Raw genomic sequence first — 59,100 nt, 5'->3', positions numbered from 1 at the left:
AACGAGGCAGTTGGAACCGGAGTCAAGGAACCAGTTAGAACAGGAGTCGACGAGGTAGTTCGTGCGGCATTAAAGACTTTGCTTAATTCCTTAACCTTATATGTATTTGTGTAATTTTTATAAATAAATGTGTTAAAATTGAACTTGTGTGTTTTTATTGCTATAATTTTAGGGTACCTAATGAAAATAATTTTTAAATAAAGACAATTTTTTGACTCATGTAGTATACCAGTAGACCGCGGGTGTATAAGCGAGGTTCAGACGACTGGACCCTCAGTCCACCTCTGGCCACGGTGCAGTACAGACCTGCTCTCTTCAGTAAGTTTCACGAGATTTAGTTACTGCTCCAATGTCGACCGGAATAGACTGTTTACCGTCAGCAGCGGGGACCTCGATGGCAGCTGCAGAGGAGACCACGACAGCGGTGAGCTCAATGGTTGCGGTGTCGACAGCTGCGGAGATCCCGATACCGATTGCAGAGGAGACTTCGATATGTGCTGTTCATCATCAGCTGATGTTTCGCCAGCAACATTGAATACCTACACCAACGTATCAGGAACGTTCATCGCGTCGGTGCAAATACTGTGGTGCATCATTTACTACCACTTCATGTGCGCGCAGACATGAAAGAAGCAGTTGTCTGAATAATGTACTGAAAAGAACAGAGTTTAAATGTAACACGTGTAATAAATATATTGTACGACATGAAAACTTGAAAAGACATCTTATAACCTGCAGTAGGTCTCTGACAATCTCTCAAGAGACATAGAAGTGCGACAAATGCGATAAGGTTTTTTCGCATTGTAACAGTCTGGATAGTCACAAGATTATGTGAATAGGAAAAGAAACAAGTGCTAGTTTGCTTCCATACCATCAGACATCATCATTTATTGCTTTACCTGAGACAATAGTCAACAAAAGAGCAGTAGTCAATTGTCAAAACTTGAAGGATCAGTTTTGTTTTAAATGGAGTATTTTGGCAAGATTTGTCGAGGGAAGTCATCATAACCGTGTTGATAAGAGGTATTATGCTTTGGAGAATAAGTAAAACTTTGATGGTCTGTACTATCTGCCGCCATTAAATCAGATAAAAATATTTAAGAGAAAAAAACCCTAAAGTTTCAGTTAATGTGTATGCGCTGAATGAGGATGATAAGGTGTGTCCGATTCGGGTAACCAAACAAGAAAGAAAAAATAATTTTGATTTGTTGCTTGTGACAAATGAAAGCGGTGCTGCACACTACTGCTACATCAAAAACTACTCCCGACTTGTGAGACCTCAGGTTACATAACATGGATGTAAGATTTATGTGTGTAAGATGTGCTTTAAGTATTTCGCTAATCGTCCTCGGAAAACAGGACTAACTGCTATACAGTGTCTTGAACAGCGCCAAATTAAATGTGGAAATAAATCTTAACCAAGACTTTAGTAATTTGTTTGTGTTTTTTTTGTACTTGTAGTAGTGTAGAGTTTATGTAATAAATTATTTTGTTTTTAAAAATAAATTGCGGTGTTTTTATTTTCTCAAACCTGTCACATTTGTGGTAATTTTTAAAAATGAAAGTTGTTTGTTTCGTCTAGGGATCGAACCAACTATCGATTCTATAGGTAAATTAATAATTGATTTTTTTATGATTTTAATAATTTTTTTATAAATTTCTGGGTCAATAAATACAAATTTCCAAAATGGTGGACATAACGGCTTACTGTACGCTGGTAGTATGGGATTTTAAGCCTCTTTAAGAAATTTGAACATGATTTATTGGAATTATTATATTTACATAAATTTACAATTTTTTGCATCGTCCAGGGATCGAACCAAGGACAGGAATCGATCGAATCAATCAGTATATTGATTACAAATTTATTTAATGAATTTTGGAATTTTTCTTGAATCTCTAGCATTAAAATTACGGATTTTCAAGATGGCGGACATGAAATCATACTAGGGGATGATATATATATGAAAAAAGTGGAGGGTTCGGTCTGCCAACAGCCACCGTGAGGGAGGTTCGGTCGCCATTTTTATTTTTTTGCCCTCACTGGGTTCGAACCGAAGACTCCGAGCTCCATGCCATAATTTTTTATTTTTTTTTTAAATTTTTGATGTGACAACGTCTAATAAATCGATGAACGCTGGCTGCACGCACGAAAAATTGTCCCACTACGGATGTCCCACTACGGATGTCCCACTACGGATGTCCCACTTTACGCATGCGTGGCATCTCTCTGGTATGTTGCGGACGGTACAGAGAACTCGGCCGGCACGTGGTGGCAAACCGAGGTTATTGTGCACCGCGCCACGGGAGTATATTCGCAAGGAAATGGAGTTCTTACAAGTACGTATTATTTTAATTATTAGTGTAAATCAGCATATTTAAACAGTTTTGTTTGAATATTGTTTTAGCTGTGTAACTAAATATTTATTCCTGGTATGGTCCTTTTCACGCTTTAGTTTGACATTGGTAATTATTTGTCATGAGTTATTATTTGATCAACTAAATTACACACCGTATTATAGTTACGAGCCCACGAGCGTGTAAATATTTCGAGTCCAACAGAGAATATGCTAGTTAAAATAAATTCAAACAAATATCGTGCGTGGAATATTATTAATTTATACCATCTGAAACAATTATTCTCAATATGGTCTCGTGGCCGTGTGGTTAGCATGGATGACTTCCTTCGAATCTTGGCAGCTGAGAATTATTTTTGTACTTGTAAAAATAAATACGGCGCACGCAACATTTCAAAAGTAATAAATATATTTGAATTAATGAATGCAAATAAAAGTAAATTTATTTATTAAATTGTAGATTTCATTTCACTCCTTTGTATCCATACAAAATAGTGATAATTCAATAATAATGATTCAATTTTATTCATAAAAGTATGCAGAGGTAGATATTATAATACAAAAGATAGAAAAATTAAAAAAAAAAAAATTCCTCAAAGAATATATTATTTTTAATGCCTAAATGGTTTGGTTGCAAAAACATATTACGGCTGAGTCTCAGGCCGAATATATTTCCTTTTCTTCTGGATCAATAATTTCATCAATGTTTTGTTATGACGCTGGCTTGTACTAGAACTCTATCTTTGCTCAACAATGATAAGTTTACAAGCTAGCAGAATCTGTTTATGTATTTTTTGTTTTTATTTTAAATTTTTTATTAATTTATTTTTATTTTTAAATTTTTTTTTCTGTAATTTTATGATATCAAAGAAAACGTGTGTCGTTTTTCTCTGTGTGCTCCTGATTATTCTTGCCAATATTATGATGGTTTTCTCCGTGTGCTCCTGATTATTCTTATCAATATTTTGATGATTAATCCGAGTGCTTGCGATCATTCCTGCGGTTTCGGTCAAAGGTCAAAGTCACACCCATCTAAGATGGCAGCCATGACGTCGCAATCCAATATGGCGGACCGTGAGAAATCTGAGAAGCACTAGCAGGAAGGACGAACTTCCTTCTCCTTGAAGACTATCGATGCCATTCTTCTTATGCGATCGATAGTGAACAACCCGCATCCCGCATAAAATAAATAAATATTATTTTACCTGCAAGCAAAACGTGACGTCATCTGATGTTGAAAAGCGGAACTGCTTGCAGCAAGTACCTTTGCATGAAATAAATTAACTCTCACCACTGAATAGTGCTATTGTAGTCAGTTAGAGACATAAAGTTTCGTAGCCATGCGGCCAATTAGTCATGCATTCTCGTAACCATGCGTTCTGGAAACTTCGTAGTCCTATAGCCTCGCGATGACGTAACCTTGAAGACTTGCAATCGCATAGTCTCGTAACCTCAAGGCTCGTAGTCTCTTAATCATGATGTATTGGAGCCTCGTAGACTTGAAGCTACGTAAGCAAGTAGCTTTGTAATCTTATAACATAATGCTGATGGCGTAGATGTAGCAAAAGAGAAAATTCCATCGAAGACAGATGTGTCAATTGGAGCCTTGTAGACGAGTAGCTTCGTAGTCAAGAACTCATGCAAACTTGTATTCCTGTATCCACGCAGTCACGTAAACTCGTTTTCTAGAGGCTTCGTAGCTCTGTAGCCTCGCAGTCTCGTAAACTTGAAGATTCGTAGTCACGTAGTCTCGTAACCTCATGGCTCGTAGTCGCGTAGCCAGGATGTCTTGGGACCTCGTAGAATTGTAGCCTCGCAGTCTCGTAACCATGCGTTCTGGAAGCTTCGTAGTCCTATAGCCTCGCGATCACGTAACCTAGAAGACTCGCAATCGCATAGACTCGTAACCTCATGGCTCGTAGTCTCGTAGTCATGATGCATTGGAGGCTCGTAGACTTGAAGCTACGTAAGCAAGAGGCCTTTTAATCTTATAACATAATGCTGATGGAGCAGTTGGAGCAAAAGAGACAATTCTGTCGAAGACAGATGCGGTAACTGGAGTCATGTAGACGAGTACCTTCGTAGTCAAGTACTCTTGCAGACTTGTAGTCCTGTATCCTCGCAGTCATGTAAACCTGTGTACTAGAAACTTCGTAGCTCTGTAGCCTCGCAAGCCATGTATAACTCGTAACCAGCTAGATCATTTTAGACTCGTAGCCATGTGGTCTCATAGTCTCTTAGACTCGAAGAATTCTAGCCTAATATATTTGGGGCCAAAAGACTTTTGGAACCAAAAGACTGTAGGTGTCAATGACTGATGGAGCCAATGAATATTGAAGTCAATGAATATTGGAGCCATTGAATATTGGAGCCAATGAATATTGGAGCCAATGAATATTGGAACCAATGAATATTGCAGTCAATGACAAATTAATGTGCTTCCTTTTCGTCGATGGTGCTGCCTTTTCGTTGTCGGTGCTTCCAAATGTGCTTCCTTTTCGTTGGCGGTGCTGCCTTTTCTTTGTCGGTGCTTCCAAATGTGCTTCCTTTTCGTGGGCGGTGCTGCCTTTTCTTTGCCGGTGCTTCTAAATGTGCTTCCTTTTCGTTGGCGGTGCGGCCTTTTCGTTGATGGTGCTTCCTTTTCGTTGTCGGTGCTTCCAAATGTGCTGTCTTTTCTTTTGGCGGTGCTGCCTTTTCGTTGTCGGTGCTTCCAAATGTGCTTCCTTTTCGTTGGCGGTGCTGCCTTTTCTTTGTCGGTGCTTCCAAATGTGCTGCCTTTTCGTTGTCGGTGCTGCCTTTTCGTTGTCGGTGCTTCCAAATGTGCTGCCTTTTCGTTGTCGGTGCTGCCTTTTCGTTGTCGGTGCTTCCAAATATGCTGCCTTTTCGTTGTCGCTGCTGCCTTTTCGTTGTCGGTGCTTCCAAATGTGCTGCCTTTTCGTTGTCGGTGCTGCCTTTTCGTTGTCGGTGCTTCCAAATGTGCTGCCTTTTCGTTGTCGGTGCTGCCTTTTCGTTGTCGGTGCTTCCAAATGTGCTGCCTTTTCGTTGATGGTCCTTCTATTTTTAATGTTGTTTTGACTCTGGTATTATAGTAAGTGGTTCTTGATTTGACTTGCGTATTATTCCATCCGGTGCATGTATATAAGCGAGTCCTAGACAGCAGGTCGCTCAGTTTGTTACTGTCGTCGACGGTGTAAGGATCACCTAGATTATTTCATCTGGTGAATAAGTCGCGTAATTACCTGTTCTTGAGAACTCGATGGCATATTTACCTACTTTAACGCCGAACTCGATGAACGTTGTATCATCGTCTACGGGAACTTTGACGACAGCGACGACAATGGTGGAGCAGATCCCGTTGGCAACGACGACGATGTCAACATTGGAGGAGATTTCAACAGATGTGATACCACCAGCAGAAGATAGCTTAATGACCACTGAGCTGGATGTGCAGGAAACCACGACGATCGACGATACGACCTCGATGGAGACTTCAATGGATGCTGATTTGACAACTAGCGAACATCGGTGCTGTTACTGTGACAAGATTTTCTCAAACAACAGCAATGCTCGGCGACACGAGAGGAGCGAATGTGCCAAGAACATATATCGTAAAATGTTTGTTTGTGAGAAATGTCATAAGCAGTTTGCCAGAAAAGATAATATGAAAACGCACATGAAGGCATGCAAAGGTCCTGCTGTGCGGCAGAAAGTAAAGGTTTCGGCGCAACAACGATGCATCGATGTGCATAAGAGAATGCCTGGAAATGGTACTACTGTTGCAACGCCTGTATCTGGATCGGGTCTGAAAGGATCGTCTTCATCACCACGGTATCCTTGCAGCTACTGTGATACGTCGTTCGCATTTTACCATGATGCACGAAGACATGAGCGGAGCAAATGCGCGAAGAATCCTTCTCGCATGAAGTTTCGATGTGATGAGTGCCTTAAATGGTTTACTCGAATTGACAATTTGCGACATCATGCGAAAAAATGTAAAGGTGGAGTCTGTGCTCCTACTGCTGAACTACCTGCCGACATTTCGACTCCTCGCTTTAGATTGGAGACACGAAAGCGTACAACCAAAAAAACAGATGCCCAGCAACCGATTGTTATGATGTCTGAACATGGAACTAAACCTAAGACTGTGTTCGTAGCATTACAAGTGAACGATAATGGCTTCTACTTGGCGCAGTCTGCATTTCGTGGAACGTTGAAAGACTACTATTATCTAAATACGTTCGGTGAGTCGAAGGACATTTGTAATTTTCTTGACGATATCAGACAGAAGATAATCAATCAGCTTACTGATGATGTAGCAACAAACGGACCTTTGAAATATAACTTGTGGTTGGACTGTATATATGGAAAGCCATATCCGTTCGATGACGAAGTGAAGAAGTGTGCATTCAAGACATCTGCTGCAGTAATTTACAGTTCTAACGATGTGAAGCAAACTGTTAAAAACGGTATTCAGAAACTCTGTCAAGAAGTGGTGGACTATGTCTGTAAAGGTTCTGGCTGGACTCTGTCTAGTATAAACCGATTGGAGCTAAGAATTAGTCATTTCACACCGCTGCAGAACTAAATGATTATAAGATTGTTGGCTTTCGTAAGTGATCCTGTAGTAGAATAGAAATTATGTAATAAATATTATGTTTGTAAAAGAACTTGCGGTGTTTAATTCCTCTAACCTGTTACTATTATGTTAAATTGATGATATATTTAATTTTTTTTGCATCATCCTAGATCGTACCAAGGATCTTAGTCGATCTAATTAATCAGTATATTGATCGGAAATTTATTTAATGATTTCTGAACTTTTTCCCGGATCTCTAGCATTAAAATTACACATTTCCAATATGGTGGTCTTGATGTCTGATAGGATGGTGGTAGTAGAGGATTTAAAGTCTCTTTAAGAATGTTGAACATGGTTTATTTAAATTATTTTTTTTACATAAGATTAAACATTATTGCAACGATCGGGTATCGAACCGAGGACGGGAATCGATCGAATCAATATGTAAATTAATGAGTGATTTATTTAATGAATTTTGGAACTTTTCCCGAATTTCTAGCTAAATAATTACGGATTTTCAAGATGGCGACCAAATGACAAGATGGCGGATGTCACAGTAATAAATGATTACTGCACTCTTGCGGATACGAATTAAACTAACATGTCATCGGTGCACTCTAGCCGACGATACAATGATGATGGCTTCCAGCATCGAAGACAAGATGGCGGCCATGACGTCATACTAGATGATGATAAAAAGTGGTGGGAGTCAGTATGCCTGCAGCCACCTCGGGGGAAGGATCGGTCGCCATTTTTATTTTTTTTGCACTCGTCGGGTTCGAACCGAGGACTCCGAGCTCCGTGTCGTAAATGTTTGTTTTTTAAATATTTTATTAAAAATTTTATTATTTAATTTGTTTTATGAATTTTAAATTTTTTTCATTAAAATCGGATAATAAATTTAAATATGGCGGTCGTAACGGAAATTGCAACATTCACGTCATAATTCAAGATGGCGGCCATGGTATCCTTATTCCTAGAAATGGCTTAACTGAGGCTTGAGTTAAGGATGCTTAAGCCAGTTTTAGGAATTTTAGCCGCTGGGATTTTTAAGGACTAAAAACGGGAATTTTTCCCTCGAAACGGGAAATTTTTCCCTCGAAATGAGAAATTTTTAATTTGTGGAATTTTTTGAGATTTTTTGGCGGAACTTTTTTCCACAGAAATGGAAATTTTGGCGATTTTTGAGGAATTTTGGGGAAATTTTGCCCAATTTTGGCGGATTTTGGCGATTTTTGAGGATCAAATTCAAGGTCAAGTTCAAAGGTCAAGGTCACAACCATCCAAGATGGCCGCCGTGACGTCACAATCCAAGATGGCGGACACCGGCACCGGCACCAGCGCCTGGCGCCTGCGCCCGGACCGTCATTCGTATACTACTCCCTCAAGATGTCTCGCTAATACTACAGTCTATCGAGTGGATGCTGCCCCACATCCAAGTGAGCACCGTTGAACGAGTCAAGATGTTGAAGAACATAGAAAATGGCAAGAACTTCGATGTGCCATTCCGATCCTGGAGCCTGTAAACTTATCCTGGCTTGTCTCATAGTCAGCGTATCAATTGGATACTAAAGTCCAGCTTCGCTACGGAAAAACCAAGATACATCATCGTCGGGCTTCAGACCGGAAGACAGCTCAATACAGGAGTAAGTCGCTCCTTATTCGATAACTGTCAAATATGTAATGCAAAAATATTTTTAAACAGCGAAAGCTATCCATATGTTGATATGAACATGGACTTTGAATGTGGAAGATTTCTTCTCGCATATCAAATGTACGCCAAGTTTCAGCAAGCTTACTATGGGCGGAGACAGTCGCCGATACTGAGTCCCGACAGTTTCAAGAACAAGGCTACGTTAATGGTGTTTGGCATTTCCAAACGGGATGATCGAATAAATACAAACATCATATACTGTAGGATCGAGATAACGAATAGCGGAAATATTCCACCAAACACCTATGCTTTTTGTCTGATACTTCACGATTGGCTTGCATCGTACAATTGTCTAGACAAACTTGTGAAAATTCTGACATAAATACTGTTTCGTTTTAGATAATAATTTAGTTACGACCGAGTATTGCTAGCAACAAGATGTACTGCAACCTGCAAGGTTTCCAGAGTCAAAATGGATTCGTGCTGAAGGAAATTAGCGTCACCTCCGGAGACAAGACTCGAAATCGCACATTCCGACCTCCGTATCCTTGGAAACTACTAGACGAAAAAAGTAAATGGTCGAATGAATGGCTATTTAAATACTACTATGGCCTAGATTGGGACGAAGGTAAAATTCCGTATCACCAAGTGAAAAACACTATTGAAGATTTATTATTTCAAAACGAAATAATTTACGTTGCTGGACCTGAACAGAAGAAATGGCTGAGCAAGTTGTATGATGCGTCAGTTGAAATTGTAGCCCTACAGACCGACTACGGCTGTCCTTCCCTGCGCAAACTTAGTACAATATACGACGTGCAGCCACATGACAAGTTTGAACGTGTCTGTGCCTGTAAAAACTCGCAGTTAATGCAGAAATGGCACACACAGTGTTAGTAGGAGCCTGCATATATAAAGGCGTACATCCATAAGTGCCTTCAGTTGTCGTTCGACCTGCAAGTAGATGTTTACGTTTCACCCTGCTAACGTGTACGTGAGCGTAAGACCTAGCTTCAGCAGTGTCGAGTACAGCTACTGGGATGCCGGGTATCTACGTACATATACAGAAAACTTTGATTGAGGTGCTCAGCATTGGCGGTTTGCACACTTTCCTGTGTCCTACGAACCGACTCAGCAGCTATTAGATTGTTGCGAACCTGGAAACTGTGCCGTCTATCACATGAGACCACACACAATCCTTCCTGCTAGCATCGCTGAGGTAGTCGCCTCGTCTGCACGTGCAACACCAAACATGGGCGTGTTGCAACCTGTTGCGACCTGTGATGCTTCTACACAGACGTCCAAACGACGTGCGTCTCGCCGTCGAAGTTCAGGCAGTGAATCTTTCCCAACTAGCACTGAGACAAAGCCAAGGTACAGACATGGTGACAGACGCCATCGACAATGTCTTGCCGGAGTTGTCGACGTCGCAGAAGATGACCAGCTGGAAACCGGTGTTCCTGATCCCGTGACCTGCGAACCAGTTGGAACCGGAGTCAACGAGGCAGTTGGAACCGGAGTCAAGGAACCAGTTAGAACAGGAGTCGACGAGGTAGTTCGTGCGGCATTAAAGACTTTGCTTAATTCCTTAACCTTATATGTATTTGTGTAATTTTTATAAATAAATGTGTTAAAATTGAACTTGTGTGTTTTTATTGCTATAATTTTAGGGTACCTAATGAAAATAATTTTTAAATAAAGACAATTTTTTGACTCATGTAGTATACCAGTAGACCGTGGGTGTATAAGCGAGGTTCAGACGACTGGACCCTCAGTCCACCTCTGGCCACGGTGCAGTACGGGCCTGCTCTCTTCAGTAAGTTTCACGAGATTTAGTTACTGCTCCAATGTCGACCGGAATAGACTGTTTACCGTCAGCAGCGGGGACCTCGATGGCAGCTGCAGAGGAGACCACGACAGCGGTGAGCTCAATGGTTGCGGTGTCGACAGCTGCGGAGATCCCGATACCGATTGCAGAGGAGACTTCGATATGTGCTGTTCATCATCAGCTGATGTTTCGCCAGCAACATTGAATACCTACACCAACGTATCAGGAACGTTCATCGCGTCGGTGCAAATACTGTGGTGCATCATTTACTACCACTTCATGTGCGCGCAGACATGAAAGAAGCAGTTGTCTGAATAATGTACTGAAAAGAACAGAGTTTAAATGTAACACGTGTAATAAATATATTGTACGACATGAAAACTTGAAAAGACATCTTATAACCTGCAGTAGGTCTCTGACAATCTCTCAAGAGACATAGAAGTGCGACAAATGCGATAAGGTTTTTTCGCATTGTAACAGTCTGGATAGTCACAAGATTATGTGAATAGGAAAAGAAACAAGTGCTAGTTTGCTTCCATACCATCAGACATCATCATTTATTGCTTTACCTGAGACAATAGTCAACAAAAGAGCAGTAGTCAATTGTCAAAACTTGAAGGATCAGTTTTGTTTTAAATGGAGTATTTTGGCAAGATTTGTCGAGGGAAGTCATCATAACCGTGTTGATAAGAGGTATTATGCTTTGGAGAATAAGTAAAACTTTGATGGTCTGTACTATCTGCCGCCATTAAATCAGATAAAAATATTTAAGAGAAAAAAACCCTAAAGTTTCAGTTAATGTGTATGCGCTGAATGAGGATGATAAGGTGTGTCCGATTCGGGTAACCAAACAAGAAAGAAAAAATAATTTTGATTTGTTGCTTGTGACAAATGAAAGCGGTGTTGCACACTACTGCTACATCAAAAACTACTCCCGACTTGTGAGACCTCAGGTTACATAACATGGATGTAAGATTTATGTGTGTAAGATGTGCTTTAAGTATTTCGCTAATCGTCCTCGGAAAACAGGACTAACTGCTATACAGTGTCTTGAACAGCGCCAAATTAAATGTGGAAATAAATCTTAACCAAGACTTTAGTAATTTGTTTGTGTTTTTTTTGTACTTGTAGTAGTGTAGAGTTTATGTAATAAATTATTTTGTTTTTAAAAATAAATTGCGGTGTTTTTATTTTCTCAAACCTGTCACATTTGTGGTAATTTTTAAAAATGAAAGTTGTTTGTTTCGTCTAGGGATCGAACCAACTATCGATTCTATAGGTAAATTAATAATTGATTTTTTTATGATTTTAATAATTTTTTTATAAATTTCTGGGTCAATAAATACAAATTTCCAAAATGGTGGACATAACGGCTTACTGTACGCTGGTAGTATGGGATTTTAAGCCTCTTTAAGAAATTTGAACATGATTTATTGGAATTATTATATTTACATAAATTTACAATTTTTTGCATCGTCCAGGGATCGAACCAAGGACAGGAATCGATCGAATCAATCAGTATATTGATTACAAATTTATTTAATGAATTTTGGAATTTTTCTTGAATCTCTAGCATTAAAATTACGGATTTTCAAGATGGCGGACATGAAATCATACTAGGGGATGATATATATATGAAAAAAGTGGAGGGCTCGGTCTGCCAACAGCCACCGTGAGGGAGGTTCGGTCGCCATTTTTATTTTTTTGCCCTCACTGGGTTCGAACCGAAGACTCCGAGCTCCATGCCATAATTTTTTATTTTTATTTTTTAATTTTTGATGTGACAACGTCTAATAAATCGATGAACGCTGGCTGCACGCACGAAAAATTGTCCCACTACGGATGTCCCACTACGGATGTCCCACTACGGATGTCCCACTTTACGCATGCGTGGCATCTCTCTGGTATGTTGCGGACGGTACAGAGAACTCGGCCGGCACGTGGTGGCAAACCGAGGTTATTGTGCACCGCGCCACGGGAGTATATTCGCAAGGAAATGGAGTTCTTACAAGTACGTATTATTTTAATTATTAGTGTAAATCAGCATATTTAAACAGTTTTGTATGAATATTGTTTTAGCTGTGTAACTAAATATTTATTCCTGGTATGGTCCTTTTCACGCTTTAGTTTGACATTGGTAATTATTTGTCATGAGTTATTATTTGATCAACTAAATTACACACCGTATTATAGTTACGAGCCCACGAGCGTGTAAATATTTCGAGTCCAACAGAGAATATGCTAGTTAAAATAAATTCAAACAAATATCGTGCGTGGAATATTATTAATTTATACCATCTGAAACAATTATTCTCAATATGGTCTCGTGGCCGTGTGGTTAGCATGGATGACTTCCTTCGAATCTTGGCAGCTGAGAATTATTTTTGTACTTGTAAAAATAAATACGGCGCACGCAACATTTCAAAAGTAATAAATATATTTGAATTAATGAATGCAAATAAAAGTAAATTTATTTATTAAATTGTAGATTTCATTTCACTCCTTTGTATCCATACAAAATAGTGATAATTCAATAATAATGATTCAATTTTATTCATAAAAGTATGCAGAGGTAGATATTATAATACAAAAGATAGAAAAATTAAAAAAAAAAAAAAATTCCTCAAAGAATATATTATTTTTAATGCCTAAATGGTTTGGTTGCAAAAACATATTACGGCTGAGTCTCAGGCCGAATATATTTCCATTTCTTCTGGATCAATAATTTCATCAATGTTTTGTTATGACGTTGTCACGTTAAACTATCGTCCGTAAACCGACTTTACAGACATACAATTTTTATTTAAATTTTATTTATTGAATTTTTTATGAATTTTAAATTTTTTTCATTAAAATTGGATAATAAATCAAGATTTTAAAGATGGCGGACGTAACGGAAATTGCAACGGTGACGTCATAATTCAAAATGGGGGGAAACAAATTGCCGGAATGCTCGAGAAAAAATGACGTCATCCAAAATGGCGGATTCAAGATGGCGGATCATAAATGGCCACCGGGGTCAAGGTCAAAGGTCAAGGTCACACTCATCCAATATGGCCGCCGTGACGTCACAATCCATGATGGCTGACCGACAATCACAATCCACACCCAGAACCCAGTCCCCAGAGCCCCATTCATATACTACTATGGTCCTTAAATCATTCTTGTGTTAAGATCGTTGGATCGCAGATCAAGAGCATAATGGCGCAACTGGCCATCAGAGAGAGGTGCTTTTTGTTCCCAGCAAGGAGAAGCCTCCCTGCTCCCCTCCTTCAGAGATCTACGCTTATGGGGCTCCGGTAACAGTGTTATTCATTGAATTGCGCTTCATCCGACGCACTTTAACTAACACTACAACTCATTTTAAAGTAAACCCTCACAGTCGTAATGGCGAAAAGATTCATCAGAGCGTAACGTAAACTGCAACGCTGAAAGTGGGCACTTGAGGGCGGCGATGGGGAGGGAACAAGGAAAATAACGAATGAAAAAGAGAGTCGGAAAACTGTAAGAATGTTTTCAAGTTTTTCGCCGTCATTTTTGTAACATTTGTGAACCTCCAGTGTGAGCTTTCAATGTGCACTTTAATATCTTGTTTTATCTTTCGAGCGGAGTATTGAAGTGTAAAGTTTCATTTCTTACGAGCGTGGCGACCACGAAATGATGTTTATTTAACACTAGTAGCTTTTTAAATTCTTTTAAAATGTCTACAATGAATCGAAAAAAAAAATAATGCTGTGCGATAACGTTGCAGACTTTTTGAATGATAAACGTGCGCAACTTTTCACGAGAAGTATCTAAATAAACATAATTGTGATTAACTATTCTTAGCAGTCATAAATATTACACTGATACTACAGCTGAGACCTATGTCACAAAACAAAATTAAGTATTTTTCCAGATACTTTTCATAATTATTTATCATGGTTTATATTTATCAATTACATTAATACAGTAAGTAGTGGAGATATTACAATGCGCAGGTGATTCCTGCTTTAAAATAAATTAATGATATTACTTGGAAAAAATCACTAGCGATGAAGAAACTTAAAAAAAAAAAAAAACAATGTTTTGTGGTCATAATTGCTAACTAAACATTATAACATAACTCAAAAAAAAATAATTAAATATTGTCAAACTATGTTCATAAATGCTGGTAAGATGTCACGGGATAATCATTTGGTAGTTTACACCGTTATTTTCTAACATTACCAACATACGTCAGATACATTGCGAAATTTCTTTGGCTAAAATTAACAGCAAGATTTCAATTGTGAACCTATTTGGCACAAGGCATGTGCACAGCCGTGTGCATGGCATACTATACACTCGCTTCTTATTTTAAAATTATGAACCCACCCTGAAAACTATATGATTTGTTAAGAGAAATAGGAACAATTAACATAAATCGCACACCAATCCTGGTTTGACTGACATTAGGGTGAATAAATGAATGAATGATCGGGTCGACATAGAAGGAATTAGAGACAGACGAGACGTGAAGAGATATGAATAGAGCAGCTACTGAAAGAACAGGAAGAAAATAACGGGAGAATCCCGAGAAAGCCTAATGTATCATGTCAACGTCCGCCACGTTTACACTTGAGAAAAAATATCCGGTTTCGATCCCGCCAGAGAGTCCAACAGGAGATATGCAAGATATAAGAAGAAGTGTCATCTCTGACCAGCAAGAAGAGAATGAGGTAAGGTGATTTAAAACTGGAACAATGTAGGAATGGGAGCGTGATTAAAAACGGGACTCCTCCGAGAATAACCACCTGATCACAGCAACAGCAATTCCGAGTTCCAATTTTGCAAAATTCCGAGCGGGAACCTACGGAATTTAATATATATGTGTGTGTGCATTTGTGCGTGTTTGTTTGTGTGTTCACGTGGCATCCATATTCTTATATTTAAAAACCACGCCACTAATGTTAAAATCTGTTCATTAGTAGTACAATCTTTCCCTGACCTTATTCAGAGTTTAATAGCGAAACGGAAACGAATACATTCCCCCATAAATATGAGCAAGCTAAAAATTAAACCTAAACCGAGTAAATAGAATGATATTGAAATGTGATTTAAGCCAAACGCCTTAGATTCTAATTTATAATAAGAATAAGCTCTGATTTTTCTGCGAATGCCTTCCATTGTTTCCTCTAACCACTTGTTTGTTAACCCAGATTCAAATATTCTTTGTACCCATTTTCTGATGGTGGATGAGAAGGGAGAGGCTTTTGGCATTATGAAAGCTAGGAAATAAACTCTAGGACATTCCTTGACTACGTGAAGAAACCTAGGGCTATTTGGAATTATTGAATTTTGAATTTCGATGTAAATATTGGGAAGAATATATCCGTATTTCTTTTCGTTCACAATTTTGTTTATTACATCCCTTGTCAAATTTGTTTCTGATGATAAAACTATTTTACGTTTCAAATTCTTCAAAGTTGGCCAATCTCCATTGAAAGTATCGAAGTAAAGGGAGGAATAAATGGCTATCTGTAACCCCGACTTGTCTAAATCTTCCAGTGTGTTGATGTTGGGATAGAAGCTCTCTTTAGTCAGCAGGTTCACAAGGGAACCTTGGAAAGCCGTGACAACCACGACGCTGAACAGCAGGCAAGAGGCCACAAAGCTGAGCATGGAACACCTTCGGATGGAAAATATCGAGTCCGTCGGGACGGACACGAACAACGCAAGCATCTGAGCGGAGGTCAAGGTGCCGGTGGCGACTCCGAAAGCCATCGCCTGCAAGCGCGCCGCCAGCTTCTCGAACGCCAGCGACGTGACGAACATGGCCGCGACGAACAGCCACAACTTCCAGTGGAAGCACCTGAAGACGGCCATCCAGGTCGGGATGGGCGGGGCCCTCGGCACCAGCACGCACATCTGGCCGACGTTGATCGCCCCGGTGAACTCCAGCACGCCGGACGCGTTCATGTTCTTGAGGAACGCCGCGTTGAGCACCACGTCGGCGCTCCCGCGAGCGACGTCGCCGAGCGAGCCCACGAAGGTGCCGTTCCCGAGCCGGAAGCCGATCTTGTTGGCGGGGTCCGGCGGCGAGAAGACCTCCGGGGTGAAGTTGATGGCCCGGGACAGGGCGCCCACCATCCTGCCGTCGCGACCCGTGTGCTCCCCCCCGGGCCTGCTCGGCGGGCGGGCGAACAGGTTCTGGTTCATGGAGATCCTCAGCGGGTAGCCGTGCATGCGGAGCGTCCTCGGGAAGCGAGCCGTCTCCGCCCGGCCGGGCCCGCAGTCCAGACACACCAGCTCGCCCCGCACGCCGCCCACGACCGCGAAGGGACGGTAGAGGTAGGTCCTCGCTCGCCCCACGTCACAGCTGCGCGCGGGGACAACGACCACGACAACCTTGTGCACCCTGAAGCGCGCCCACAGCCCGCGGAACACCTGCAGGAAGTGTTCCGCCACGTCCTCCTCGGTTTCCCTGGCGCGCACGAACACATAGGACACAGTCGGCGACCACTCGTATTTCTCTATCATGTGCGGGTGCTCGTCCCCGGCGTCAAAGAGCATGACGAACGAAGACTTCGATCGCGATCCGTTTGCAGAGAAGTGTCCGTGAGAAAACGTGGTGACAGTGAAGTTCAAGTTCCTGAAAACCGAGTGGAACAGTGCTTCGTCGAGATCTCCTGCGTTCTTCAGCCCCCCGCTGATCACTTCCACGTTCTTGGCGTTCTCCGACAGCAGGAACGATGCCATAGGAGTGTTGCTCTTCAGCAAGTAATCCCAGACGTTGCATTCTGAGCCATTGGCTTGCTTCGTCCTCAGTGTGCCGTAGGCGAAGCCCAAGGTGAAGAAAGCACGGAGCGAAAGCAACCCCGAGGATGCAAGCATGTTGAGCATCGCGCTTGAAAGAGCTTTGCACGGACCGCGCCTTCCTTCTGAACTGACGCCGCCGAGCGTCGCCACTCCGAAAATCGAAGCCTGCATTTGATCAAACCGAGAGATACGAGCAAATGCTTTCCCCCACAGGGATGTGAGCTGTATAAAATAAAACACTCATTAACGACCACATAGCTATAGCTGTGACATTTTACGTGGCATATCTCGTCATTAGGAAAGTACGAACATTGGCTACAATTACAGTGAGCTGTGTAAAATTGTACCCATGCATAAACGTTTTTGAGGTGAATAAAGAGTAACAGGCGATTTGCCTAAAGTCATTTCGCCTAAAGGCGTTTTGCCTAACGTCGAATTGCCTAACGGCTATTTGCCTAGAGGCGATTTGCCTAATGGCGTTTTTCCTAATGGAGTTCTGCCTGACGGCGATTGCCTAACGGCGTTTTACCTAACTCCGATTTGCCAAACGGTGTTTTGCCTAACGGTGTTATGCTAAACGGCGTTTTTCCTCAAATTAGGCAATACGCCTTTAGGAAAAACGACACATGCCCGAATAAACTCAAGACTTTAAGGGGGATAAGGCCCCACCAATTTGATTTTTTCGATATTTTTCTATAATTATAATTCTGTTCTATTAACTAGATTTTTGGCATGTCGAGACATAAATCATATCCCCCAGACTTTCTATACCTTGTTGCAACCACGCATTTACTAACAGACTCTAGTCTGTTTAAGAGCGCCGCGAGGAATTAATTTATTATTTCACGCAGGCGACTAAACTATCATGATAATCACATCAGTTCACAAGCAGCCAAAGCTAAGTCATATGCCATGTCGACACAAAGCATTTAGAACGGAATTTCTGTTGCAAGCAGTTTCAAAATATTTTAAATTGCAAGATAGCTAGGCCTAGTCCTCCTTAAAGGTTTTCGTATGTAACGCCAGTTGGTGAAAGTGTCTGTAAAACCTCGAGAAATATTATTAAAAAATTACAAAAATTACTTAAAAATAACAAAACTCTATATTTTAATGTTAATTTTTTTTGCAAGTATAAAGTGTAGAACTCGATGCAATGTCCACCTAAGAACATAAAAAAACAGCCAATTAAGATAAACAATTTTTCACTGGTGTTAAAGAATTTTTATTTTACTATTGCCTCAACAAACCATAAGCAAAATAATTCGCACGTCGACAATTATTGACCCATTTCTTAACGAAACTTAATTCTTTAAAAAAATCCGTTCTAGTAGGATTCGTAACACAAGCCAGTATATTTAATCACGCTTTCAGTTTAATACAATATAACTATTTTTAACAAAAAAAATTGTATAGTAAATATACATTATAACATGCTATTTTGAATTACAGTTTCGAATAAAGTTATAATAATTTCATTGGTGGAATGAGGGAATACATTACAACCGTGATCGAGAGAACACAAAATTTCGCTTTTCCGTGGTTTTTCGAAATATTTCGAGACAATCGTTGGGATGATATCTCATTGCAAGCCAAGGCCAAATCATTTCTCGACATTCCTGTTCTATGTTGCTGCACGAGTATTACCGCCTCTTATGGCACGAAGACCAAATAAAATAAAAATTGAATTTCGCATAAAATTTTTATAAAAGTATATTAGACTGAAATGGTTAAAACAAACGTCAAATTAAGTACGTTATATTTTAAAAACAATTTTATTACAGTTATGGAATTTGGGACAGGTAAAACTGAAGTTTTTCTTGAAATAAGTTTTTTGTAACGACGGAAACTTACAAAACATTACTGGAACGTTGAGGATCGGCCTAAAGCAACCACCCCAAAACCTGTTGCATTTTATTATTTTATAATTTTAATATTTATATCTTTATAAGGTTTGGTGCCTTCTATATTTATTCTTGTTGGTTGTGGTGTAGTATGAAAATACAGCATAGCAATTATTTATTTATTAAAAAATAAATGTCTCAATTAACTCGTGATAAAAATAGTGGCGTGCGATTTGTTGGTAAATCAATCACGATACAATATATTATTTTTTAATCGCCTATGAGTTATGAAGAAAAATAAATCATTAAATCGTGAATCCCTAATTTAGGAATACTTTGGTAACAATATTTGCAACGTTGTAATATCGATATTAATTATTTCAGTTCCTATTCGAACCGAGGTACTCCAGTCAGTGATGAGGTGCAATGAATAAAATATTTGTGTTAGTTGGGTGCTTAGGAGACTTAGATTTATTATTATAAGTTTCATTTTTTGTCTTTCGAAAATGCATACTGGCGAATTAAAACTGTCATATTATGTTCATCAAATTTTTGCTACTACAAGCAAGCAAACTAAAGCAAAATCATAGTTCCCTATGTACAGTATGGTACAAACACCTCAAAGCGCTTGTCCGAATCGCAACTGCCCAGTTTATTTACAATAGCTTAATCTCTACAATTAAAAATGTAAATGTTTGTTCGTTCAAAATTTTTAACATCTGAAATTATTCTCCGATTGCTTTGAATTTTTGACGCAACGTTGTATTGCGTGCATGTTTCTATACACCTATGCAATAACTGTGACAGATAAAAAGACTGATAAAATATAGATAAGTAAAAACATAGATTTTTAATATTTTCATTGCTTTAGAGTGACATATATATAAGTATATAGAGGAGAGAAATAGAAAGCTATAGAGGATAATGTATATATAGAGAGAGATAAAGATAACTAGAGGGAAGTATATATATGTACATGTATATCTTTATATATATATTTCTTGTGTGCGTGTGTATGTCACTGAACTCCTCCTAGACGGCTGGACCGATTTTGATGAAATTTTGTGTGTGAGTTCACGGGGATTCGAGGATGGTTTAGATTCACAATTGGATATTTTATCTCGATTCTGAGTTAAGAAAAACTAAAAAAAACACGCTTTAAAAGCAAAAATTGCAACGCATTATTAGAAGCCATTAAGTTTTGCTATTGTAAGGAACTAAGTAGAGAGTAAGAAAAAAATAAAGATCCTGACAGTTTATAGCGTCGCCATATTTGTTTCAATTTTCAATACCCTTTTTGTATATTACAATTTAAATTGCAGAAAAAGACTCATGTTTCATAGCCACACAAATAGTGAGGATGGTTTAGATTCACAATTGGATATTTTATCTCGATTATGAGTTAATAAAAACTAAAAAAACACGCTTTAAAAGCAAAAATTGCAACGCATTATTAGAAGCCATTAAGTTTTGCTATTGTAAGGAACTAAGTAGAGAGTAAGAAAAAAATAAAGATCCTGACAGTTTATAGTGTCGCCATATTTGTTTCAATTTTCAATACCCTTTTTGTATATTACAATTTAAATTGCAGAAAGAAATCATGTTTCATAGCCACACAAATAGTGAGTGTGTGTCATTTCTCTATGTCCACGAGGTCTCGCCGCGTCAATTTTCTCCTTGGAGCGAACCCGTCCGCTTAATTAAATAAACAGCTTTTATCGTTGAATGATTTCATGATTTATTTAATGAAAATATGCTCTCATAAAAAAATTAGTTAGATAGACATTCAATAGGTGTCTTTCTCTCACTCTCTCTCTCTCTCTGAAATGTATGTAGCTTGCTCGCGGGTCAGTAATGCAGACAATCTTTACATTCTAGCTCGAGACGGAAAAAACAGTAAATGTGGTTTACAAAGACATTTTATGAAGTGTCTTCCCGTCATTACATTTGAAAGTAGAAACATATTTACTCAAAATTTAGGTAGTAACATATTTTTATTGCAAAGACTGAAATAGAGGTGAGAAAAATTATCATTTGTGAACATAAGAAAACTACTACAACTGTATCAACTGTTATGTTATAATGTTTAAATTTCTAAATGGTGCAAGATAATACAAAATTCCATGCGGAAAAAGTCGTGGGCAGCAGATACGTATAGTTATAGGCGTGGGGCTATGCATTCTGATTTTTCATATACTGCATGGATGCGAACATGTAAGAATAATCTATCTATCTTACTATAATAAAACAGTACTTTTTCTGTCTGTCTGTTTGTACGCGATTTTGATGAAATTTTGTGTGTGAGTTCACGGGGATTCGAGGATGGTTTAGATTCACAATTGGATATTTTATCTCGATTCTGAGTTAAGAAAAACTAAAAATACACGCTTTAAAAGCAAAAAAACTAAGCATTGTTGATAATTAGCCTCCATGGCAACGGGCTTTTGCATTGTTGTTGCCTTCTGCGTAACCATGGGAAAGGTTTTTGGTAACGGCAGTGGCGTGCCCAAGAGGAGGGGTATGTATAATGAGAAGATACAAAATGTCCAGCGTAGAAATACTTACCGCCATATCCATATCTCACAAAAAGTACATTTGGGCAGGACAATGTCTGTCGGGTCCGCTAGAAAGATATATAGAGAGATAGAGATATAAATAGAAAGATAGAGAGAGTTATAGAGATATACATAGAGAGATAGAGAATTAGAGAGATAAAGATAGATGCTTAGTATACGTTTAAAAAATAACAAAAAAAAATTGATTGAGGCATTGCAACGCATGCCGGGCATTATCTAGTAGATATATATATATATATATATATATATATATATATATATATATAGAGGGATCGAGAATTAGAGAAAGATAGATGCCTTGTATAGTATGTGTACCTACTTCAAACAAATTACAAAATAAAATTGATTGAGGCATTGCAACGCATTCCGGGCATTAGCTAGTAGTTAAAATACAGCTAAAAAAGTATTTAAAAGTTACACACAAACAATTCTGAGCGCAACAGTACAGTACCTGAGCTAAACATTCCGCTGACGCTCCTGAGGATAGCACGACAAGATTGGGAGAGAAAAATACAGACCAATACAAAGCTCTACATGAGTTCATTCCGTGAAGGAGGACAGAATGGACTGCCAATTATGTTCCTGAAAATAATCCGCACTAATGGAGGAGTCATCAAATAAATAGCCACGGGTGCGTGTCAACTTCAAATATGGATCCTGTTATCAGTAATTTGTGTGTCATTTCGTAATGAATGTGACTGTCATTATTTCATGACATCGTGGCACCGAAAATGCTGAAGTACTTATATGTGTGCTTAACGACTATGGGCGTCATACTTACACTAAACCGTGAGACCTGGTATTTTTACCACAAATACGAAATAAATAAACATGGATTGTGTTTGGAGCACTTTTTTTCTTGCGTTCACATTCGCGTTTGATGGAACGCCGCACTATTATTACTAGAGACCGGAAAAATTCGCGAGTTCATTTCGCGATAGGCTAAAATACAAATAGTTATACCTCAATGCAGCCTCTGTTTTTGGCTCACAACTCACCTAGATGATTTTGGGCCAATGGGAAACACCCAACCAAAGCTGTATCGAATCACAAGGGACGTCTCACAAGACAGCAGCCAATAAGTGGGTTACATTTGACCGAGTGTACGTAGAACTATGGAGTTCATCCTACAAGTAATTGAACCCGCCAATTTTTCCGGTCCTTAGTTATTACTTCATTGGGTCAAATTATACTTTGTATTCGCGGTGGAGCGTATTTCCAAACGCTGCGTAGTTAAGATACGCAGCGTTAATCGTTTTCAGAGTGCTATTTTCTAGAGCGTTTGACTAACTTCAAGGCCTAGTACATGTGGAACGTTGTGACGCGTATTGAAGGTAGACACATTAGGCTCTTTGGAGCGTCCGGTCTCGTGTTCACTCAAGCAGTTTCACGATAAAGTCAAAGAGATTACATGGTATCTTTGGTATCTTTGTCGTCGCTATATATTAAAAAGACAGAGACAACGACAATATTGGGTCCATCCGGTTTTAAGAGAGATCAACATGCGGTATGATTGCGGGACGGGTATAATTATGAATACATAACTACTACATGAAAAACCATTGAGAAGCATTAAAAATATAAATGCACCTCGAGGCAGTATGTCTGCTAAAGCGGTGCGAGATAAACTAGCAGATTATTTTTGTGAACGATGGGAAATTACCTTGTCAAGATCGAATAATTTGAAAATATGTAATTATGTAACTATATGACTAGTTATAAACTGAAATACGTAACTACATATCTGGTTACGCATTTCATAACTATTGAGTTATTCAACTTTATAAGAATAAATATTAAATTAAAATTGTATATGATTTAATTAAATAAAAGTGCTAATAAATTAAATCTATACTACTTGCCCTTTTTTTCTCCATCGCGTCTGCACATCCAAATATTTCAACCTCCTATTTCCAACATGACTTCTTCAAATTTCTATTCCTGTGCTAGGAGCATTCCAAATCCCACAGTATAGGTCACTTTTAAACTTCAACACCAATATGACCAGCCTCCTCCATGGTAGCGGGTTGACCTGAGCAATCCTCCTGGACACCAGGTGCCTCGACACGCGCGCTGGAACCGGCGTTGGGCGATAACGCGCGTTAGCACGAGTACGCTTTCATCTGCACCTGGGTATTCCACTGACGCGCGTCGCAACGCCCCATGTGCGCTAGGCCCAGGTGTCCGCGCCCCGCTCGCCGCGGAGTCGGAAGTCACTGCGCTACGATCACGCGTCCTCTCAGTCCTCTCGGGAAGCCTTCTTTTCACAGACGAGAGAGCCAAACGCCCGATCGTGCATCTTCGGTTTTTTTTGGTTCATTGTAAAATAATAAATATGGCGGTGTTTATAAAATGATACTAATGGTCAATTAGGTTAGGTTAGCTACATTATAAATACTTTAAAACATTGTGGACGGTTGATTTGGTTAGGATAGCTACATAAAAGACACGGAAAAAAAGCATGAACTTCGGGGAACTTCGGGTGTGTCTCTCTCGTCTGTGAAATGACTTCCCCAGTCCTCTCAGACAGCGGAGTAGTAGTGCCCTGAGGCGCGTGACGCTAAAATTCACGCAAAACTGTTTTAGCCTGCAACTTTTCCGGGCCCTCAAAACACAGGTTCCTTAACAACAATAGTTTGTTTAGGCATTCCCTGCCACTCATTCCGTTTATGCCCGCCGATTTCCGCAAAAGCTGTGTAGTTCCCTCTACAAAAGAGACAAATATTGGTCAACTATGATCTATAGTGTTTGTTTTATGACAGAATATGTATCAAAGGCACGGAAACAAAAATGGGTCTTATGTATTTCGTAATCACTTCTCAAGCGAATTTTCTTTGCATTTAAGCAGAAACTTTATGAAATTTGAAAACAAGCAATGTTTTCTTGTGAATTTTTTCTTGATGAACTAGGTAAAATATCGTTCCAGCGTGCAGACTTCTGGGACTTATAGTTACAACGAAATGCCAGCGAGAATACGAATTTTCTAAATACATAATGGGATGTGCAATCTGTCAAATATAAAATTGAGCCTTTTCAACAATATACTTTTATTTTATAGGTATTTAGATGCTCTGAATCGAAAATTTATGTACCATATTTTTTCTATCATAAGCCCATTGTTTAGTTATTATATTATGCATTATGTCATGAACACTAGTAAATAAATATAAATGCACGTTCAAATAGTGCTTCAAACACTCGTAAATTTAACGTTTCGTTTTATGCCGTAAATGCTTCAAAGCACTCGAGACCCCGATAGTTTTATTACACGCCCGGTAAAATCCTTGTAAATTTGCGGCCCGTCCTATCCATGTGAATGTCGTCATACGAGCTCCGCGTGGGACGGCAGGCCTCGCCTGTGCCCGGCCGGCGACTGTCTTCCTGCCGCGGGCCCCACCTAGCTCGCAGAAACCGTTATACAGTAGTTTTTAACCACACACAAAGAGGTCTGTTTTAAGAAGCGCTTAAATAAAATATAAAAATACATAAAACGTAAACAGTAAGTAATACTTAAAATTAAACTCAAATAAATTTAAGTCTCAAATTTTTTGGTATGTTCTGGAACCATACAATTGTGTTGCCAAACTGACAGGTTCTTACGAGAAAATTGTCCAGATTCGTAAAATAATTATTAAACCTAATAAATATATACAAATAAGTAAAATTACAGCATGCACAAAATAAACACCAGTAAAAGGCAAATTAAGAATTATACTGCTGAAATTCAAATAATAAAGGCAATTGTGGCATCCGCCACAGTAGAAGGATGATCTCTGTTTGACGTCTCACAATGTGGAACTCGCCCGGCGAGTTAAAAGAACATCTCGTGTGGCGGGCTGAAGTTAGAACTTGAGGTAAGAATCATTTGTTAACGTGGCAGCGTGGCACCGATGATGAACATTGTTACGGATTTAATTGTGTTCCCATTGCCAGATAAAGTTAATTTCTCCGAGAAAGTCATTTTCGTCGGCCAGTAAGACTTAAGGGACCGGTGTTATACGCTCTGGTGACACCAGAACGAGGCAGCCATCTTGGAGAAGTGCAGCAGAGGGAGTAGTCTTCACAGCGAGTTCACGAAGGCGCCGACCGAGTCGGCGAGTAGTAGGCCAAGCCGCTCGTGCTACCAGCATTGCAGCGAGTACGCTGGTGGTGGGGTCCAGTAGTTTGGAGTCGAGCGAGTGGCCGAATGGTACCACCCGCTCGCACTGACAACGCTCCAACGAGTACGATACTCGTGGGGACTGCTCGCCTCCTCTGAAGACGATTATATACGGCGAGTTGTGATCTCGTATACAACCTCTTTAGTCGTGGGGTGTTACTTTATTATTTTTCTCTAGAGCCGACTATACTTTTGGCATGGCTTATAATTTACAATTATAATTGATGACTGTTAATCCCTTTAAATATAATTTTTGTGCTCATTTTCCCCTTATATTTTCCAGGTTAATGTTTGTAGATTCTTTGTTAAAGTAAATGGAAGTAATTAGTATTGAGAATTTAATTGGAGTTCTATTTTTAAATTTTTGCTTCCGGGCGTTTAATGTTAAGCAAGCAGACTTTGTTTATTGAACCATTTTTTAATAACTGTTGTACTATTACCTGATTGTTGTTAAGACTCTCTCAATGTTTATACCAGCCTGGAATATACAATAATTCTTGTATTTTATATTTTTGGGTTTAAGCACGGTTTATTTTGTGTTCCCACATGTAAGAGGCGTTTCAACTATCAGCTCAATCCGGATGTACCTATGCCTCAAGCATTTTGTGTACAGAAAATTGTTAATGAAGTTAAAATTAATACTTTTAAATAAATTTCCACTGGTACTGAATTATATAAAATATAAAATAAGGAATAACTAATCAAATTAACAAACATAAAAATAAATTAAAAACAGGATAAAAATAAGAAACAAAATTTAATTTTAAAGGAAAAATATTTTCCTTAGAAAACGACTTAATAGCATCTTAAAAAGGCTAAAAAAAAGACCTAAGAAGACTAAAAAAAACTCGCTTTCAATTAGATGTTGCTACACCTCTGTTGTTATTTTCTATGTGAAGTTCTCCCGTCCCATATTACACGGGCTCCAAACAAATTTTTATTTTAACATCTAACGAATTCCACATATAAAAAAGACACTTTGAATTCAAAATAGTGTAAACTGCTACAAGATAATGAAATTTGATTACAATAAAGTTAAAATTGTTCTGCTTGAATCCGTAGATAGCCTACATATAGTTTATTTCAGTGAATAAGTTCACTGAATCATAAGCGATATATTCTAATTCACCAGGGATTCGCTGTAGTTATATTAACGAAACACTAAAACTATTTGTGTTATGACATTAAAATTTGACTTAGCAATTAACCACGTGGCAATTAAAGACCACACAAAACCAATGTGTACTTTGCTTTTAATCTACAGCTGATGGCCAATTTATATTCAGTGTTCACAAAACTGTCATAATAAAAATAAATTTTAAATGTCCACTGCTAGCAACGATGTGGGCTATTTTGAAACAAAAAAAAATATTCAACACAACATGAATTAAATTAAATTATTATTTTCTATGGAACCACTCATTAGTAGGGACAGGAAAATCATGCGAATTAATTAACTTAAGGACTTAAAATTCAAACACATTTATAATTTGTGCAGCTTTTGCAATCGGTCCAAGCCACAGTCACAAACCTTTGTCATAACGTTCCATGGGTAATATTTTACAAAAATGTATAAAAAATGATTTAAAAAGTTAAAAATGGTATTTTATTTCCCTGATAACCTTTTTAATATCATTATGTGAAAGACATTGCAATATGTCAAATACTTTTAGGTTGATTTTCTGTTTTAACAGTTCGTTATGTTATGTTACCTACACTGGAAATAGGTAATTCCAAACCAATATTTTACAATTTTTCAAATGTTGCTAACCTCACATAAGCAACTGTTAAAACCGCAAACTTCCGGCAAGATTTTTAAATATAGCAAAATTCTTTTACGGAATCATTAGAAAAAAGTCAAGGAACTAAAAAAATATATTTTTTTTTTCTTTTTTTGGAGTCACGCTTCCTTTAAAGTTAAACAATTAGTTACACGAGGTCAGCAGCCAATGAGCAGTTAGCATTTTGCTCGTGGGTACAAAGGATCGTGGAGTACACATTCTTGAGAGCAATGAACTTTTCATTAGTGATTTTCGCTCATTCATTAATAATGCTTTTAAACGATTCTGCTTTGAACCAAACGCACTTCAATTGAGGTCTACTAATTTACTTCTTTGTATAAATGTTCAGAACTTAAATTTACGAAGAACACGGGTCAATAATTGTACATGGATCTTCGTAAATTTACGGGTATGCTCTTATTAACTTTCAAAAATTACTCACAAGCATCTTCTGGTAGTAATAACAAAAATTTCATCAACTGGATAAGTCTACAGAAACAAAACGCCCATTCATTACCCGCGCTTGTTTACACTGTTTACAACGGATCACAGAACTCGGTGGTAGGGATCCAGAGTAGTATCTACGTAATTCCAGTTATATGTAACTACGAAGTAGTCTTATTTTATTTGTAGTGCAGTCTTCACTGAAAAGTCAGTATATTGTAATTTTTGTAAAAAAAAAAAAATTATTGTAAAATAACAGATATTTGTAAATTTGTGCATTTACATGAAAAAAGAAACCTTATCACTACAAAATAGTGTGATCAGTAATACTGGGTTCAGATTCTTACCCGGTAATTAATGGTTTTTGTTGTCCCAGTACCTCCAACAGTTAAGGTCATTTGTAAACCAGTCCCTGAATAGCTTCTCAGTTTTAACTGCCCACATTAATAAGAATAATAAAACAAAATAAAGTCCAATTCTTGAATATTCAACCATCTTTTCCGTGATTTAAATAATTATGCTTAAATGAAACTTAAATTAAAATATAAAATCACGAGCCAACTTTTGTTAGAAATACTCAGTATTGTCCCCAAAAAACCTGTTTCATATGTGAAAAGCATTTAAGAATAAACTCAGGGCGTATGAGTAGTTTTCGCAACGCATTTCGGTGTTTCGACTTAATTTAAGTGGAAATCGCAAAAAACACGTGTTTAAAGAATATATTTTGGACATAAACTTCCGATTGATATTCTTAAAAGCACTCAAGGGACTTTAATTACAAAATTTATCTTCATATCTCTGCCACGTAATTTTACGGCTACCGCTCGAATGTCGTATGCACGATCAGTACACAGCTTCGCGCTTAGAGGCGATAACTGCTAGAAGCACCAGCGAGTGTCGCGCTTGTCATCCCGCCTCACTAACAATGAGACACGCCGCTGACTAGAGGTGAGGCGTTGCTGATCGCTCTTCCTGAACGAGTGCATTTCGGGACATATCTAATCGCGCTCCATCTCGACACCTGTGTGAATCGCAGAGCTGACGCTCGGGACGGACGGGTGGTCCGGACGCGGGGAGGATCCACGCTCCGCTGGCGCTCGCCGCGACGAAGCGCGGCTGTGGCCCCGCTGCAGCCTTGGGCGCCGCGATATAAGCGCCTGCGCGGGCCCTGGCTGGAGCAGACCCAGCCATGAAGAGCTACTCCCTCCTGGCGGCCCTTCTGCTCGCGGCGACCGCGGTGAGTGCCACACACTGCTCGGAGCACACTCTGAGGAGTCCCCGCTCCAGTGTTGAGCTACTAGTCTGCTGAGCTAGTAGCCTCGACTGGATCACGCGTAACTGGGTGATCCAGGGATGTGATAGGTATGGGCCCGTGTCGGTACTGCCTTGGTCCCGTGGTGGTGGCCTAGGGGTACAACGGCGGTAGGGCAGACGTTCGGTGGGGCCGAAGTCGGGATGGGTTTCCTCGACCTCTCGACGCAGCCGCTCAGATGGCATCACCATGCCGCGATCGGAAATGGCGTATCTTTGTCCCGGTTATCGGAACCCATGTCCAGCACTGGTTCTCTTGTGTCGGGCACGTAAAAGAACCACCCAATCTCCTGATCGGATTTATGCCCTGTTAAGGGATCAGTTGTCCGAGGGAGTAAGATGTAAGTGAAGGTGTTAACCCTTTAAGTTAAAGTTGTATGTTTGTCCTTTCACGCAGCAACGGAGCGACATATTTTTTTGCATATAGATAGTCTATGGGCCGGAAAGTAACATAAACTACGTATAATTATGAAATTCCATCCCTAAGGGAGTGAAAAGGGGTCAATTCAGTTTTATAATAATAGATAATCATAGAAATCATAGACACATAAACCGAGAGTTTGTGTCACTTCTCTATGTCCGCCATACGGTTATATAGTAAAGTCTGGCATCTTCATATCCTTCTCCTTGGCGTAACCCATTCGCTTAGTGAAGCTCGCGACTGTTAGCAAACTTAAAGGCGCTAATAACAGTTCAGTTTATAACTTCGTCAATAGATGGCATTGCCTTGAATTTGTAACGTGCTATCGTTTGGTGCGTCGTTCACGTCTTGCTTAGGGGTTACCTGCCTGCCCACAAAATGAAGCTGAAGATTGCGGTCCCGGTTTTGCTGATGCGTAGCCTTGATGCACCGGTATTGTGCAATCATTGGGACTTTAAAATTAAAATTACTTTTTTTTTCAAGTTTAAGTCCTAAAAACTTGAAATTCGGTAGTTATGTTCATTATATTATTATGTGTTTAGTCCGGGCAGCGCTGGTTACTTCAGCTGGTACTATAAAACTCTAATTTTTAAGTATGTTTCTTGGTTTACTCGAGATTGACGCAAGAACTAATGGATTAATTTTGATGAAACATTTTGTGTTTAAAATATGTTGATCTGATTTAAAAATTGGTACAAATTTTATCTCGCTGCGATAAAGGAAACGGGAGATATAACAATACAACTGTCCATTTGTCTGTTTGCTTGTTTGTTTGTTTGTTCGAACACCATGCAAAAACTACCGGACTAATTTCGATTAAAATTCTTGTGTCTAAAAGCTTATGATTAGATCGGTGTATATTTTATCTTCTTACGATGACGAGAGCTGGATATATATCAATAAAACCATATTTTTCACAACCAAGTGCAACCAATATAAGGTGAGCTTACATTCAAAGTTCAGTAATATTAAAGATCAGTTCTGAGTAGCCCTTGCACTAGATGGCATGCGGGCGGAGTTGTAATATACCACAAAAGATTAGCAAAAATAAATGTCGCCATTTCATTGATGATACTCTCTTCGTTTCCATGGGTACGGACCTTTGCACTGTTAATGCCTTCTGCATATCCATGGCAATGTCTTTTGCAACACAATGGCGGACCCCCCATATAAATAAAATAATAAAAGCAGACAAATACGGTCGTTAACTTATAACTTCGATTAATTTTAAAATTAAAAAAATACTCAGTGCTAAAAATTATATTAACACTTGTATAAAATCAATTATTTAAATCAGTAAAATAACGGAAATATTTTTAATTAATAATCACTAAATTTGCAAAATGTTTATTATAATTTATTAATTCCAATTATTTATTAAATCATAATTTATAATGCAAATAAATTATACATACCGAAACGCAATATCCCATATATAAACACATTTGACGCAATAAAATTGTAAAATGTTTATAAACACAATTTCTTTACTTAAATTCACAATAAATAAATGTTTTTAATGATATGGATCAGTATTCAAAATCAATCACTAAAGAAAAATTATTTAAAAGCACTTACATCATTTTTATTTGTATGCAGCCTATTTTTCATTCTGTGAAAGTTTTGTTGCTTGGTGCGCGCGCATCGGAAAAAATAATTCACTGTCATCATTTTATCATAACGCGCCTAAAGAAGTATGACTTCAAAAACAGCATTTACAAAAACCTAGCCAACAACACCAAAATATTTCATTTTAAAAGATTAATTGGGCCATAAATAAAATCATAAAATTTTGTGTCTGATTGAACGTGCTTCCTTCTGACCTACATATTGTTGAGAACGAAAATGGTACAAATATAAAACTCTAAAATATCGTCTCTGATTATTACATTATCTTCTGACTCTGGAAAATTTTCTTAGTGGGAGATTGAACACCACTTTTGTGTCAGTACCACTTCTTAAATAAACTTCTCCCTTATTTCACAAAACCGTTTCAACGTTCTTATATTTATATCCTGACTAGAAAACCCGGCGAACTCCGTTTCGCCACCAGATAGCTTCGTTTTATGTAACATTTCGTTTGGTGATTAAAAGATGAAGAAAATTTTGTTTTTGTTTTATATTTGAAAAGGAAAAATTTTATTTAATTTCACAACAGTAATGAATTCATTTTGATAACAAAAATTAAGTGTTATGTAGTTGAACTTCTCTAAGTAAATGAAAGTGAATCCAAAGTAAATACTGAATCGAAGCGTTATACGTGTCCGCAAATTATCCGTTTCATTGAAGTGCTCTTTGGTAAACCACATTTTTTTGTTTTTTGGTCTGACGTTAACACAAACAAAGCGGATGGTTTCACAACTCGTGAACACGCAACGTATAACTGCCCATGTGAAAAACAATTATTTTCTAAATTTATTCCGCAAACACTAAGCGATTGGCCTTGAGACTTGTTAATTGTCATTGCGAACGCAAGGCGAACTGGAAATTGCAATCGTTTGAAGTCAAACGGAAGATCAGTCGGAAACATTGGTATTCGAGGAATACATACATTTTCACCTGCGTACTTTCCGTTAATAATGGTTGCCTCAATCAAATTCGGCATAAGTCTTTTTACCGAAAGTCGAGTACCGTTGCAAAGTCGCGGTGGATTCAAATTACGCAATATCATAATAACTGTACCAACTTTGAGTAGCAAGTTATGTGGTGGAAATCCTGGTAACTCCAGAGAGTTCAAAAACTCCGTTGGATAATTTACTACATCATCACTGTAGTTCGCAGTGGGATCATATTGGAATGCCAAGCGATTGTATGATGCCAATGATCTTCGTGTGCTCACGCGTTGTCTCAATCGGGCATTTTCTCTTATTATATTTTGTCTTTCTTCGCTTAAGTTCTGTGAATACACTTGTTGCCGGCTTGCATGTCTTGTGCGGCGGCCGATGTTGGCACGTCGTCCTCTTGGCATTTTGGGCTATGGACAGAGTGGTGAAATAAACCTCAAATGCACGATCCAATAATATTTACACAGTTCAACTTACGACCTTAAAGACAAATGCCTGCTGTTGAAATTGAATAAAAATTTGGACAATATACGTTATATGTTTTTTTTTTTCATTTTTTTTTCACAATTTCACAGTAAACACAATACCGGTTTGTCACATGAAATTAACTGAGCAGAGAACAATGAGTAGTTGATTTGATGGTGTCCAATTGAAATGTTAGGAAACGAATAACTTATTTTTTTTCTTCTTTTTTTCCACAATTTCACAGTAAACATAATACAGGTTTGTCACATGAAATTAACTGAGCAGAGAACAATGAGTAGTTGATTTGATGGTTTCCAATTGAAATGTTAGGAAACGAATAACTTTTTTTTTTTTCTTTTTTTTTTTTCACAATTTCACAGTATACACAATACCGGTTTGTCACATGAAATTAACTGAGCATAGAACAATGAGTAGTTGATTTGATGGTTTCCAATTGAAATGTTAGGAAACGAATAACTTATTTTTTTTTTCACAATTTCACAGTGATCACAATACCGGTTTGTCACATGAAATTAACTGAGCAGAGAACAATGAGTAGCTGTCAAACAATGTATCACGCACCGGCGCCATCTACTTAAAATGTTGGTTTGTCCTGAATTTTTCCTGAATTGTGCGGCGGCCGATGTTGGCACGTCGTCCTCTAGGCATTTTGGGCTATGGACAGAGTGGTGAATTTAACCTCAAATGCACGATCCACATAATTTACACAGTTCAACTTACGACCTTAAAGACAAATGCCTACTGTTGAAATTGAATAAAAATTTGCACAATATACGTTATATGTTTTTTTTTACTTTTTTTTCATAATTTCACAGTAAACACAATACCGGTTTGTCACATGAAATTAACTGAGCAGAGAACAATGAGTAGTTGATTTGATGGTTTCCAATTGAAATGTTAGGAAACGAATAACTTATTTTTTTTCTTCTTTTTTTCCCCACAATTTCACAGTAAACATAATACAGGTTTGTCACATGAAATTAACTGAGCAGAGAACAATGAGTAGTTGATTTGATGGTTTCTAATTGAAATGTTAGGAAACGAATAACTTTTTTTTTTCTTTTTTTTCACAATTTCACAGTATACACAATACCGGTTTGTCGCATGAAATTAACTGAGCAGAGAACAATGAGTAGTTGATTTTATGGTTTCCAATTGAAATGTAAGGAAACGAATAACTTATTTTTTTTTCTTTTTTTTCACAATTTCACAGTGAACACAATACCGGTTTGTCACATGAAATTAACTGAGCAGAGAACAATGAGTAGCTGTCAAACAATGTATCACGCACCGGCGCCATCTACTTAAAATGTTGGTTTGTCCTGAATTTTTCCTGAATTTTCTTTGCTATAAACCTCACGGAGCCCGAGACCTTTCCGACTGCAAAACCGTGGAAATCTGTTCGTGCGTTCTGGAGCTATAGCGTCAGGAAGGAAAACCCGACTTATTTTTATATAGTAGATTGCAAAAAATTAATAGATGCAACACTGATAGGACTAGTCTTGATGTTAAAGTATTCACTTATAAAATGTAATGGTTGAAACTGCTTCAAACCAGAGGAAAATACTTCATTTGAATCTGTAATTTTGTACAGTTGTGTACAGTTGGCTTCAGTGAGTAGATTTCGCTGGTTGTTAAGTGAGTTTCACACAGTTTTTTCTGTAAATATCACATCTTAAAATAGATATTTATTGTGAAGTCTTTGATTTATCTATCAGTTACAACTTGGCAGAAGAATTTCAATTTACCAACATTTCAATGATTTAATTAACAGATTTAGATTACGATTATTGGATTTGGGAAACACTGATCACATTCAAGCAAATTAATTTTTGTGTTATAACCAGTGGTTGGTAGAATAAAATTTTTCTCAAATCCAAGAATTTAATTGGACCCTTAAAATAGTTATTTAAATCCAAATACTGTATAGATGTAAAGTGTCAGCAATAAATAATTATGTAATCAAAACACAACAAAACATATTTCTGAAAAAATACTTAATTTTTTATTTTTTATTTTTATAATAAAAAGTAATTACCATGTTCAGGATGTAAAAAATTCATTTATTAATTTTTTTATCAAACAACTACTTAATGAGCAAAAAAACATTCCCAGAACACTGCAATTAGTGGTCAACATAAAAAATGAATTTAAAGTTTCTGTACATACAAATAATGTAGTCCTTTTCAACTACACCGGTACTAATGTTTAAAATTCTTAATTTCACGTCCTCAAATATTCATCTTCAAATTTTTTCAGCCGAAAATATTAGATAGTATTTGAGGATTTCATTGTCATCACTAGTCTTGGTGCCATAATTACTAGTATGAAATCTTTAGAAAAATCGTGTCGAAGCATTTGGTTTGCCTCAGGACTGTTGAATCCATCTATATAAATTACTTTGTTAGTATATTTGAAAAAAAAAATAGTTTTTAAATATCAACTATATCACCCATGAGTGCGTTTCCCTTTCTTTTTTTTTCCTTTCCAGGAATGTTGCCAGAATACGGAAGAAATCCACACGATGTTGCGAGCTTTCAGCGAAGAATGTGCGGAGGAGAAAGAAACGGAACTCTCAAAAGGTGAATTCCACTTGCGCTGCTGTCTGTGCATGCGGGCCTGCCGACCACAGAAACAACACAGCTTTGAGACAGTCATAAGCTACAATTACTGCTTCGTTGCAGATTCATCACGAGAGATTTGCATCTCGATTCTCAAATACAGCTTGTTCCAAGCATCCTCAGGTTAATTTATAGCCAGCGTTAAAGATTGCAATACTTCATCGTATGGGCGCGTTGAATTTAGTTTCCAGTTATATTTTATCTCACACATTAAATTATAATGTAAATATTGTGGAAGTACAATTCCATGAAAGTATATTATGATATAGTTGATTTTACTTCTATTAATAATCAATCTCTTCTCTAGAATAAGGAAAATTTATAAATAACAGGTGTAATGTATAGGACATGCGCTTGATACCATTTATTCTCACTTAAAACTTTAGAAATACAAGTCAGCAATACTAAGGTGATTTGTCACTTTAGATATTTTAAAATTATATTAACAATTTTTGTTCTTTAATGAGTTTTATAACTTTAAATTGAAATATAATTGTAATTATAACTGGGTTTCAGGTGAACTGGAAGACATTTTTTCAGGAAAATGCCCAACAAACGAGAACGCAAAAGTGAGTTTTTTTTTTTTTTTAATAATTTGTTAGATTTCTGCTCCTGCTCAACACTCGTATAGTGAATATAGGTATATTAAAATAGAAAGCCATTCAAGCTTGACAATAACCAAGTTGTGGTCCCAACATGTAACGGGTTATCTTCCCGAAGAACTGTTAAAAAGCGCTGGCATATGTCGTTGGTTAATTGTCAACGATATAAAATTACGCCGCACCAATATGCGAAAGAAAAACGTTCTTGTTCCCAAAAAGTAAATTGAGGTAAGCACTTTTAAAAATATCAGATTAACGCATAGTAATTTTATAATGGCAGCAGGCAATAGACCGAGAGTCATTTGACCAAAATTTCTGAGAAACGACTTTCAGTGTGACGCCGACCGCAAATTCTGCCTCTGGTCACACAGGCCGGTATGCCTCGTCGACGCCCCACCAGGGAGTGTGTGACGAACACGCCCTTGGGTTTAGTGTAGTGCAGTGTAGTGCAGCATAGTGTAATGTATTGGAACGGTTCGCGCCGCCGACGGCTAATGGTTTAGTAATGACATGATAAAATCTTGGATAATGTAAGGTTTGTTCACCGCGCGAACACGTCTGACTCTTGGCCTGATTCTCTTCCCGCGCTAGCACTTGGCGCGCGCATGTGAGCCGGACACGGGAGTCTAGGCCTGGCACTCGCGCACCAAGGGGCCTCCCGCCCGCACTGACCAACAGCAACAGAGCCGTTTGTGTCCGCTCCGTGGCGGCCAGACATCGCCAGTCGCTTAGTTAATCAAACTTTGCGCCTTCGGGACACTTTTTTGGGATTTACGCACATTTTTATCGTTTGAAAACGGGCCTCGTGTGTGGACCGGCTTTCATGTAAAGTGGACTAGCCGCGATGCTCAATCTTTTTTCGCCCGCACGGGGCTGCCTTCGGGCCTCGCGCCCAACACAACTGTTCAATGATTCAATAACTGGGACTCGGCCGTGAGGCACGGGTCCACGGGGCCCTCTGCCCAGCTTGTCACGAGGAGACTGGACGCTCCCTCGTTTTCCAACGGCGTCGCCTGATCGTGCGCGTACTTGGTGTTTCACGTGTTAATTTTTAGTAAACACTGCCCGTCGCGTGAGTTTGTGAACTTAACGTCCGGTAACGTTCGCCACTTCGTTGTATTTGCGGCGTTATAAATTAGCGTTCTCTGCGGTGTTGTTTGCACCACGCCAGCAGCGTGGCCCAGCGAACTGCGCCCGCCATGGATCAGGGGGGTCGATATATTCGCAACCCACACGCGATTCGTCTTAGCGCGAGCGAGCTGGATCCCGGTGCATGAAGACGAGTTAACGACTCCCGAAGCGAACCAGGCTAGCGCAATGACAGCACCGTGTGAAGGGCGTGTGCTAAGAATAAACACAGCGTCTTAACATCTGCGAGTTAGATTCCGTGAATCGAAGCGCCCTGAACGGCCACGACCGTGCAGGCACTCACCGTCGCGCCACTGTCTCCGGCCACGTGGCCGACGCCGACCGCTGAAGACCCTCGTACTCCACACCTCGGTCACCCAGGGAGACAGTGCGACCCACGTCAAGTGTCTTTAAGTCTAGTGTCTGTTCGATCTAGAGACTTTCTGTCTAGTGCCTTTCGGTCTACTGCTGCATCCCCATTTTAATGCAAATATGATTTTGTTAGAATTTTAAAAAAAATTCAACCAAACGCACGTTATATTTGATGGTTTTGATAGTTTTAGAGGAAACTAAAAGATGAACACATTCGCAGATCTACCTCATCATTGGTCTAGGTAAGAAACTAGCAAGTTTTTAGAATTATATTACAGGCCAAATTCGTAGATTACAATTAACACCCTAAATCTAAATATTTGGTACGAAATTGGTGGACGAAATATTTGGGTTGAAATGATTCTGACTAAATTGTATCTTGTCAGACTTCACTCCAAGTGTTTTTTTTTGTTATTTCCCTTTCGATGTTTAAGAAAACATAGCTAAACTACTGTGCTCTGCTTTAGCTGTGGTGTCAGTGTGAATTAATATGAAAGAAAGTGTGTGAATGTGTATGAATTATTATTAGAAAATATAGGCTATTTGCATTTTTGAATTTTTTATGTACTTGTTAGTTAATAAAATATTTTGTGTCACAAAATATTTGTAAAGTCTTAAAAATTTTAGCTTTAGGTAATTTTTTAAATGACCATATAAATTCTATCTTAAGTTATAATTTTGTATTATATTTTATATTTGATAGTCATCTGCTAATTTAATTTGTATTATATTGCATTTGTAAGTACTTTTCGATTTTTTGCTACAGTTCTTATTAATATTATCTCACATGTATCCACTCTGTAAAGTTTTTTGTGGTTAAGTGTAAGACAAGGCACTACGCCTTAACTTCGCCACCTAAAATTAGCCAATAAAATAAATAAAATGAACATTAATTATGCAGACAAATCACCCTGCCTAGTCTCAGTTTACTCACGCCATTTTATAAACACACGAAAATTAGAACATAGTGTCTTACGTATTACAGTAGTCTATGTATTGTACATGTAAATAATTTTAATACACATTTCATTTTACTTCTTTCAGTGCGTCATGACATGCATCGCTGAGAAGTCTGGACTCGTAAGTAATATTCGCTAAAATACAGTTAAGATTGGCACATATATAGTTAGGAAGAAATTTAAGAATTTATCTACATAAATCGAGTCTAATTATTCATGAAAAACTGTTAATACTCAAATTAATAACATTTATCTACCATAAATAATTAATTGTGCTTTAAATGGCCATGACCGAGAACACAGTCTGGTATGTGAATAGAATAATGTAAAATCCAGTATGCATCTACTTGTATGTTTCACAAATGAATATTTAATTTTTAAGTACAAAATTATGTTTAATGTACTTGTACAAATCCACCTTCTGTTTAGGTTCAAGGGAATCAATTTTCCTTTGATCGTTTCATGGAATCAGCAAATAAAACATTTTCTTGTGACCAGGATACCATGAAGAAGGTAGAAGAGGTCGCACGCGAATGTGAACGCGACAGTAAGTTGCCTAGTGATAATAATGATATATTCTACATGATTAATTATATACAACTCAGAGTGAGTTATTAAAGCCGATTACCACTAAGCAGTCGGTTCGTGAAGTCATGTACAGAAATAATGTGTAATTTAAGAGTTTTTTTTGTTAAAAGTAACTGATATATTACCGTTTGATGACATACTTTAATAAATACCTAATACAAACTACAAATGTTGCAGAATGCCCTTAAGTGAATAGAAAAAGGCTTCAACTCTCTTCAAAAAGAAGTCATTAGAGACGGATTAGTGTTGCATAAGGTTCAAGGTAACGGGTTCAAGGCCACTGGATGGAACCTTAAACGTAGAAAACAGCTCCCGACTGGGTATGCGTAATGTGTCATTAGCTTTCTGTGAGCTGAAAAAATTAAATCCTGTGAACATGCCCGTTTTTGACATGGTTCTGAAAACTATGGACTTATATTTTGTGGTTTTATTTTCAAATATTTATTTTCAAGTTAACTGAAAATTAAATACTTATTTTGGTGTTTCTACCAATATAAAATATATATTTAGTGAAATAATATATTGTTCGATGAATATTGTTGTTTACCTATGCGAAAAAAATATTTCGTCAGCATATCTACAATAGTGTTGAAGTGATTATATGAAATAGACCATAGCAGTTTTCTCACTTCAGATGGAACAATGGAACACCTCGAAGAAGCGACTTCATTAAAAAGAAATAATAACGCAATGCACTTAAGACCTCAGAAAATGTTTTTGAATTTATTAGGGGGTTTAAGAAACCACTGAAGAGTCTTAGTAAGTCACGTTACATAAATAAAATCCTTTTATATTAAAAGTGCAGGTTTAGTTTCTCTTCTATGTGTTTCTCTTCCCTTCTATGTGTTTTAAGCATTTTTGTTACATTAATGTAAGTTTATTGCTGAGAATAGAATCTAGTGTATATATGAGTTGAATAAAATAAAATCTTTCCGCTGCATTCATAAGTTTAGCACAAACTAATTTAAATTAATAAACAGACTATTTCGTGATAAAAGTATTATGATAGTGTTTAAAATAAAATAAATTTATTAAAATCGTAACTCAATTGTGTTTCTAAAAAACTTTCTATGAAATTACATCTAATTTTGATCTTAAAAGAAATATTCATAATTTTAATTAATTTTGAATAATTATTTTTACAGTTGGTAATGCGAAAGGCGACTGCGAGATTGGCCTGAAAGTTTGTGAATGCGTATGGAAACAAAAAAAATAAGTGAGTATTTATAAGTATTAAATCAATAATTGGTTATATATAAGTTTTAGAATTTCCCTCATATTAAAATTACTACAATTGATAAAATAGGTAATTAATAATTAACCTACCAGCACACAGATTTATTTATAGTTCTCAAGCGTCTGAAGTCAAATATAGGTACCTGTACCATAAAGTGTTAAATCAGACAATAATACAGAAAACATAGAAATATAGATTCGCTTTAAAACAATTTAAAACAATTTCTTTATACGCAACTTTTGGACATATGTGTCAGAAATAACATCAATAATGTAGTTTATATTCAAAACAGCAAAAACGATAAATAATTTGTTGTTAAAAATGAAAGAAAAATAATTAATGCCATAATTTTTATTACTAAGATGGTTTTTCTTAATCCTACCTGCGAGTGTTTATGCTAACATAATAAGAAAAATTATTATCCAAGGTGGAACAATTTTTAACAAAAATAATATACCTGCTATGTATTGTTAATGCATCTGAATGTTTTGTTACAGGAAGATGAAGTTTTTGGGCATACGTATAAAATCAATTTCAAGAAACTTGCAAGTAAATTGTCAAGAAAAATATTCGTTGATACTTCCAACTTTTATCAATTAATTTTCGTTTCTTGAGTTTGTGTTTATTTGTAATAATTATGTGTTAATCTGCAGTTACTTACACAGGGACGTCCATGTTATACAACACAATATAATGTAAAATTTTAGGTGTATTATATACATAAATATTGCTTATAAACTACGATTAATTGATGCACCACACTTACCTGACAATTGAGCTACGCAAAGGCCTACTTATGAAAATTATTTCAAATGAGGTGTTAGATGGGTGTATGAGAAGAAGTAAAAAAACCACAAACAATACATGAGTATACTATCCTACTAACTCTGTAAAGTTATTTTTGGATACAACCATCCTCAAAGGGTTTGAAGGTTTGAACCCCACTATTAAGTATCAGAAAATGCTTATATTATATTTTCACTTCCGGTAATAACACAATATCTCTGAACTCTAAGAAACGCAGACGATTACGTTCAAGTATTAAGAATGAAGACGTCATAAAAAATATGACATTTAACAATCTTCAAAATAAAATATTTTTAGTATTTGTTAAATGTTGTACATGCAAAATAAACACTGTAGCGTACTTAAAGGTTTATATAAGTTTATTCTAGATAACTCAGATAGAAATAAATCAATAATCCTTTATATGTTAAGATAAATTCAAGAAGCCTGATTTATATATATATATATTTTTAAACCGTATCCATAAAAAATTTAAAATAAGCACAAACCAAAAAATCTTATTCTTCTTTTTTGTTGTTGTTTCAAGTCCAATCATTTACTCTTCTTAGTGTTGTTCTACGAGGAATAGTCAATGCTGGGGCAACAGAAGGGATCGCGAGAAGGCGCTGGCGAGATTGCGTTTCGGCGGAGACTTGTAAATAGAGATATAGAGACATGAAGCGTGAAGTAGTGCGCTATAGCCGCTCGCGTGTAATAGCGCAATGTTCCCCGGGATCAGCGGGCAATCCTCGCCTCGCCAGGCGGGCTGCGTGGCTTCCAGGGGAGGGGAGAGTGATTTATCTAAATTACTTCCACGAGTTCCAGGGACGCCATAATGGCAGAGGGCCGTGGCTCGGATGGGAGGGGGAGGGGTTTGTTTTATGTGTGAAAGCTACCCTCGACCGAGGAATGCTAGTGGATTTTTTTTTTCGATACAGAAAATCCCCGCGAGTGTGTTATATCACGGAGGGAAAAATAATAATATCCAATAGCCGCTGGAAAATAACTGGTGTTTTAGTTCGTGGCAAGTTTTAAGCAAAACACATGGTTCTAAACGAGAAAAACGTACGTATGCCTACGTCGTAAAATATATCACTACGGTTATTAATTAACTAGCTGCCGTAAAAACAGAACAAAATTTAAAGCTTTAAATGAAATGCTGAAACTAAGCAACGATTCTGTGACACCATAAGTTGAAAACACATACACGACATAGGTATGGTCTAAAGTGCTCACTAAGATTGTTATACGCCTTTGAAGTTGCAGCTTAACCAATTGTTTATTTTAAATAATAAAGAAACAATTTATGATAAAACGCCAAGCATTTGCATAATTTATGATTAAACAAATTTATTCAAGCAATGAAAATCTTCTCTCCTAACTTAAGTTATTTAAAGGAAATTTTTTAGAGTAACACAATTATTTCTCCCATAAATTTTGGTTACGCGGACGAATAATGTTATTTTCATAGCTGATTGTTATTCTTAATGTCAAAAATAACGAAAAAGGTTTGGCATTTTGTACCACTCTTTACTGACGCTTCTTGCGAGAACCTAAAATAAAATTTAGAATTATATACTTCGACGCCTGGCAGGTATGCAACACTCACAACAATCAGTCTGAAACAGTTGCCTGAGATCAGGGACATTGATTATTAAGTGAAGTTCACACAAATTAAGATATTTCAAGGAAAACACCGAACTAACAAATAAACTAAAACATCAACAGACGTAACTTAATGCGAATAAACGTGAACGTCAAACAAAACATACGTGTCTTAGAACGCACAAGAGAAAAAAAATATGTTCGCCCGTTTGTCAGGAAAGATTTTATCATTAACCATAACTTGTTATTAAAAGGATGTTTTACGTTATGTTTCAAAGATCACACAATTAAGAACGTAAAACATGAAAATTTCATTTTAAATATGGAAGTCTTTAACAACTGCCCGCACCTACATCAACATAAACACAATACTTGGTGCCCATCATGCTACGATACGTGTGTGTATTCCGGCGGTAAATCGAAAATCCTGTTTCCTGTTTTCGGGGTTGTGAATTCAAAATTGTAATACATTCATCACACTTTACAAGATAAATTTTGTTAATTGTGGTACCTAAAGAAAAATATACTTTAACTGGAATGTTATATTTTATGACAAAACATTTCCTCACCAATAAAGGTGGTACTACGTTATTTGTCTCATGTGGTGTTTGATTACACATATGGTTTGTTCTGAATTCACGTTTATGTTCTTCAAGTTACGTCTGCAGTTGTTTTAGTTAAATTATTAGTACAATGTTTTCGTCGAAATACCTTAATTTGCATGTACATCTCTTATTAATCAGTGCCCCTGAATTTAGGCAGCTGTTTCAAACTGAGTGTTGTGAGTGTTGTATAGGTACCTGCCAGGCGTCGAAGTATTTCATTCTAAATTTTATTTTAATTTCTTGCAAAAATGTTGGGGAACAGATTAGTAAAACACGACGACCCTTTATGTTACTTTTGACATGTAGATTAATAATCCGACTTAAAAAACCACATTATTTTTCGTGACACCAACATTGATGGGAAATAGATGGGTTAATATAAATTATTTCCATTAAATATTACACATCAGCAACACGATATATAGTATTTGTAGAAATTTGTTCAAGTAGACATTATGCAGACACTTGGTGTTTCGTCATAAGAAACTTCTTTTGTATTTTCAAAAAAACTAACGGTTAAAATACAACTTCAAAGGCGTATACCAGTCGCGGAGTCTTGGAAAGCAATTTAGACCACATGTTTTATATGTTTCCAATTTATTTTTAAGTTTTTATTCTGGAGCTGAAGTTTGTATATACTGTATATCCTGACTGACACTTAATGGCGATTTTTTTATCAACAATTTGTTCAAACGCATGTCTTACTACTGTGAAACATTACATTTATTAGCTGCCTAGTAGGAAGTGGTGTACATGTTATTTATTGCATATTTGGCACGTTTTAACAACTTTATCCTACTGTGTTGTATAAAATGTGCCTGATTAAAATACGGATGATATAAAAATAAAGTGGCTAAGTAGATTGATACAAAATCATGCAGTTAGTTAACATGAAATATAGCGAAAGGCACGATGACAATATATTATTCTCGCCTTTTTTAGTGTGTCTATTATTCAGTATCGACAAATACATGCTAACAAAATAACTTCTTAAAGCTTATTTTAAAGAAATTCTTTAAAAATAACTAGTAATTAAGAATACTCATTACTTTCAGCAAAAGTAATATGCACAAATCAAATTTTTTTCCAGTAAACTTTTATTAATTTTTAAGTTTTATAACATTTTCTCCAAAAAACAATTAAGTTGCTGATGACTGATTAGGTAAGAACTATACATCTTCACAAAAACTGTTTCGATACAGATATGTCTTTGATAGGAACACCACTAAAATAACTGGTTTATATTTTCGATTTTATAACTCTGCTTTGTACCAGCAAATAGAATATTGGCAACGGGAAAAACGAAAGTGATAGGGAAGTGAGCTTGCAGAAACGTTACGTAATCGAATGAAATATTCTGGACATGTACTACTGCATAATTGTGAATGTCGTATGCCGAAAATTTTGATTTGAATTGCTCGTCCCTATTTAAAATCTTTCTTTAAAAACAAGCGTACAAAAGTAAGCGAGGATTACCAACCATAGGATGGCGTGCGCACAGAAAACCTCACACAAGTAAAGCAAGAAAAGAAGATACCCCCAAAAGGGAAAAGAAAGGAAGGAAACTAACTTCTCTTACAGATTGGGCTTACAAACTGAAGGAGACATGTACGGTTAATAAACAATTTTTCGATTAAAGAACAATGCATGTGTTCCCCAAAGAAATGAAATGTGTTCCTAACCAGCTTAAATAATGTAATCCAGGAAGAGATTAAGTGGGGGTACATTAGTGGTGGAATCAAGACGGATGTGATACATGGTGGCGTTCCTACGAGATCATCCCAGCTCGGAGGTGGAATGAAGCCAGACATCTCAGTGTAGATGTCGTTAGTGACTCATCATTGAGTCCACTGAGAAAACCGCTACTGGAAACTGTACTAGTACGTAGGAGGTATATTGACTCTGTCACACACAGAAAAACATTGGTCTGTACTTTTACAGAAAATTCCTTTAGAAATCAGTTACTAATGAATTGTTTGTAGTTCTATAAGAAAGATATTGTAAGTTTTAACAACACATAGGTATGGTTAGTTTTGCATATATGAAATACGTTTTTCGAGATAATATTGAGTATTTCTTACGAAAAATGTTTTCTTCAAGCAAAATATTTTTATAATATATAAAAGAAAATCAAATATTCAATAATTGGATTTAATGAGCAATTAACACTAGAAAGATATTCAGGAAACGGTTTACAAATATCTTTAACTATTGGGGATACTGAGATAACACAATGCATAAATGCCTGGGTAAGAATCCGAACCCAGTATTACTGCGAACACTATTTTGTTGTGATACAGTTGTTTTAATCTAAATGAACAAATTTAAAAAGAAATGTTCTTTTACATAAATATTTCCTTTCCATTTACAAAAAAAAATCCTCAGTGTGTGTCCAATTTCACGTCATGTCGTATAGGAATAGATGTATGCTTAAAAATGTCGAGTGATGTAGTTAAAATAAGTGTGCAAATTTAAGTAATCAGCCCTATGCTCAGCCGAACCGCCGTCGAATTAAAGATTTGTTGAAGTTATACTTTTTAGGTGCGTTGTGGAAAAATGATGAGAGTGAATTTTTACGATGCGCGCGCACCATGCAACGAAATTTTTACAGAAAGATGGCGGTCCAACGTGTCATTTTCATGAAAATTTGGGGACATACCAAACCTGTTGGTATGGCAAAGGAAAATTTATGATAGTAAAACAAACCTGGAATATATTTGGTAAACTAAAATAGTCTTATAGTAATTTCACGTTTTAAAAACCTAAATATTATGGTATTGCAATACTTATAATACATATTCTCCTTGCTTGCTTTCGTCAGCCTTCGTAGTGCAGTGCTTATAGTCCGCGTATCAAGGGCGAAAGGACCATGAATCGGAACTCGATAGTGGAGAAATTTTCTTACTTTTTTAAAATTACATATTACTGAATTATACAAATTGTGCTTTATGCAAATATAAATAAATACATTTTATTTTCTTTATCATATTGCTATACATTATTAAATACACATGTGTACATTGATATTGAATACTAAGTACTTTTTAATAATTTTTGTTACAGTAAATTTCAAATTAGTTCAGTGTCTTACATCAAACGCGCGTACATAAGCACACACACCATTGTTTTCTCGAATAGCAGCCTACAAACGTGACGTAGATGTTGAAGTTCCATGAGGGGTTTTGGCCTTGAATCTCGGTTTACGGGGTAATTTTTTGACGTGACAACGTCTAATAAATCCACGAACGCCGTCTGCACGCAATAAAAAGTGTCCCGTTACGCACATTGTCCCACTACGATGTGTCCCGTTACGCTCATTGTCTTCCGCGGAAACCAGGCACTCGTTAATACATATTTTAGTTTATTATCGCGAGGGGCGTTATTATTAATGAATTATAAATAAAATTTCGTGCCCGGGGCCACAATTGCATATCATTTTGAGCACTGGAAGACATAAAAACGTAAAATATTCTCGACGAATTTTAATTTCGGCCCCAGCGCACCACGAGCGTCTGGGTTGGAGATTAAAGCCAAAATTCTTTATTAAACTTACTATACTTTTTTATTAACTGCAAGGGCATTTTTATTAAATTCTACGTTTAATTTCACGACGAACAAACTTTGTCGTTAAATGTGTAATTGCGAAAAAGCGTAAAACATTCTCGACGATCTTGAAGTTAGTATAAACATGGCGGCCGACAAGCAGCCGACAATATATTTTAAATTTCCCGCCTACCACTATAAGAAATAAACATGGCGGACTACATACGTTTTTAAAACTTACACAACACAAAACAAAATTTTTATAAGGACATATACAACATCTGAAACTATTATTTCCAATATGCAGAGGTAGATTTTATCATACAAAAGATAGAAAAATAAAAAAAAATAACTTCCTCAAAAAATAACATATTTTTAATGCATAAATGGTTTGGTTGCAAAAACCTATTACGGCTCAGTCTCAGGCCGAATTAGATATTTCATTTTCTTCTCGATCAATCATTTCATCAATGTTTTGTTATGACGTTGTCACGTTAAACTATCGTCCGTAAACCGGCTTTACAGACAACACATTTTTTTACTGTAAATTTACATGTAGGTTAATATTTAAGTGCTCTCTTTAATCAGCCTACAAGCATAAAAGCGAAAGCGTTGATAAACACAAAAATACTAATTTTGACGTGAATACGTCTTTAAAATTGCTTCCATAGTGAGAGGCAATTTAAAAAAAATGATAAAAAAATCGGGGGAAACAGTTTTGTGTTTCAGCTACATATGTAGCATCTACGTCCAAAATTTAATTAGACCACTGGATAACTAAAGGATCAAAGAATTCGATACGCTAAGTGAGGACTGTGACGCATCGCGCATGGTGGAGGGGGAAGCGTCGCCATTTTGAGGTCATTTTGCTGCGTTTAGAGATTTCCATTTAGTATAATTTTTGACTCAGAGAAGCTACGACGTTCGTTTGAGTTTCAATCGTCAGCTCCCATCAAAATCTATCGATGGCATGTATAAAACATTAGTGTAAAATAGTTACAGTGAATATATATGGTGTTAAAATAAAAAAATATATATAATGTCAGCCTATACGTGACTTTTGAGTGTTAAAACATAAAATAGCGTATTTTACATTTTGTATAGAATATACTACCTATTACGTACACGTATCCACTTACAACACACGGCCGTCTCCATGACACAGCCACACAACATTTTATTTTTCCTTTTTTATCCTTTACACAAACACAATAGCTTTGGTATTTGAGATATTTTGTGGACATAAACAATTTATATTTACACTGTAGGAAGAAAACCAAAAAACGAACAATAAAGATAAATATGAGTACACACAGAAATAAAGCCCAAATAAGCCGAGTTCACAAAATAAAAACAAACACAACACAGAAAATTCCTTGGAAGAATTAGTAAATAAAATTAATACAATTAAGACGGATACAGTGAGCTAACAACGACTAGATAGTAGTAGGTAACAAGAACAATGATAAAGACAAAAATAATGACCTGGAAATCACAGGCCCTTTTGGTCTTAATTACTGTCGTTACTTCTGTCTCGTGCGCATCGGTGTTGCAATAAAGTTTTGTCTAATTATATCCACGGAATTTCCTGTGTTTTATATGTGTTAAATTTTTTTGACATCCCCTGATTTTGGCTTGTTTTCTGTGTGCAACCATATTCAACTTTCTGCTAGTCCGTGTGTTCGCATTGCTGGTATACTCTATGTATATGTACGGTAATATACTCTATATACCATTCAATAAAAAGGGAAATGTAATACGTTCTAAATCTTTACTTTTTAATTTTTATTTATACTGCTTTTAAATGAAATAATTATGTAAGAGAAAAAAATATAGTTAAAATTTTCAGAAAAAAAATTATCTACGTAATATACCAGAGAAAGAAAATCGCAATTAAATATTAGAGAAATCTCATCATCAGTCAAGATATACAGCCCTAGATTAATAAATATGTTTGAAAATGTTTCACATATTTTTTTAATAAAGTAATTTTGTAAATGTAAATTCTGTAAATCAGTGTGAAGTTGTGAATGTGAATGGAAGATGGTGTTGCATGCTGCGCGGATGAACACTTTCCCCGGCGCGCCGGGCGTCACGCCACGAGTCCAGCCCCGGTCGCGGCCACGTGGGGAAACCACTGCAGCGCATTCCAGCCGTCCCGGACCTTCCGCAGCTGGCTCCATTCCCGGCGAGTCACGCCCGGGTAGGGTTACCAGACGTCCGGCAAAAGGAGGACATGTCCTCCTTTTTATGTATTTTTTTGCGTCCGGCCGGATTTTCCTTAATGCTCCAAAATGTCCGGCTCTTTTATAAAGTGAGATAATTCCTGCAGTTACACTCTGAGTAAAGCGCGCGGTGCGCACTAATGCGCTGTCAGCAGTCACCCCACTAGTAAGTAGTTCTATGACAGCTTGACAGGTAGCAGCACATGCAGAAGCACGTGTTTTTAATATGCGTAGAATGTTTGATTCTTTATACTGAAACTGTATTAAATGCCAAAACATTGTAAAATATCTTACTCCATTGTAATCAATTCATGGCTTTTTAAGAAAATATATTGTCCTCCTTTTTAGTGAAATGTCCTCCTTTTGCGAGATGAATGTCCTCCTTTTTTATTATCAGTGTCTGGTATCCCTACGCCCGGGCGACAGCTGCGCGGCTACCGGCCGCTTTCACGTCGCCAGTCATACATGCAGCTTTGGAGACCAGCTGCCAACAAAACTGTTTTTTTTTAACACTACAAAACACGTATCGTAAATTCTGTACAACACATGGCTATGGTTATCTTTACATTATGAAATACATTTTTCGAGTTCATACTGAGTATTTTCTTACCAAAATTAGCGCACAATATTTATATTTTATGTTTAATTCAGTTTTACTTCATTTTTTTTTGTTTTACTATTCTTATTAATATACGCAATTAATACTGGATAGCTATTCAGTGAACGGTTGACAATTAATTTAAACTTTTGGAGGTACTGTGACGACACAAAGCGTTAGTGGTTGGGTGAGAATCCGAACCCAGTATTACTGCTAGCACAATTTTTTTTTCGTAGTGATACAGCTATTTTCATGTAAATGTACAAATATCTGTAAAGTTACTTGAATATTTATGTTCAATTTGCAAAAAAATAATAATAATAATTACAGGGTACCTGTTCTAACTAACCACATGCTGGGGCGTTGTTTTATATCTTAGCGTCTTCTTTACTAAAAGAAACACATAGCAAAAGTTTAAAAGTGTCAAAATTATCTCCAATCGCCTGTATATTCTTTCAACTACTCCTCACACGTTGGTTTTCAGGACCCAGCCACTTTTCAAAATTCTCAGAATTTTAAGGATTCAGAAAGCTAAATAAATTTTTTAAAAATTTTTAAAGAAAATTTTAACTATATCATGAAGTAACGATTATCATTACTTTCAACCCTAAAACTTTTCGTTCTGTAATCCATTTTATTGTCTATGGTAGTATCGACCATTAAAAGGTTTAATATGTAACTTCGGCAGCTAATCTTTCAAAACGTCTACAAGTTTAATAGTTTTTTTTCATCAATATAAAATAAAAAACTGGAATCTCCTTAACTTAGCTAAGAGAACGACAAACAATGAGCCGTTGGATTCCGGGTCAAGCCACGTCAAAAATGGCAAAGACTGAAATCTAAATTTGAATTTGTAGAACTGCACCAAATAAGTTAAATGCATCATGGAAACCTGTTAAAATATTTTCACTTCCATCCAAGTTTTTTCTACAAATTACATAACAGAAATTCACTGATACATCAGTTGTTTCCACAGGTATCCTCTAAATCCATTGGATGATCAAATCTTTGCAATGATTTAGAACTTACTACATTTCTCTCTAAATCACAGCAGATTACAAGGCTGAATAGCACATTAGATCCATGAAATGGTATGAGTTTTAAATAGAATCTATTGTCTGGCTTCATTCATTCTCGAAGCTGGATTTTTTTAAAAAAAAATGAAACTTCTTTGGCCGCAATTTCATGGCCGAATTTCAATGCAACGTTTTCGTGGTAAATCGTTGTGAAACGTATCTGACGCAAAAAGGACCGAGAATAGGTACTTGGCCAAAGAAATATAAAGAGAGCTCTATGATATTATAAAGGTTGAACTTGTCAACTTTATATAACAAGATGGAGGAACAAAATTAATGTATCATATTTTATAATTTCACTTCTGAGCACATTTCTTTATTTCTCTATGAACCATAAGTCAGTAATTTTGTATTTATATCTTTTAATGTAAAAGTTCTTTGCTCAAGAAATGAGATATTTTGTTTAACCAATAAGGAGGGTATTTTCAAAGTTCATGTTTAATATTATATGATTAAGAGTTTGTAAAACAATCTGGTATTGGTCGAAAGGGTATAACAAAAACTATTGCTGGAAAATAAAAGTTTCGTTTGGAATTTTAAGAAAAAACGAAAAGGAAGGATTGATATAGGAACCATCAGATAAGCTAGACGTGACATTTTATTACTGCAGAAATTGGAATTATGTTTGTTAGAATACTTTGAAGAATGGCAAGAATTAATAGTAGACATTAATAATATTGATAGTTTGGAGATATTTATTGAATTGAAGAAGAATTATTATTTGTAAAAAGATTATAAGAAACATCGAGGCGTTCCCAGGATGAAGATTATGAAACCCGACTACGAAGATTGGAAGAAATATTGAGGCGTTCCCAGGACGAAGAATGAAATATTCTGAATAATTGACTGTACGAGATCATCCGGAAACAGCGAGAGGCGTTCCCAGGACGAAGACAAATAACAAGAGGCGTTCCCAGGACGAAGACGAACAACGAGAGGCGTTTCCAGGACGAAGGTTTGGAATCGACGATAGGCGCTCCCAGGACGAAGACGAAGAATCACTACGAGGCGTTCCCAGGACGAAGACATGAAACAGCTGAAGGGCGTTTCAAGGATGAAGACGTGGAATCTTTGTTGCTGAGTTCCCGTACATCGAAGACAGACATCGTAATGCATAGTTCGTTACTATTGAACTATACTAACAGGTCGGTCAAATAATTGTAAAGGAATTTTACAAAACTTACCAGCTTTGCAAAAACGTACACACCGGAATAGTAAAATCACGAGAAATCCGTCTTATATACTCTCTAAACCAATACCACACTGTTTAAGTCTAGTGACAACTTGAGTTAAAGTTAAAAAGTTTGTATGTCAACTAATCTAATGAACTTACGAATTTTTCCACGAAATACCCAGCTCTACCTATTGAATAGTCAGAACAATAAATTAATTAGAATAAATTTTGTATAGTAAACATTAGCTGAGTGAAGACTTGCAATAAAACAGGTTCAAAGAGTTTGATACTATTTTACTGGTACTAAACAAATTATGAATATCTGTTGATAATTATGTAATGTCACTGAAAACTGATAACGGTTATTTCCCGATCACGTTGCGAATATTGTGTCATTCATAATCAAGTCTATATAGCTAAATATTTAATGTTTACTCAGTTTTACAACTTCTTAAAAGTTGTTGGCGCCCATAAATTAATATAAAATGATTAGTTCATTTGCTTTTATCCTATAAATACATTAGAACGAGTCTAAGTACTTTCGAGTCGTTCAAAGTCAAATTGATTTATAATAATAAATAAACGTTTGATAGAGAAGGCCCGTTTAATATATACGTCGCTGGACTCGTTTACGTTCTCCTATTTGTGCGATGATTCGTCCGCCACAAAAAAAAAAAAAGAACCGAGAGAGATAGATAAACGAAATAATAAGAAGATATTTTAATAAAATAGATAAAGTTAGCCTATACAGTCAGTTGTGCATGCCTTGGATATTTTATTTGCTACCAGCGCGCTCGCGTTCCTCCATTTTCAACCAGCAGCGTAGATTGTGCTGGTGAGACAGACCATGCATTTTTCGCATAAATAGAGCTATCAGCTATTAATTTAATATTTCGTTCAGAGATTTATTGTTTTCCAAATGGCATAATTTTTTAAAGAAACAGTAACACGAACATCTTTTTTTAAATTGTCTTCTTTCTCGGTCTCTCTCTTTCTCTCTCTTTCTATCTCTCTCTGCCGTTTTGCTCCTTACGATTTACTTACGAGTCTGGGTTTTAATTGCCAAAGAATTTCACTTATATAATATTATCATATATACTGATTTAGACGCGCTCTTTTTCTATTAAACTTTATTCTACAGAGGTTATGAGTTTCTTCAGCGAGATGGTTTTGCAGCTTCAGATTACGAAAGATATCATAAATATTGGGACAATAGCGACTGTGGCCTGTAGTATCAAGCCTTACGTGATCTCGGGAAGACCTTAGGATGGTCGGCCCTGGAAGGCGAGCCCCGGTGTCTTACCACTGAGCTCCATTCCTCAACGCTGATTATGCCTGCTGCAGTGTAGAACGAAACGTCGTTACGCTCTACCGTTTTCATGCGGCTGAACCTCAAAAGCCAAGATACCACCCAAAGATAAAAATTGGCCGCATATATCAAATTTATAAGTTCAGTTATTCGTAGGATTTTTTTTTAACTTTGATCTATAATTGTACCAGATTAATAGTAATGTCCCAGAATAAGGCTTTTAAATTTAAAAAAAAAATGTGAGTGAGTATTTCAGTACTCGCCAGAGATGTGGACCATCTAACCTCGGTAACGAGCAAATTCGTATCTTCTCATATTGCAATATGAAACTCGGACACGAAATTCAACGTAAAATTCTTAAAAATAATGGCGAGCGTGATAAATATACCCAAATTGTGTTTTCAACTATTTTCTAGACGCGAATCACATGTAGTTTCCGCACCCGCCGCTAGAATTCTTTACCGGAGCAGCTACTTCGACTATCGAATCATTCGATTTACAGAGCGAAATTTTAAACTATATAATGAAACCGCCGAATTAGAGCGAATTTAACTTGAAAAAAATACTAAACCTCGGCTTTGGGCCTGATTTTAGACTCAGTATTTTATTAAAAAAATTGCCCATTATGTTAAATTCATAAAAAGTTAATACTACAAAGTTTACCTTCGGCTTTGTGAACTTTGGTACGCGCCATCCGCCACAAATGGCAGCACAGAGGTTACACATGACTGTTCCATGTGACTTCCGTTCCATTCACGATTTAAGGTACACCCACCAAATGATGTATACATGTTACACATAATTTTTTTTTGTAATGTATATAAAAGTGCAATGGAAGTTTTTAACACATATTTTGGGAATTTTTTCATAACAACATGTAGGTACATGTATTTTTCGCAAGAATACATAAACACCCATTCGAATGCAATAAGGTGTGCCTGCACTAGAGGTTTCTACGCTGTAATTTGCTGTTGCCTGCCTTATTTGATTGGCCGTTCAGGGAGTTTCTGCTTCCACGCAGAATTGTAGTGATTTGTATGCCGACTGTGGGCATGTACTTGAAATAAACTTATCTGATCACGAAGCACAGACGACTATACAGTATTTTAATATACGACTGGTCTCGAAATTCTTTCGCCAAATTTGCATGCCCCTAAAAATGTGTTATATTTCCTACGAATTTAACTTTTTAGCAAAGATTTAAGGGAAATTATCGCCGACATTTGTAATTTTTTATTACCTACTTTACGATAAAATGAATGCCGTTGTTGCTGTTCATTTGCTTGCGGACATGTTAAGAATAGCGAGAGTTAGCAACGCCTGTGGAACTTGCACGATAAGTGCGAGAAGACTCTTCTTGCGAGAAGGCTCCGAACAAAACACGGAGGGAAACAAGGTTTTAATTACGGCTCGTAACATCTAGATGGTTGAGCGCATTAACTACCAACCCAACACTGATTACCATCGTTAAGCAAGCAACTCCTCTGTCAAATTAGCTGCGTTCACTGCTCGGAGCTTTCTCCCGCGCCTGAAAATGCATTCTCTTCCTTGTTTACAAACATTAAAATATGACACGAAAAATAGTGTATAAAACCACATTTTTTTCCGAAAGATATATGTAATGAAAAAATATATGTAATAAATGTAAGCCGCTATAACACCGCATCCCGGCCACGCAGCCCCATTTGGGTATATGGTATGGTAGCCCTCCATCCCCCATCCATGAAGAAGGTTTAGTTTGGAACCGCAGGGTTTGGGCTCGAAGATATGGGCGTTAGAGCGCATCGCACCAACGGACTTCTAATGGGAAGTCGGTAAAGCAACTGGGAATCAAATGACAAAGTGGCTGAGACAGACTAAAATGTTTCAGGCTGTTATAGAATGTTCCAGAATGTTCTAAAATGTTCTAGAATGTTCCAAACCGTTATGGACCATCAAAGGGACTTCCTGTTCCAGAAGTTCGAGAACGCTCAAGAACGTTCGAGGATGATCTAGAATTTTCTATAAATAGGAAACGTAAGTCTAGACTCTTCTGGAACATTCACGAATGTACCATTATCCTGTTGTGGTGGGGATACGTTCCAGCTCAGAAGGGTACATGTAGGCATGCGTCAATAAACTTTAGTTTAAATGTTTGGAATTAAACACATACTTTTATTACAGTGGTAAAATGTCAGCAATACCTTGAGATTGCGCGATTATTATCTCCTATACGATAATATAAGTTGTCTGCATAGCGAACAGATATGACATGCAATTACGAGCGGAGCTACAACGTTACAAAGTTAGCTACACAAAGACAATCTTAATATAATTTTTATTTTGTTATTGGTTTTATGTACACGCTTTTCTGGTATTTGAATTTAATTTATAACATTTTGTAGGAAATCCGAGGATGGCAATAGCGAATGTTCTGCTGTGCTGTTTGTATTCCGGGTGAGCACGTTTTCTTCAGAAGTATGTTGAATTACCAAAGTAAATTCCATGCTCATATATAAAGGTTGTTTCAAAATTTGTGGAATACATCCGTCAGAGGTGGTAGAAAACAATTAGACAAGCACAATTCATTATAGTAATATGCTCGTAGCTCGACCGGTGAAGCGCTAGATGGCCTTGCGTGTTTTTATATGAAAGAAGAAAGAGAGTAACAGAACGACAAGACCCGTCACGTGCATGCCAGACATTCCTTCTGCAGTTACAAAATGAGCCTTTTTTTTCGCATAGATGTTGGTGTGATCCCTGAAAGGTTCTCGCATCTGAATGCGTCTTGGAAAACGTTCTCGGCACAATCGCTGTGCTCCCCTTGCATTGCCTTCCGCAAGCCCGCACATGCGATGCGTCTCGGCCTTCTCTTGATTGTGAACGCATCCATCTCTATGGAGAACCACAGCACGAATGACAACGGTTACTGTGAGGTGCACGTCTAAGGTTTGCAGGGAGGCGCCCTCTAGCGATTCACCAGTGAATTCCAAACATATGAATGCACAGAAAAAAAAAAAATTATATTCTGTACTTTTACAAATGATTCCTTTATAAAGCAGTTTCCAAGGAATAGTTAGTAAAATAATCCCTTTCGGCACAGCCTACAGGCATATGTAGATTTCGAAATACCTATTTCTTCTGGAAATATTTTGGAAACTTCTATAAGATTCTGGAACATTTTAAGAACTTAATGTATATAACATATTTATGATCTCCAATACTACAAAATGATCGATCACACATTTTCTCATTTTCCATGCAACGAAAATATGAATGTTTTCAACCCAATGCATGCAGCATTGAATAGCTTAGAATGTATTACATATAATGCAAACTAACGTTATTATTCTATTTTTTTTTACCTTCAAAAACCATTTTTCATCCCTTGCACTAACAACCTGGTCGTATAAAAATATGCTGGCACCAAGGGTTATGATAATAATGAGTTGGTCTAAATTAAATTCGAATGGATTTGAAAGTTTTGAATTTTTTTTAATTTAACCCCGGTGTTTGGATAATAATTCGTTTCATAAAAAATTGTTTCACCCAAAAATTTTAGATATGGTTTAGGATTCTTGCAATAAATTATAACGGATTTGATAGTACACTTTCAAACATTGTTATTTCTACCCCTTGTAGTAATGGTTGGTTAGATAAAAATTTATGTTAACAAGTATTTTTGACAAAATTTAGAAAATTAAAAAAATATATATGTTAGTGAAATTTTATTAATGTTCTTATTACAACTCAAGATCTTTAACTACTTGCAATAATTGTTTGTATCATCAAACATTGTCTCAGACAAAAGTTTTGGATAAAAATAATAAGATTTATAAACAATGTGAACAGATTTTTTGGTGTGCTTTTTAAGAGTTATAAATTTATTTTCGTATTTTAACGCCTTTTTATCCACCCCTTGCATTGCGTGGTTGTATCAGAAATTGCTTCAGACACATGTTAACGGTAATATTTGTAGTGTTCGCAAACAATTAGAACGGATTTGATAGAGTGCCTACTTACGGAGTTACGAATTTATGTCATCCAACTCCTGTTAATCCACCCGTTGCAGTAATGGTAGATCGAATAAAAATTATTTCAGACGAAAGTTGTAGATAATAATTTATGGATTTACAATGAATTAGAATAGATTTAATAGTGTGCATGGTACGGAATTTATGAAGGTTTTTTTTATTCTAACCCAGTTTTTGTAATCCCGTTTCTGCAATGATTCGTTTTACCAAAAACTTGTTTTAGACAAATGTTTTAGATAAAAATTGTTTCATTTACAAGTAATTTGAACGGATTCGATAGTGTGCGTACTAATGGAGTTATGAAATTTTTTATCCTCCAACCCTTGTTTTATCCACCCCTTGCAGTTATGGTTGGTGATATCAAAAATGTATTTAGACAAAAGTTTTTGATATTACCACTACGAGTTATAATACTTCAAACGGATGTGATATTCATTATATCATTGGAGTTAAAGCGATTTTCTGTTTTTAAAAAACCTTCCCCATTTTTGCCCCTTTGGACGGTTATTACCCATTAACAGACTTGACTGAGATTTTCTATTATTTTATTTCATGAATCAGTTTGGAAGTGATTTGTCAAAACAAACGGAAATTATCATGTTCATAAAAATGTGATATATAAAAACTATTGAGTTGACAATGGTTTTGGGGTCTATGGATCATGAAACGAAAAACTATGTAAAAAAAGTTTCTGAAGTCGAATCATGGTAACGGCTATAATATGTAATACTAGCTGACCCGGCAAACTTCGTAACGCCTAACAGTCAATGAATATCGTTCTAACATTTAGCCTAACTTAGTTCAGGATTTTATTAACGTTATAAAATGAATATCAAAAATTCAATAAAAGTACAAAAATAAAGTATTTCAATGGCGTGTCAGCAAACATTTTCTTAATTGAATCTATGTATTTTGCTGCATGTGTTTCACTCGGGTTGATTCTCTTCAGTGAAGCACCTTGTGATATACAAGATTTTTCGTTTTGTTATCAGGCGCAAGAACAAATAAAGCGGATAGTTTTCCGACACGAGAACATGCCACGTACAATTAACCATGAGAAAAACATGCATTTTCTAAATTAAGACCACAAACACCTAAGGATTGGCCTTGTGATTTGTTAATCGTCATGGCGAATGCAAGACGAATCGGAAATTGATTTCTTTAAACTCAAAGGGCATATCGATTGGGATCATCGGAATCCTCGCCTTTGAATTTTCCTTTGAGTATCATCACGTGAATCACATTGATCATCAGTTTTTTTTTATCACCAAACTCGTTCCATTGTATAGTTTTGGTTGATGATGACTACTGAGCCAACCTTCAGTTGTAAATTGTGTGGTGGTAATCCAGGCACATCCAAGGAGTTTAAAAATTCAGTTGGATTGTAGGTAGCTTTGTCTTCGTTTGTTACACATCTGTGTTCCAACCTATCCACCAGTCCTTCCAAATATAGATTGGGAGTCGGCATGCAGTTCAATCTTTAACATTCCAGAACAAGTGAAATTGAGACAAAAATGTCAAGGGATTACTCCCCCCCTTTGATCTGGAAGGTGTTACAGCTTCAGCCATGACCAGGCTAGGGCAACCCAGCATATTCATCACCTTAGCCCCCTGCCTCACTCAGCTAAACAGACAGTTTGCTGTGTCCTTAGTCTTTAGACTTTGTCAGCACTGCTGATGCCTACCCCGATCTCTCACGTCACACTGGGACCCCTCAAAACACACAGTGAACCCATGGTCCGGTGGAGGACTATCAAACCTCTGCTAGCTGTCCAGGCTAGTATCGCAGCTATGTCGTCGCTCACCACGTCGACTCCGCATAGGGCCAGATAACCCTTGGAGTCTGCTCCAAGCGATCGGAGCACCACTACCAAGTACGAG

General features: G+C 37.0%; 1 protein-coding gene across 1 annotated transcript; it reads left to right on the top strand.

The window, feature by feature from the left end:
- The first annotated feature begins 29,178 nt into the window (after positions 1-29,178).
- Positions 29,179-41,166, top strand: LOC134535303 (uncharacterized). Its single transcript, XM_063374371.1, has 7 exons — positions 29,179-29,233; positions 35,270-35,360; positions 35,916-35,968; positions 38,546-38,581; positions 38,890-39,007; positions 40,194-40,264; positions 40,783-41,166. Exons 1-6 carry the CDS (start codon positions 29,186-29,188, stop codon positions 40,262-40,264), a joined length of 417 nt encoding a protein of 138 aa, XP_063230441.1. The 5' UTR covers positions 29,179-29,185; the 3' UTR covers positions 40,783-41,166.
- Positions 41,167-59,100: the final 17,934 nt, after the last annotated feature.

Source organism: Bacillus rossius, chromosome 8 (assembly GCF_032445375.1).
Source record: "Bacillus rossius redtenbacheri isolate Brsri chromosome 8, Brsri_v3, whole genome shotgun sequence".
NCBI classification, from domain to species: domain Eukaryota; kingdom Metazoa; phylum Arthropoda; class Insecta; order Phasmatodea; family Bacillidae; genus Bacillus; species Bacillus rossius.
Note: the sequence above shows the minus strand (reverse complement) of the source record. Positions and strands in the feature narration are given on the sequence as shown.

Bases quoted from the DNA above. Each gene is read 5' to 3' on its own strand.
- LOC134535303 (XM_063374371.1), top strand. From the start codon at position 29,186: ATGAAGAGCTACTCCCTCCTGGCGGCCCTTCTGCTCGCGGCGACCGCG. The intron at 35,361-35,915 runs GTGAATTCCACT...ACTGGGTTTCAG, and splicing joins AGAAACGGAACTCTCAAAAG to GTGAACTGGAAGACATTTTT. The intron at 39,008-40,193 runs GTAAGTTGCCTA...TTATTTTTACAG, and splicing joins ACGCGAATGTGAACGCGACA to TTGGTAATGCGAAAGGCGAC.